This window comes from Apodemus sylvaticus, chromosome 15, assembly GCF_947179515.1.
Source record: "Apodemus sylvaticus chromosome 15, mApoSyl1.1, whole genome shotgun sequence".
In the NCBI taxonomy this organism is placed as follows: Eukaryota; Metazoa; Chordata; class Mammalia; order Rodentia; family Muridae; genus Apodemus; species Apodemus sylvaticus.
The window spans coordinates 78,635,264-78,707,352 of NC_067486.1; the positions used below are offsets into that span (position 1 = coordinate 78,635,264).

At 41.2% G+C, this 72,089-nt stretch overlaps 1 protein-coding gene across 2 annotated transcripts; it reads left to right on the top strand.

Moving 5' to 3' along the window:
* Positions 1-8,144: 8,144 nt before the first annotated feature.
* Positions 8,145-27,083, top strand: Tra2b (transformer 2 beta homolog). 2 transcript variants are annotated; one of them, XM_052158070.1, is made up of 9 exons: positions 8,145-8,353; positions 18,780-18,913; positions 19,372-19,534; positions 21,348-21,536; positions 23,032-23,147; positions 24,525-24,608; positions 24,929-24,988; positions 25,731-25,801; positions 26,089-27,083. In XM_052158070.1, exons 1-9 carry the CDS (start codon positions 8,318-8,320, stop codon positions 26,097-26,099), a joined length of 864 nt encoding a protein of 287 aa, XP_052014030.1. In that variant the 5' UTR covers positions 8,145-8,317; the 3' UTR covers positions 26,100-27,083. The 2 variants fall into 2 exon arrangements, with proteins under 2 accessions (XP_052014030.1, XP_052014029.1); XM_052158069.1 differs by having other exon boundaries at positions 8,146-8,353; positions 25,728-25,801.
* Positions 27,084-72,089: the final 45,006 nt, after the last annotated feature.

Below are 72,089 nucleotides of genomic sequence, written 5' to 3' on the forward strand. Positions count from 1 at the left end.
CCAGAGCTGACCTGAAGAGGGCGCTCTGCAGTTTTCTTCATGGAACTTGCTACGTGGCTGGCTTTGAACTCATAGAAGCCGGCCTTTGCCTCCTGACTGCTGGGATTAAAGGCATGCACCACAGCCTGGAGCAGGTGGAATTAAGAAATCTGGCAAAAAGTAAGCTGTTCCTCACATCTGAGGTGATGGTGACCCTTCTCTTCCGTTCCTATTTAAACATCTGGATTCCCTGCCATAAATAACATCTTTGCCACTACAGCTAGAATGAAGTGTTATCCTGTAATCTGTCAAACATCTGGATTCCCTATCATAACATCTGTGCCACCTAGTAGCTAGAATGAAGTGCTGTCCTGGAGCCTGTTGTACATTGTAATAAAGTTTTGTATAACAAACCAAACCAAACCAATGAGTAAAGTGAACAATACAACGGCTCGTTGTCTCTAGAGTGCAGCAGTTCTTCCCTCAGCTGTGATTTTAAAGTGAACGCAGTCTGGACTCCCACCAGAGCCTATTGTTCCATCTTCATTGTACTCTGAATTCTGTACCACTCTGAATTAAACCAACTCATTTAAAAGCCAAAAAAAAAAAAAAAAAACAAACAAAAAAAAAAAACGGAAGTTCACACACAGTACATCTTTGCTGAAATAATGAATGTATAACGGATGGATAGTACCCAAGAGCTGGGAGGAAGGAAGCACTGTACCAATCCAGGGTGCTGAAGTGGTAGCGAGGCTCCTTTGCCAAATAGAAATAAAGGTAGATCCAGAGGGTTAGCATTCCTTCTAGGCTGCACCCCATAGTTACCTGGCAACAGCCTGGTATGCCTGACAGTATAAAGGGGGCTGCTTGCCCCTCCTCACTGTCTCACACTCTTGCCCTCTTACTTTCTTTCTTCTCTGACCCTTCTCTCCCCATTCCCCTCACCCCCCACACGTTCATGGCCAGCCTCTACTTCCCTTCTCTCTCTCTCTCTCTCTCTCTCTCTCTGTCTCTGCCTTTTTCTGTCTCTACTCCCTCAACTCCCCTTCCCATGCCCTCTATTATATACTAATTATATTCTATGCCCTCCATGCGTCTGGTACCTCAGGGGGATGGGCATGGGCCCACAGAGGCACGCCCTCCCACCTCACCAGACCGCACCTCTACCAAACATACCCCTTGTTTCCTTTTCTTTTTTGTAAAACACAACATTGTGCCGTAACTCATATTTAGAAACTCTCAGATTCAAATCTCCCGATGCCACATGGAATTACAGCCATCGGATCACAGATTGGTAAGATTCCCGTTCTGGTTGAGGGGTGCAGGGCCGTGCACCCCTCACACTGCACCACGTAGACTCCTCTGAATGTTTGTCTCTGCTATGCTGCTATTGTTATATGACTTTCCTCCAGGCGTAGCTGTAGCTTCAGGGACATCTTAGCTAAGCACAGTCACGGGGCTGGCTGCCATTTCAGCCCTTTCTTACCAAAGGACAGTCCTAGGACCATCTTTGTCATGAGTAGTCCCCAGGTCTCTGCCTTTAGGAGTACAGCCTGCCAAAGTCACTTAGCGATTAAGATAAGGTTTTCATTCTATCCTGCCTTGGTAAGTAATGATTTCTAAATAGTGAAATGTTCAAGATCACTGCCTTAAATATATGTTTAGCTTTGTTTTTGCTAGTGTCATCAAGTCACAGTGTACTCTATTTGCCAGACACATGCAGGACAAGTAATTAAACACACACAGGTTGTCTAACTCAGATATGCTTAATAGATACTGCCCTCAATCTAGTAAGAAATCTGCTAAATGTAACGTGAACGTTAAATGCTTAAGCTTACGACAGAGACTCCCAAAGCCTAACAATGACTCCCCCCAACAAGGTCTCCAAGAAGATCATGAGCACAGTGACAAGACTGCTTGGATTGTGGTAATAACCACTGAGAAACTGCTCCATTTCCTCTCCCGATGCCAGGGCCTGGCCTACACTGTGGACAAACAGAGGATACCAAGGGAGTTAAATGTGTCTCTCATCAAGGTGAGTCATTTCTCATTTCACGCGTACCTACTCCACAGGAAAAAGCTTTTCATCTTCTGGGCCTGATTCTACCCTAGTTGTCATGGAGACCACGAAGACCTGAAAACTATTTTAGGTAGTAGACCATAGACCAACAACCTCTGTCATTTTAATTAATACATGACTCCTAGATTATAATTTATTTTTCCTAGATTTCTGACTACAATGACAGCTAAGCTAACTGTAGCTTGACAGCTAGGAAACAGACGTAGCTCTTTACCCCAAGGTAATCCACCACTATATTAGCTCATTTGTCGTCAATCTGTTAACTAGCTAAGACAGATTTCTTATCAAAGGCAGATAGGTTTGCCTTACTCACAGGCTTCACGATAAAGGGAGCACAGTTCAGATGCAAGCTTTCACACAATAACCTTCTGTTACTTCCTTATCTAAACTCAGTTTCCAGTGACTAAACGCTTTCTATTTCCTCTCTTTGCTATTCAGCTGTCCTGACATTAATTGGTATAGCTCTTATAAATTATCCTAACTCTAATAAAACATTCCACTATACCATCCAACTGTATATACACAGTTACCCAGCAGCAGCCAGGTATGCCTGACTCAGTATAAAGTGGGCTACTTGCCCCTCCTATCTCTCTTAGCCTCTTACTCTCTTCCCTCTCTGTCCCTTCTCTTCCCGTTCCCCTCCCACTCCTCTCTCTCTCTCTCTCTCCCTCTCTCCCTCTCTCCCTCTTTCCCCCCTCTTTCTTCCCCCCTCCCCCCCTTTCCCTGTCTCTACTCCCTCAACTTTCACACCATGGAGAATGTACCTCTGAACCTGAGCCACCACACAGCTACCTTCCTTCCATACATTGGCTTTGTAAGGTATTTTGTCCCAGTAAGGATAACATCCATAAAATATTTGTATACATATGCTCATTTATTTTTTGAATATATATATATATATATATATACATTGAAAATATATTTATTCTTGAATATGTGTCTGTGTATGAGTGTCTGTCTGCTTGTTTATATGTTCATATGAGCACATTAGTATCTATGGATTCCAGAAAAGAACATTAATCTCCTAGAACTGGAGTTTTAGGCAGGTGCAAGCTGCCATGAGGGTTCTGGGAACTGAACCTGGATCCTCTGGAAGAACAATGAACCATCTCTCCAGCCCCCTCAAATACAATTTCTATAAACAAACAAACAAACAAACAAACCCACATTAAAAATATGGCATGATGAAGGTTTATAATCAGTGCTGGAGTTGCAGGACAGCCAGTCCAGTTGGATCAGCAAGCCCCGGATCTCAGTGTGACACTGTCTCACAAAACCGTGTGGGCCTGGCACTGGTGGTATGTGCCTTTAATTCCAGCACTTGGGAGATCTTGGTCCAAGGCCAGCCTGATCTACAGAGTTCGTTCCATGGGAGCCAGAGGTACACAGAGAAACCCTATCTTGAAAAAAAAACACCACACAAAAACTTGGTGTTAGCATTCCTTCTAGGCTCCACCCCACAGTTACCTGGCAACAGCCAGGTATGACTGACTCCTTATAAAAGGGGCTGCTTGGCCCTCTTCTCTCTTTCACTCTCTTACCTTCTCTGTCCCTTCGCTCCCCATTCCCCTTCCCTTCCCCCTCTTTCCTTACATGTTCATGGCCGGCCTCCTTCCACGCCCCCTCTCTTTCTCTTTGCCTTTCTCTATTCTCTGTCTCTACCCCCTCCTCAACTCCCCTTAATGAGCTCTAGTCTACACTATGCCATAGCATGGCTGCTGCTCAGTGGGAAGGGATGCTTCAGCATGGCCCCACAGAGGCACGCCCTTCGCCCACACATACCATGCCTCTATCAAACATATTTCTGGTTCTTTCTTTTTTATAAACCACAACACTAACTAGGTAGATGGCTAATGAGGAAGAACACTCCCCATTCATGCACACACACCTGCAAACATACATACATAAAAACAATTAAAAATGTATGCCCCAAATAATGAAAAGGAGATCAAAACTCTTTAAAAAGGTGACAGCGCCTGCACCGCCACAGTACCAAGTATCTGGCGTAGGCCTGGGGGACTAACAGAAAACACAGACATGGGTCATTCTGTAAGGAGAATGCCAAAGCTTTACTGAGGGACCAGCAATGTATACTAGAGGCCAGGGAAGAGAACAGGAAAAAACAATTATAGCCACAGGTCAGGCACCTGGGAAGTCCCTACAGCTTTTCCAGTGGGAAAGCAGGAATCAAGCTGAGCCTTGGAATGTTTTGCTCTCAAGAAACCTGTGCAAACAGCTCAGCTGGAGGGTGTTGAGCTAAGCCAGTTCCCAACACAAGGGGATGGCTCACAACCATCTGTAATGGGATCTGATGCCCTCTTCTGGTGTGTCTGAAGACAGCTACTGTGTACTCATATACATAAAATAAAAAAATAAATATATAAAAAAAAACTCTTAAAAAAGAAAGACAGGCCAGGAAACACGCCTGTAATCCTAGCACTTGGGAGGCAGAGGCAGGCAGATTTCTGAGTTCAAGGCCAGCCTGGTCTACAGAGTGAGTTCCAGGATAGTCAGGGCTATACAAAGAAACCCTGTCTCAAGAAAAAAAAAAAGAAGAAGAAGAAGAAGAAAAAAAGAAAGTTTGTGCCACCGTACCCACTGGATATTTCTCCCCTGGTGAAATTAGCCAATTCAAACCACATTAGATTATATTAAAAGAAGGTATATTGGGAAGCTGCTCCCAATAGTTCTCCCTAAGAATTGAGGCCGGAAGAGTCGCCTTGAGAACAGGGAAAGGAAGAGAGAAACAGTGCATTCTCAGAGAAGAGAAGGAGAGAGAAGAGGGAGACTAAAATGTCTAGATTATATGGAGAAGAGGGGGAAGGACCACCCAGTCCCTGGGCTGGAAAGTTCAGGGTTGGGGGACAGGTTGCAAGGCACGGTCTGAGGGATGCTGGGAGAACCTGGAGGCTAGGTTTACTTCAATAGGTAAAGTATGCGTCTTAGTGCATTGTCCCTGGGTCTGAAACTAAAAACCCACTTTCTGTAATTTTCTGTAAAAAATATCATTTCTGTAAGAGTCTGATATGTCCTCCTGCCTGTTTTCTTCGACTCAAATAGAGTCTTGATATTTCCTGCCTTTCTCAAAGAAAATGTCGCAGGAGTGGGTGAGCCTGAACAGACAGCCAAGCAAGGCTTTCAGGGCTAGCCTGACACATGAAGTACACCCTTGGTGTGTCACGATGAGATTATGGAGGGCTCGCGCTCTCTCTCCTCTCTAGCTTTTTAAAAAACATTTATTATTCGGTGTGTGTGTGTGTGTGCACATATACTTACAAATGAAGAGGTCACAGGGCAACTTGGGTCTTGTTTTCTCCTTCCTCCAAGTGAGTTCTAGCGGTCAAACTCAGGAATCACTCTTGCTGCCAGATTCCTTTATCCAGTGAGCCATCATCTCTTTGTGTCATGGGACTTCTTTGTCTTTAGGTCTCTCTATCTTTCTCTTTTTCTTTGAGACAGGGTCTCAGGTAACCCCAGCCTCAAACTCATCATGCTGCCAAGGCTCACCCTTGACTTCCCATCAGTCAGCTGCCTCAAATTCCTGAATGTGGATTCCCATACCCAGCTTGAAACTCTCTATTCTGCCCACTGAAAGTTGGCACAAAAGCTTTGCCCGTTGTCTTTCTCTCTAGTTTAGGTAGACTAATCAGTAATTAAAACACCTGGCTTTGGGGATTAGCTTTGCTAGTAAAATGGTTGCCTCATGTGTGTGAGTGCCTGGGCATATTATACACTTTTAGTCCCAGCACTTAGGAAGAAGAGAAAGAACTATCAGGAGTTCAAAGTCAGACTGGATTTACCCTCTGTCTACAAAACAAAACAAAACATCAAAAAACAAAAAGAAAACTCTAATCTTGGGCTGGGGATACAGCTTCAATGGTAGGGTGCTTGCTTAACATTCAAGAAGACCCTCAATTCAATTCTAAGTATTGCCAAAAAAATTATTGCAATCCTGCAATTTAAATATTACTTTCATTCTTTTGATAGGCAAATACAGAAGATTAAATGGGCTTTCTCTAAATCCACACAAGGAAATAGTAGCAGAATTCCTTGCGTTCTGGTTTTTCTCTCCCGCCCTGAATACCCTCTGCTTTTTTCCCAGCTTCTCCCCACACCACACCCACACACCAGCTTCCCCCAGTCTCACCTTTTACTTTTTTGCTCCTTTGTTTGAGTCAGGAACTCGCTCTATAGACCATACTGGCTTCCACCTTGTGATGATCCTCCTAAGTGCTAGGGTTTTGTGAATTCATCACCATACCTGGCTACCATTTTCTCTTAACTGCAACATGGAGAGTTAGGGAGATGGCTCAGCTGCCCAAGCATGAGATCACAGTATAGTTGTGGTGTGCTTGCCTGGAATGGTAAGTCTGTGGGTTTGATCCATAGTACAGGAAGAGGAAAACATAGACAATAAATATTAGGGAGCAGATATTGTCTAGTGCTGTTGGCACTAGTGATGTTAGCCAGATGTGGAGCTGCTGCCCAGGGCTGTCTGGTCCTGTTGAGGTTTGGCACTATCAGGTGGAAATGATCTCAGGTTGAAATGATGATGTGGTTGGTGACTGAATACTGGGTACTGGGCTGACCAGATCAACTACAGTTCTTTCATTAATTAGCTTTTGTTTTATTCATTGAAACTAAGAGTGTTGGCTCATCCTATAGCTCAGAATATTCACAGAAGCTATGCATTAAACAAGACTGTCACTGTTGCTCATTCAAAATGGTATTCATCTCGAGAACTCATTTGTCATGGTTTCCTTTTTGTTTTGTTTTGTTTTGTTTTGTTTTTTGTTTTTCGAGACAGGGTTTCTCTGTGTAACCCTGGCTGTCCTGGAACTCACTCTGTAGACCAGGCTGGCCTTGAACTCAGAAATCCACCTCCCAAGTGCTGGGATCACAGGCGTGCGACACCACGCCATGCTCTTTTTATGGTTTTCTATAGATATCTTCAGTGTTCTTTCATGCCATCCTTAAAAGCTAGAGGGCAGGCGGCTTCCCCCAAACAGAAATCCATTACCCCAGGCCCTTTTCTCTTGGTTTACTTGCTGTCTTGTGTCACTTTTTGAAGGGGCCACTAATGTGGCCCACGTTGGCCTTAAACAGCTAACTGGCCTTGGGCTCGCCTCTCATACTGGGATTACAAGGATTACAGGTATATCTCACCCTGCCTGGCTTCCCATTTCTCCATTTCTTTCTTTCCTTTCCACTTTCCTAGGTGGGGGTGGGGCATGAGACTGGGTTTCCTCTGTGTAACTGACTGTCCTGGAACTCGCTTTGTAGATTGGGCTGACCTGGAACTCACAGAGATCTGCCTGCCTCTGCCTTAAAGGTATGTACTACTACGCCAGGCCATAGGATTGATGGTTCATAACTGTAACCCCAGGATTTGGAAGGCTGACCCAGAAGGGTTAATACTTTCCTAACATCTGCCTAGGCTACATACATGGTGGATTCAAGGTCAACCCAGGCAACAGGGCTTTGTCTCAAACCTCAATTTTTGTTTGTTTGCTTTAAGCCAGGGTTTCTCCCGTGTCCTCAAACTCAGAGATCTGCTTGTCTCTGCCTTTTAGTGCTGGGATTAAAGTCTTGTACCACTATGCCTGGTTTAAATTGCAAACGTTTTGATGACGGCTTTATTTAGGAAGGGAAGGTCTAGAATTAAGTCTAAATAAACGGGAGGTGAGAATCCGGTGTGTGGTGGCTGTGTTCTCTCCCAGATAAAGAGAAAGAACAAAAGGAGAGGAAACTAGTAAGGCAGAACAAAGGCATCGAGGAATGTGCAACCATCTCTTCCATTCTTCCACCCAGGACAGTTCCCTAGAAGGTTCCAGAAACGACTGTCGCAAGGCTAACGACATCTCGGTGTCCAAGGGAGCCCACTACAGACGCCCAAAGGCAGGCACACACTTTCCCGCCACGCTGTGGCTGGGTACTAGGGGAGGGTCAGCGCAGGGCGGTAAAGTGGACGTCACGTCCGGCTTTGGAAGCGCCTCTGCGGGAGAAAGCGGTTCGAAGGCTCAGCTAGGTGGGCGGAGCCAGGAAAGCGCGCCTTCGGGGGAGTGGGTGGGACCAGGTTAAAGAGCGTGGCGTCACATCCGGTGGCGTTAGACCGGTGAGGAGGTGGTGCGGAGCGTGTCGGCTTTGAGCTACTCTCAAAGTGTGGCGTCGCGCTAGGCTGCGGCGGAGCCTCTGTAAGGAAGGCGGGAGCTTGACAGCTTCAGTAAAGGCCAGTAGCGGTGACAGCAACCCGGAGTCATGAGCGACAGCGGCGAGCAGAACTACGGCGAGCGGGTAAGCGCGGGGGTGCGCGGGCGCCGCGGTCCCACCCTGCTTCTTCTTCTAGGCCTCTCGGCCAGAGCGGCCGGGTGTCGGCAGCCTGACGTCAGGAGGGAGCCGGGGCGCCGAAGGGCCTGGTGGACAGCGCCTCTGCTCTGAGGGAGGCCGCCGGTGGGATGCTTGCCTCGCACCCGCCACGACCGTTTTTTTTTCTTTTCCCCGTTACCGGGCGGGGGGGGGGGAGATTAAATATGGCCGCGGCGTCCCTCAGCGTTGGGGGATGGGAACGGTATCTTATTTCGCCGTTGCTCTCCTGCGAAGCCGCGCCGCAGCCATCTTGGGCTCGCGGGCCGGGCGCGCTGCCAGAGGCACAAAATGGCGGAGCCGCCGCCGCTCCCTGCAGCCGGGCTTTGCTGCCTCTCTCCGGGGCTCCAGGCTGAAGCGGAGTGGGGCCGGGAGCCCAAGGGGACTGGCGCTTTCGCTTGATGGAGGGTAGCCTGGTCCCGGGAAGGGACAGCGCCAGGGCGCTCTTGGAGCTGAGACAGCTGAGGAAATGGGGGCCCGTTAGCTGAAGGGCTTTGTGCTGCAGCGTTTTCCTCACTGTTGAGCTCTTTACTGGAATAGAACGCAAGGTCATTAGGCGTTGTATGGATTCTCTCCACTTCCGGGGGGGTTGTCAAGCAGAAGCCAGTGGCGACCATTTATGGCGCTATTAAATTCTGAGATCGACGAGTTTTTTTTTTTCTTTCTTAAGCTTCCGCCTCCCCAGAGGGTGAAAATCGGTAGAGGTTGATTAGATTGTATATGATGGGCCTGGATTAGACCCAGTGCCTACGCTTAACAAAGCGCATGTGGCGTGGCTGTAGACTATTAGATTAAAAACCTGTCACGTGAAGACGTGGAAGTAAAGGACAGGGCTCGGTGAACAAGTAATTGCAGTTTGAAAACTGCTTAGTAGCATCATAAGAATGATTGCTTTGCTGCTAGGTACTGACGTTTTTATTTTCACAAACAGTTCACAGGAACTTTTTTTTTTTTTTCCTCTCGATACAGTGCTCTCTGTAGCCCTGGCTGTCCTGGAACCCACTCTGTAGACCAGGCTGGCCTCGAACTCAGAAATCGCCTGCCTCTGCTTTCCAAGTGCTGGGATTAAAGGCGTGCGCCACCACCGCCCGGCTTACAGGAACTCTTAACCACTAAGTTCATAGTTTACTTTTTGGTCAGATTTTTTTTTTTTTTTTTTTTTTTTTTTTTTTGCTAGTAAACTCTAAAAAGCCTTTGACGGTTTGTTAGAGAATATTCTGGGACTCTTCCATGGTGAACTTGGACCCAAAAAGAGTAATTTGAACGGATATGATCTTTACATACCCAGATGAGGCCCTTACCCTAAAATAACTTAAAATTCAGTGTCAACTAGTGCCTGCCTTGTCATTTTAGCCTTTCCTAAGGAAAGAAACCAATGGGGGGAGTGGGACAGAATGTTTTCCTGATAATGGAGATGGAACCTGGACTCAGTGATGGGCAAGCCTCTACCACTAAACTATATCCTAAACTTTTACATTCGTTTTGTTTGAACTCTTGTATTCCACGCGGATCTTAAAATGTTGACTGTGCCTCCAGAAGTTGAAATTAATCTGTTTAGAATTAAAAGTAAATAAGCCCGGCAGTGGTGGCACACGCCTGTAATCCCAGCACTCTGGGAGGCAGAGGTAGGCGGATTTCTGAGTTCGAGACCAGCCTGGTCTACAGAGTGAGTTCCAGGACAGCCAGAGCTATACAGAGAAACCCTGTAACCCTGTCTCAAAAAAACCAAATCCAAAAAATAAAAAAGTAAATAGTTTTTGTTTTGTTTACATCAGGCCCGTGTAAATTTTTCTTAGTATTAGCTGCCAGTCACCTTACTCGAGGAAAAAAGCAATTGAATGAAAGTGGGTACCATTTTGAAAGAGCTGAGAAATTGTTACTCCTGTTAATTTGAGGCTGTTTTTCATTTCTACTAGTAAGATGTACCTTCTGGTGATTTTTCAATATTTGAAGTAGGTTATTCAATGTCCCTAACTGTCTTGGAACTTGGCTCTGTAGACCAGGCTAAAATGCCTGCCTCTGCCTCCCTGATGCTGTGGTTTAAGGTTATCACCACATCCTGCTGACCTACTTAATTGAAAAGAAAAGTATTAAAAATCGACTTTCTGATTTATTTCTAAACTTGAAATTTAAGTGATTTTTTAAGTTTTGGTTTTTTTTTTTTTTTTCTGCCCGTCTGGAACTCAAATTATGTATACCAGGTTGGCTGGCTTCAAACTCATGAGATCCTCCTGCCTCTGACTTCTGGGTTAAAGACATGTATCATCACCTCTGGGGCTAAGATACCATCCCCTTTTTAGACCATGTGTAAAATTTTGAGCTACCTGATGGGGGTGCTGGGGCACAAGACTGGGCTCTCCCTTAAGAGCAGTAGGTGCTCTGGGTGCTCTTAAGCTCTGAGCCAGTTCTCCAACCTTTACTTTTTTTTTTCTTCTTTTCAATTGGAATCTTGGGGTGAGTGGAAAACTGAAACATTTAGCTGAACTTTTTCAAGAAGGCTTGCCAAAAGTCGGGGTTTAAAAATACTTAAGGGTAAGCTGGGCCGAGTGTTGCAGGTTTGTAAATTCTAGCTACTTAACCTGGATAGGATCCAGAGTTCAAGATAATCTGGGTAAATTATTTAGCAAGACTAAACATTTTCCTCCAAAGGAATAAGGGGTAGCAAAGGACTGGTTGTGTAACTCAGAATGCTTGCCTGCCAGGTAGCAAATATAATACAAAGTAGCTCAAGCTCCTATTGTATTTTACCACTCAGCCCTTAATGCAAAGTAACATGACCTGATCTGATTGATTCACCTTCCCTTTTATAAGTGTAAACATCATGTTCAAAGTAATTGTCTTGGATATGCCTGGTATAACCACCCATCTCTGGAACCTGAAAGTGAGTTTCATTGACTTCTAGACCCTTAAAACTGTTGGAGTTAATGTACATGGTATAAATTGTTAAGCTCCCTGGAATCTTAGTAGTGACTGCTTCTCTTCCTGTGGACACTCCCACACTTCTGGATTCCCTCAAACCCTTTAGGCTTTCAAAGTTTCCTGTGCAGATTATAATTGAGCATGTGAAATGGTGTTTAGTTTGGTCACAAAATTTATTGGATGGATGCATTTAGCTCTGCTGCTGTTTGTTTTCATTCTTTGCTATCTGTAGTATTTGAGTTGGTTTTGTTTTGTTTTTTTACTTATTTTAAAGTTGGTATGATTAAAATCTCTTCTAGTACTTTTCAAAACTTATTCATTTTGTAAAGCACCATTTCTTTGAAAAAACACTGCCACTCCTAGAAATGTAAAGTAATGTTGGTGTTAATATTTGAAAACCCAGTACTAGTTCCAGTACAGGTGTGAGACTTTCTTCATTTTGATCGTCCACTTTGTATAAATTTCTAACTTCTTTGAGATAGTGCATTTGAGTCTTTGTCCTGAGAACCCAGAAACTAAGGATTGTACAAGCTAGACAATTTAAAGTTTTTGTTAGGCTATTTTTTGACTATAGTAGCCAAGAGGTTAAAGAAAAGTTTGGAATTAGCAAGTATTCTGGTAGGATAGTAGCTGTTTACTTAGAGAGTGTGTTTGGAACATAAGCCATTTGAATCACGGAGTAGCTTCTGGATACCACCCTATCAAATTGCCTTTCAAATTCTGCAGTTCATTTCTATCCTCTTATGCCTTTGTATATTCCTTGTTTTATTCCTTAACTCTAAATTCTCATTTTTTAAAGCTAAAACATTTATTTCTAAAGTAATTGTGGCCTTTATACATAGTTTTCATTAGCAAAGGGTTCAATTAATGGCAGGTCTAAGAAAATTGTTAGAATACTTTTTTCATTGCTGACTAGATAGGTATATGTCTCTTGAAACTGGAATTGTTTTCTTTGGCTTAAATAAAAATGCTTATTAATATTGTGGCTATTGTCAAAATAGAAAGTGGTATTCAAAGCAAAGTTACAAATGATTTTACAAGGTAAGTACTACTACTGGTTTTGTTGAAAGCTTGAAGAGGAATTTGTTTTGTTTGTACAGTGTTTTTTTTCCCCCCTTTTCAGTAAGACCAGAAACCTAAATGCTAGAAATGAGTACTTTTAACCTTAACTTTGTAATTTGGCCAAGTCATTGATTAGAGGTATGGTGTATGTGTCCAGCATTTTATTGTTAATTAGTATTTATACATAGCTATTGTTTTCTAAGAAGGTGTGGTTATAGGTTATTGTTGTAGGATGTGGGCCATATAGAACTAAGTGTTATCATTGTTTTTTAAGTTTAAGGTCAAAATTGACTAGCAAATATAGTCCCCAAATCATTGCTTTGGAGGTTATTTTCAGGTTACTTACTGGCATAGATTTTCATGTGGCAGTTTGGTTGGGGCCCTCTTCCGCATTCAAAATTTTGTGCTTAGAGAGTGGAAAAACTTTCTAACCAAAAAAAAGTGGTTGTGAGGGATAGAGTTGTTGCCAACATAAGTTTAAAGTTTGGCTTTTTTTTTTTTTTCTTGTGCAAGTTTATAAAGACATAGACTTGAAAGCTAGTGTCAGATCCTCGTCTCCAACTTTTTTTTTTTTTTTTTTTTTTTAAGAAACTGCTTAAGCATTTGAGGATTTTTCTCCTCCATCCTTGTATACTTGCAGAAAAGTAAAAGTAGAAGATAGGTGCTGGTAATACCGCATTTGTGAGGTAGAAGCAGAGAGGATTACATCGTCTAAAGCTATATAGTGACTTTGAGGCCATTCTGGGCTACATGAGACTGGCTCCATAAAAAGCCCTTTATTCATTTCTGTGTTGATCTTTTCTTTCTGTAGCAAGGTGGAGCTTTTCTTTGTTCATCTCATTTTGTTATTAAACTACTCCCCCAGTAAAGTGTTTATCTAAGAGGGATCCTTTTTCGACAAAATGTATGTTAACCCAATAGTTGATCTTGTAGTTTTATGAAGTGGCTGCTTCAGTTTAGCTGAGTTCTAATAATCCTAAATGCAAATATTGTTTAGCAGTTATTTTGTTCTTTGAGTATAAGTGAAGACTTGAAAAGTAGTAATGAAGCAATACCAAAGTGGCCTGAATGTTGAAAAGTCATGGCACCTAGATCTTTACTGTTTTCTGAAACTAAGCCCTGTATATGTATATAAATAACCTTTAGGGAGGCCAGGCACTAAAGAAACGTGCTTGGGCATTCTGATTCCATGATTACATTTGTGCTTCCAGTAAATACTTCCCATTGCATTTTAGTGATGGATATTACAAGGAAATGAATTATTGTGACTCCCTTAAATAAAAGCCATTAAAATGTTTCCAGATTAAATGATAATTGACTATAAAATTAGGCAGGAAATTAGGGTTTTTTTTTTTTTTCTTAGTTAGAAAAGATGCTACTCTAGCCATGGTTGCCTGTACCAAAAATAAAGGCTTTTTTTTTTTAAAGAGAAAGATTTGTTTTTCATTTTTACCAGAAGAAAATATAGGAGGAAATAGCATGCAGAAATGTTTAGCAGGGTAACAAGGGAAATTAGACTGTTTTACATGGACAGTATTTTGCTTAGTGTTCCAACAGTGTTCAGTTTGTATTAAAATTCACTAATATGCTAAAGTGGGCCTTTTTAATAATCTGAGAAGATTAATTTTCTCATAACCAACCTTTCAACTAGGATCTCTCCTTTGAACATCCAGAAGACTTAATATTTTGTTAATAGAGGGGAAGACTTACAGAATCTTTGGATATAACCACTGTTGGAATCAATTTGTTCTGATTTTCTTTATAGCTGTTGGCATGTAATAGTTGATTAACTTTATTCAGTATCAGGATTTTAGTTCTAAATTTAGTAATTAAACTACTCATAGAATAGTTTCGCTAATGCAGATTTTCCAAGGGTGGGTTGAACAAGATCTAAATAATTAGGTTTGCTGACATTGTCTAACAATGCTGTTTTTAAATACACAGTAATGTGGCATTAAATATTTTCTTATCTAGACAAGTCACAATATTGTAAACCTCTTCAACCCCAGCCTTTGTCATTATTGTGCAAATGAGTTGTCCTTGCTTTTCTTTCTTGCACTTTTGTACTGGAATGTGTCATTTTTTGACTAGAGATGTGCTTTTGACACTTAGCATTTTCTCTTTAATACAATAAGAAGTGTGAGATGTGATTACAGTTTGTAAAAATGTTAAATGAACAGTAAATGTTCAGTGGCCGCACTTCACATTCATGTTAAGCATGATAAATTTATTTGGAATAGAAAAATGATTACCATATACCAACAGGAAACTATTGTAGTTTCAGTTTTTTGAGCTGCATTTCTAGTATTTTTTTAAATCCAAAACTACAAAAAGGGATATTTTTTTTTCTAGTTTCAGTTTTGGCACTGGATTTTATCCTGGAGTTTTAAAATATTCTTCATCCTGTTCTTTTTCTATTAAGGTTAATGTTGAAGAAGGAAAATGCGGAAGTCGTCATTTGACAAGTTTTATAAATGAGTATTTCAAGCTCAGGAATAAGTGAAGCTGAAATTTGAAAAAATAAAAGAAAGAATGCATGCTAATTATCAGACCAGAAGTCCCACTTGTAGAATATTGAGCAATTTGTGTGAAGTGGGGAAGATGAAAGAAGTCAGAATTTGAAACGGAAGAATGAAGAAAAGAAATAAAAATGAAGTTAAGATAAGAAGTAATCTGGAATCAGAAAGCACTACGCTAAGTAATTACTAGTCTGTTTATGTGTCCCTGTATATTTTGCTAAACATGCATGCATTATTTGTTTAATAGAAGAAAGTATATACAGGGTAAAGAAGTGACTTCCAAGGGAATCGCTTAAATTAGGTAATAATTCTAATTTTAACTGCTTAGTCAAATGATGGAAATGCAATTCTTTAAAAATAACTATTTGTAGTCAAATAGCAGGCTGCAGCAGTGTGCTATTCCTCCTGGGTAAATGGCCTCCCATTTTGCCTTAGGGCTTTCATCTATTACACTCTGCTGGTTCTGGGGCATGAGTAAGTATGAGTTGGAACTGTGGTCTCTTACTTTAATGCCCTTTGGACTCTCAAAATGCACTGATATTCTCTGCTTTGATACTGAACAGTGTATAGTAGAATTTTCTACTGGAAAAATTGAAGATTGTACCAGGCTGATAATGGGACTAAACCCCCAAAATCTAAGCAAAGCTTCCAACACCATTGTTTGTATTGTGATGAAAGCATTAGGTTTTCACATATTTATGGAAAGCTACATCCACTTAAGTCCAAATGTTGATCTGCATGTACCAAATAAGGATGATTCTTTTATATTGTTTCAGTTTAACACCTGTTCCAACTGAATTAGGGTTTTTGCTGAAGTATGTAGTAGCTTTCCTTAAAAGAAATGGGTCTCATTTCACTTAAAAGTGAAATGAGAGCTAATTCAAAGTGCGATAGTAGCTGGTACTTTGTGCCTTTTCTCTTATCCTTAGTTTATTATAATGATCATAAACATTGTTTTCTAGTGTGCTACTCCAACTGAGAAAAATAAACACAAAATTCCTGTTTTGACTGATCTATATATGAAGGATGCATGTTGTGTTGGTTCACTTTATAGACTGTTGTCAGTGCTTTTTATATTATTTCTGATTTCTGTATCTTGCAAAGAGAACATAATAATATTCTCTTATAGGAGACAGTTAGTTGCTTTGTAAAACTAATAACCATTAATTTTTTTGTTATTCCTCAAGCTTATGTGAAGTTGGAATTTTATTCTATAGCCCAAGTTGGATGCACTTAAAGTGAAAATAATGTTGCTGTTAGTATACATTTCCCATCTTTTTTTTTTTTCTTTTTTAAATTTTTTTATTTCCTCTTTGGATCTTGTGTCTCCTTCAGACCATTGAGGGTGATGCTTTTGGGTCCTGTTCACAGGGAAAACCGAGTCAAAATGAGGGCTGCAGTGGTGTTTGGAATGGGGAAGATTACTTTTAAGAAAAAAATCATAGAAAAATATTTAACTTCTAATTAGTTTGTGAGGCCTTAATTAGCACAGTACTAGGGTGCCTAACAACCTAAAAGCTGTATATAGGGCTTTGTATTCTGAGCTGCTATTCATTATAGGAGCTACAGACAGCTTGAGGTTTTGTTTCTAAACGACCTGTTCCTTATAGGTATGTATTAGTTAAAATGATGACTAAGATTTGAGAACAGTTTTGTATTTTTTTTCTGGGAATTTCTGGCATTGTTTTATTTATGCTTTTAACTTCATGATCTCTTTTCCTTTCAACATTGACTCTCCAGAGAGGAATTCTTTATGGTTTTTTTTTTTTTGTTTTTTGTTTTTTAATAGCTTTCTCATACAGTTGAATTTGAATTGAAGTGTTATGTATAAAGGGTTTTCCTAGCTGGTTTTTATAGAGTTGCCTTGTGCATTAAGGTTTAAGATTAGCATAAAGCTTTGGATTTACCTAATCTAAGTCTCATTTCTTCACACAAAAGTCTTTATATTTTTCTTTACCAGTTAAAGGTAATCAAAATAATTGGAAGGATTTAACATCTTTAAACTCTGGCAACATTTATAGAAGCTTTTTGTTGTTGTCTCCACCCCCACCCCACCGCTGTTAGTCCAACAGGGTGGCAGTATACAGACGAGTGGAATCTTTTGTATTCTGGTGCTTCATTTCTGATATAAGAAATAGTTGCTCAAAAAGTATCTGTGACAGCCTATTAGATAGGGAGGCTGAGTGGAGCCTTGGGAGCTTTCTAAACCACCTGTTTAGACCCCTCTAGCGTAAGAGAACTTTAAGGAGAAACCTTACCATGGCTAATTTTTCATACTAGAACTTGTTTTTCTTTGAGCTAACCGACAGCAGCAAATCTTAAGGAGTGAATTTTCATGTTATACCTTTTTATCCCTAGACAACTTTCTGTTAGCTAGATTTACCTTTTGTTATATGCTACATGGCAGTATGTTATGTTCTTCCTGGGAAAATGCTTCACTTGCTTTCCCTTAAAGTGTCTAATTGTTCTGAGAAGCATTCTTATAGGATTAAAAAATAAAGGCATCTTTACTAGCTTTCTCCCTGTAGTAAAGATGGAGAATGCTACTCTGAGTCTTTTTAATCTAAGTGAGGTAAATTGCTGAATGTTTGAGCATTTGATACAGAAATCCTGGGGCTGGGCAATTGGAGTAGTCTCCCGCCAGCAGCAATAAAGGTTAAACAATATCTTTGTGTTAAAGGCAGCTGTTCTCACACAGCTTCTCCTCCTTGGGGATTAAGGAAGGTCTGAGAGAGGTGATGCTATCTATGACATGTCATATCACACCATGTTTTAGTGTCATTCAGGTATTTTGTAGGTGATTTGGGGCCTTGAAAACTGAACTCATTCCTCTAGCTATCTATATCTGTTTTACATGAGGTCCTTCTCTTGTATGTTATATACAAAATACATTTGTCCTGAACACAAAGGGGAGGGATGTCCCTTATTCTGTATGTAAATTAATTCTGTATCTATTCTTTTTGAGAATGGCTGCCCTATTCTACTAATTGACATAAGCCTTTGCGTTATGAAATGGTTATCCGGTTTAGCCATTTCTATGCTCTTTTTTGGAGATTTTATTTATGTTGGTTAATTGGCAGTTAATTGGAGTTTTGACAGAAAAACAAGTACATGACATTTACCTAGGCATCTTCAGAATTTTTCTTCTGGGCTCCTAAACAATGAGCTTCTGATTTTATCCTTGTTTGAATGTACCTTTGACATATCATTTCTACTTTTTCTCAGTTACCTGTTGTATTCTGTCTTGGCTCTTGTCAGTTTAGTCAATAAAACTAGATCTTTGCTACCTTCTCTGCTCTTATACTGTTTGCTGCCTTTCTCTGTTCTTAGTTCCTTTTGGTTGCTCTTGAGTTTTGGTAGGTCCCCACAAACAAACAAGAACCTAGCTAGATTTATAATACCTTCAGAGCTTGAAACTCAGGATTATCCTTACTGCTTTCTCCCTCATTCAACAGACTTTAATTTGAAGTTTTATAATTTGTGTAGGGAGTTTGATTTCATTGCTGCTGGAGCAGAATAAATTTCATAGTTAACTAAAGTTTCCTTGTTCTCAGTCTATGTAGTATGGTTTTCAATATAATCCTTGGGCAGTTCTTTTAACAGTCTGACATGGACATCTTTTAAGGGAGTAGAGTTAGATCCTTATCTCTGCTCCAGAAAGGTGGACGTACCAATTGATTCATGTCAGTTGAAGCAATGAAACCATTATACCAGGTATACTCAATTCCTGCACTCACATGTTTTCTTGTCTTTGGAAGAGAATTGCTCTCCTTGGCCATGTATCTCACAGAAGCTTATTTGTTTTTTAAAGTTTCCAAAACAGCATACAAATTAAAACTTTTGACATCTGCGTGTAGGAATCCCGTTCTGCTTCCCGGAGTGGAAGTGCTCATGGATCGGGGAAATCTGCACGGCATACACCTGCAAGGTCTCGCTCCAAGGAAGATTCAAGGCGTTCTAGATCAAAGTCAAGGTCCAGATCTGAATCTAGGTAAGAAAGGCCATTTTGAAATCATCTCTTCATTAATTCTGCTCATATGGTGTAGTTGTTAACTAGTGAAAGTCTGTTATATGTTGGCTATGGGGGCTAGAAGACAGACAATCTGGGCTTCAGGAGTCAGTTTGGATCTTTCTCCTATTTTTGCTGACAACCTTTTAAACTTGTGCTTGCAGCACCAGCACTCTTCTAAATGTGTTGTGGTTTAGAACAGAGGTAGACACGCTAGTCAAAAGCCGTGAATATTATTAAAAATAAACCACTTGTGATGGTCTAAATTTTTAGTGGGCATAATAGTAAATACAGAATAAAAGATAGCATTATGAGAGATAAAGGTATGCATGGACTGAGCTAGGAGTGTGCCATGTGATCCAATTTTCAAAAGAATTTTAATTAAGTATTTTTAACATATCTGTTATTTAGTCATAACTCCAAAGACTTTGGTCTTGCAGGTCTAGATCCAGAAGAAGTTCTAGAAGGCATTACACAAGGTCACGGTCACGATCTCGCTCGCATAGACGATCCCGGAGCAGGTCTTACAGCCGAGATTATCGCAGGCGCCACAGCCACAGCCATTCTCCCATGTCTACTCGAAGGCGTCATGTTGGGAACCGGGTAAGCACTGGACTGTATGCAGACTAGGCAAATCAGTATTCTACCACTGAGGTGCAGCCCCCAGTCTGAAGACTATTTTGGAAATTTGTACTAGCTGATCTTTCTTTGTTTTGACAGTAGTGTTTTAACACCTGAGTTTATTTTTTATCTGACTTTCCCTAGTCAGATTGTCCTCTCTTGTGCCATTTCCCATGTAAAATGACTGGAACCTTTTGGCATACCTTTTGCTGGAATGCTTGTAATGTGGGGGGTTAATTTTACTGAAACAAGCTGTTTAATTTGTTACATTTTCTAATGAGTTTCATCTATGATCACAATATACGATATAATTTTCCTCTGCTAGACATTCAGAGGGAATAGCATATGAATAATTTATGAATCCCAATGTTTGCTTCATCCTTCTTGCTCCACACTACTTAAAGTAGTCAAATAAAAATTGTTTTTGAGCCGGGCGGTAGTGGCACACGCCTGTAATCCCAGCACTCTGGGAGGCAGAGGCAGGCGGATCTCTGAGTTCGAGGCCAGCCAAAAACCAAATCCAAAAAACCAAACAAAAAAAAATTGTTTTTGTTATTGTTTTTGTTTTTTGTTTTTCCCAGACAGGGTTTCTCTGTGTGGCCCTGGCTGTCCTGGAACTTACTCTGTAGACCAGGCTGGCCTCGAACTCAGAAATCCGCCTACCTGCCTGTGCCTCCCAAGTGCTGGGATTAAAGGCCTTCACCACAAAAAGTCTTTATTTAAGCAGTTGTTACATATACTGTATAGCTCCTGTTCTATGTAGATCAGCATGCCTATGTCTCCTGTGTGCTGGGATATAAGTGTGTGCCACCACCCAGCTGGTTCCCATTTTAACACAATGTTTCACTGTGGTGTGTCACTCTTGTTGTCCTGAAACTCACGGGGTTCTCCAGGTTGGCCTCTAACTAAAAAGATCCACTTGCTGCTTCTTGCTCATTGATGGAATAAAAGTATGTATGACTATACACAGCGCGCGTGCTCTCTCTCTCTCTCTCTCTCTCTCTCTCTCTCTCTCTCTCTCTCTCTCTCTCTCTCTCTCTCTCTCTCTCTCTCTCTCTCTCTCGTTTTGTTTTTTGGATTTGGCTTTTTCAAGACAGGGTGTCTCTGTATAGCCCTGGCTGTCCTAGAACTCACTCTGTAGACCAGGCTGGCCTCAAACTCTGAAATCCGCTTGCCTCCCAGAGTGCTGGGATTACAGGTGTGCGCCACCACTGCCCGGCTTTTTTTTTTTTTTTTTTTTAAATCAGCTTTTTGATTTGGGTATATGCTACATGCATAGAAGTCAGAGCCTACTTGAATGGTTTGGTTTGTCAGGCTAGAAGGGTAAAAAAGCAAAGGCTTTTACTCATTGAGCTATGATTTTGTTGGTGGGAATTGAGTTGTATGGTGGCTTACTATAAAGGTTGCTGTGAGTTTTTGATCAGTCTGAGTTGTGTGGTCCCTGACTAAATAAACGGTCCACACTTTTATTTTCTTGATAAGGATTATGCTGCTCTGATTTATGTCGGCTTATTGTGATTTTTTTTTCCCTTAGAATAAATTCCTAGATAAATGTCACCTAAGCTGAGCTTCAAACCCCAAAATTCGATTGTTATATTTCTTTTTACTAATCTCTTAATAATCCTCTCCCTGTTTTAATGTTGAATTTAGTTCTCTTGTGGGATTTTTCTACCTTTGTGGTTATTGTACTATGTGCCACAATGTTTTGGAAGATACAATGATGCTTGATCTAATAATTTATTTTTCTATACTAGTTAGATTTTCAAGGAATTAAAATCTCTTTTCTGTTTTCTAGGCAAATCCTGACCCCAACTGTTGTCTTGGAGTGTTTGGGTTGAGCTTATACACCACAGAAAGAGATCTAAGAGAAGTGTTCTCTAAATATGGCCCCATTGCTGACGTGTCTATTGTATATGACCAGCAGTCTAGACGTTCAAGAGGATTTGCATTTGTATATTTTGAAAATGTAGATGATGCCAAGGAAGTAAGTAAATTCTTAACACTTTAGTTAAAAAATGACAAGGTAATTTCTGTTTTAAGATATCTATAGATTTGAGTCAAAAGAAACAATTTCTATTTAGAACGTGTTAAATTCAATGATATTCTGAAGTTATTCTTAACCTTGTGTAAAATTACATGCCCATGAAGTAAAGTGACTTCGGGCAATTAATTAGTCTTTAGAGCTAAGCTTCATTAAGGTGCTGGCTTTAACCTGGTGTATACTACTTCTTACATTATTTTGAAGTAAATTCCAAACATATGACTTGCTGTTTCTGTAATGCTGTATTGTTATAAACCATGAAGTTTGGTAAAATTTTTTGACAAGTTTGGTGAATACACTGGGCTTTTTTTTTTTTTTTTAATACATTGTGGCAAATAAGTGACTTTATTATTTTGGATTTCTGGTTTGACTTGGTAGAAAGTGAGAATGTGATTATCTGTTTAGGAATGTGCAACTTTACTTTTTTTTTTTTTTTAAAGACCCTAAATTGTATGTATGGGTGTTTTGCCTACAAGAGTGTCTTTTGTGTTGTGTGGGCAGTGCCTGTGGAGGCCTTCAGGGTATCAGGCTCCTGGAACTGGAGCTACAGAAAGACTGCTGTGTACCTCCTTGTGGGGATTGAATCCAGGTCTTCTGGAAAAGCAGCTATCACCAAACTGCAGAGCCATCTCTGTCTAGTCCATGCTCATGCTAGTGTAAAAAGAGAGAAAACCTGCTACTGCAGGTCCATTGATTATTGTTGAGACCAGGAATTAAGCTTTTGATAGAATTTTAATGCAATAGTTCTTCATGAAATTGGGTGTTCTCAAAAATATATATATTTTTAAAAAATAGATGTGAATAATAAAATGGCATTGAAGTTTTAAATAAAGTTTAAAAAAAAGCCTTCTAATATGCCAAAAGATGTAAGATACAGGTAATAGAATTGACAGTCTTTGACAGTATCAGCATTTTGTATTGTAGACCTGTATTTGTTTTTGTATAGCGCTACAACTTATAAACAGCCTTTTATAAACTCAAAAAAGATAAATCAAGCCTTTTCATAAAGGCTTTTGGCTTCCACAACAGGCATTTTGAATCATAAAATGTCAGGTACAAGTTTTCTTCTAAGTCCAAACAACTGTGTGTAAAGGGGAACATTTGGGCTCTGGTAAGCAAGTGCTAATTTATGAACATTGGAATTTGGGTTTCATAATACTAGTGTGCTGTATGTGTGTGTGTAATCCTTGATCTCATTTAGGATGAGACTAAGGGGTTAGCTAAAGTCCATCTAAATTTGTAGGTAGGTAAAGTATTTTGTAGGTCATGTAGGCTGATACGGTGGTCTGCATACTTTTTTATTTTTGTGGTAAATTTGTAGTACAGAGAACAACCCGTTTATAAGTTGTGGGGAGGTTTTTTTTTTTCCTGGCCCAAAATAGCTATAATTAGATATACTGTTCAGGATATATTTAACAATCATTTTTGTCTTTTGAAGGCTAAAGAACGTGCCAATGGAATGGAGCTTGATGGGCGACGAATTAGGGTTGATTTCTCTATAACGAAAAGGCCCCATACCCCAACACCAGGAATTTATATGGGAAGACCTACTTAGTAAGTTTAATTTCTCTGTGGGGCTGGGTGGGTTACTTGAAGCCCAAGTTGGGTATTTTCCTCTATCATGCTCCACCCACCCAACCCCCAGTCTCATGACATCATATAGAAGAAATTCTTAAATATTTATATGTACAACCACGTGTATGAAAGTTTCAGTGGGCAACTTTGTGGAGACTATTCCTTTATGTGGACCCTGGAGATGACCTCATTTTTCAGCCTTGCTGTTCATGTCATTCTTCCCCTAGATAGATGTACAGCCCTCCCTCTCCAGGGATGTTCCTGCCTCCCATTCTCATGTTCTCTTTTTTTCTTTCTCTTTTTAAAAGGGAAAGTATAACTAATACATACATCCATATACTTCATGAATGTGTGGCCACCTACTGGATCATGCTCGACTACCATGTTTTACACCTTCCTAAAAACTGGCTCTTCTACATCAGCAGCTGTATAGAGCTGGTTCCTTAGTAGTGGTAGGGCCTTGGTAGGACCATCCCCTCATCCCCACATCTGATAATTGATACAGGTAACTAACTAAACTGGAGTTACTGTTAACTCCAAACTGCAGTTCTTTTGCCTGTAGCTTTAGAATCTTTCTCCTGTTTCCCTGCTGTTTGAACCTGGAGTGGGGAATTGATCAATATTTATGGTGGAACACTTGTACACTTAGTCTGCTGTCCAGTGCCAGAAGCTTCTCAGTATTGGGCTGTTCATGAGTCCCAACTTAAGTTTTGAAACTGTTTCTACCACTATATATTATATGGTGCCAAATGACCTACTTCAGACCTAATACTTAAGCAGCAGTTTACTGATTGATCCATCTTCAGAACCTCTAAATATATTTTTAAAAATTGTGGAGTGGGGGGGCAGGCGGTGGTGGCCCACGCCTTTAATCCCAGCACTTGGGAGGCAGAGGCAGGCAGATTTCTGAGTTCGAGGACAGCCAGGGTTACACAGAAACCCTGTCTCAAATAACCAAAAAAAAAAAAAGTGTGATGGGGGGACGTTCAATTGCAGATGTTAGAGCATCTTAAGTCTCAGCTTCAAATCAAATTTTTTAAGGTAGGATATTAATGGAGTCCTGGTGATGCACACCATTAGTCCCAGCACTTGGGAGACAATGGCAGGGAGATCTCTGAATTCAAGAGCTGCCAGGGCCACAAAGTGAAAACTGTCTCAAAACAAAGTTGTAACAAAGGAAAAGAAAACATGGTATTATCAATACTGATAGAAATATTTTTCAGTTAAAATACTTAAAGAGGTCTATTAGTGTAGACATATCCACGGTAATTAATAGGTTGAATTGAGTTCTCTTCTTCTATGAGGGCCAATTTTTAGCAAGAGTGAGGGCTAAAAGATACATGTTGCCTTCTACAGTGGCAGTTCACGCCGCCGAGACTACTATGACAGAGGATATGATCGGGGATATGATGACCGGGACTATTACAGCAGATCGTACAGGTAAGCTGTATGGGTCAGTCCACACTGAAAGCATTACAAAAAAAACATAAATTTTTAGATTGTAAGAAATAGCCAGGATTTAGAGCAAAATTTAGCAATTATTTGGTATGTAAAATCCAGCCTTCTACCAAAATGGCATCTCCCCACCCCATAATCATTCCTGTGTTTAGTGGTGCTTGGGACTGAGAAAGTTAAAGGTCTTTAGAGAACAACTGTCCTATTTCTGAAAGGGCTCTTTAACATGTTAACTATAAGAAATTGGGTTTATACATTGTTGTGGCAATTGTTTCAAATAGACAATTCTTTTTCTATCTTTACAGAGGAGGTGGTGGAGGAGGAGGTGGATGGAGAGCAGCTCAAGACAGGGATCAGATTTACAGGTGAGCCAAAGGGGTTTTAAAAATCTGGATACAGTAGAATACTTGTAAAAATGTTTGCCTGATACTTAGGCAGCTATCCAATTAGTGGCACAGCGGGTTTTTTTAAAGATTGATTTATTTCTGTATTTTGCCTGTATTTCTACATTCATGCTTTGATGTGTATCTTTGGAGGACAAAAGGTTTGTGAGCCGCCTTATAGGTGCTGGGAATCAAACTGCTAGGGCAGCCATTGCTCTTCACTGTTCTTCACCTATCTCTCTGGCCATGGGATTTGATTTTTTTAAAGTTCAGTAGATGGTGAAAAAGGATTTGTAGAAATTAGAAATTAATTGAGCTTACAAGAGATAATTAGTTGATAGCACCATATTTTAGATAGTACATTTTGTAAGCTATGGTTCACTTTCTGCTTGCTAGATCCATGTACTCTTTAAGTTTTCTTGTTTTTTAATTTATACAACAAGAAAATGAAATTAGGAAACTAAAGCTTATCCATTAGTGGGTTTTATTTTGGGTGTTCATGAAAATGGTGTGAATGAATTCTGTTTTGTTGTGAAACATTTTTAAAAGTAAACATACTTTATTTTAATGATAATGTTTATTTGGTATTTGTACCTAATATATTACATTTTAAGGTTGATGATCAGAATCTTCTAGCTTGGGAACTGGCAAAAGTTTGGCTTTATGTTATTATTATGCCCACTATCATATAGATGTAGATGCAATCTTAATTTATTTACAGAAGACGGTCACCTTCTCCTTACTACAGTCGTGGAGGATACAGATCACGTTCTCGATCTCGGTCCTACTCACCTCGTAAGTTACCGTGATGAGTTTTACTTGTATGATTTGCTGAAGTATTAACTGTTTTGTAAATAATTTGCAAGTCATACCATGCAGGTTTATCTCAGCTGATTATATCTGTACACAGTTTTATCTGTGATCATGAATAGTTTAAATATAAGCTTACTAAATTGAATTGTTTCTTAAGCATTATAAATTAATCTAGTATTAATGCTTGAGTGAAAAACTCGTGGGAGAGATTTTTCAGGTTATAGACAAAAACCTCCCATCTTAATAACATGGTTTGTTTTCCGTTCTAGGTCGCTATTAAAGCATGAAGTTGAAGATTCTGAAACCTGCCATAGAGCTGGGATATTGTTTGTGGACAATATTTTCTATTGTCTCCTGTTTAAAAAGTGAACAGTGCCTAGTGAAGTTAGGTGACTTTTACACCTTTTATGATGACTACTTTTGGTGGAGTTGAAATGCTGTTTTCATTCTGCATTTGTGTAGTTCGGTGCTTTGTTCAAAGTTAAGTGTTTTCAGAAAAGTATGTTTTGCATGTATTTTTTTACAGTCCAAATTTTGACTGCTGAGAAGTTTCTATTGTACAAAACTTCATTTAAAAGGTTTTTCTACTGAATCCAGGGTATTCTGAAGATCGAAGCCTGTGTGTAAAATGCTACCAGATGGCAAAAAGCAACAATAAACAAGTTTGATTTTTACTTTTCTTTCTAAATATCAGTGCTTAACCAGAACCATTCTTAAGTTAGCAGTAAAAAAATAAAAAGTTAAATAAAAATAATTTTCTTTCAGGAGTCCATGAAACTTGCCATATTCAATATACCTGCAATTAAGTGTTAAAAAATATGCTGTAACTCTGTACTGCTAGTATTAGAACAAAAATCTTTCCATACAGCAAATGCTTAATGCTTACATTAATGTGGATTTGTCGGCCTTTATGTAATCTGTATTATATATAGCAGGGAATAAGAGCTACAGATACATGCCTTTAAAGGCTGTTTCTTAAGGCTGTGTTACAAGGAGATAATGGTATTTCAACTAATTATCAGCAAGTGACAATACATTCCACCACAAATGTACTCTTGTTCTTCTAGCTTTTAGACTATATGAAAATACTGGGTGCTTCAAAGTATGGAATGAGAGAAAGGATCACCACACCTGTGTCATGGAGAAGACTGCCTGTTCATTTTTTAAATATGATTTTCAGGTCCTTTGCTTACCAAAGGAGGCCTAATTCACTCAAATGTTTTGAGAACTGTTTAAATAAACGCAAGAAAAATTGCTGATGCAACTTGTTTTTACAAAGAAGTGTTGGTTTTCTTTTTAACTGTTGTAATTAAAGTCCTGTAGTTTATTTAGTGCCTGGTGCAATATTCTTGCTTCAAAATAACATTAAATCTATTTCTCAAATATATTGATTGGCCAAGTAGAAATTGGGATGAACATTTCCTTTTGGGGCTGAAGTTTTATTAAATAATCTCCCCCCATGTCCAGATATTGTGCAAAGCATGTTTTTAGTACCAATTTCCTTCTATGTGTAGTGCTTACTTAGGGGCTTTTAGTGCTTAGATGTTATTTAGTATATACAGGTGTTTCATAAGTGCTACATATTATTGTTGTATTCATGTGCAGATGAAGTTTGGCTTAGATTAACTTGATACATATTCAAACCTATGTGAGGACTTTATTGTTATCTTATAGTTGCCTTAATACCCTGTTAATTGTGGAGTCAAAGCTTCAGGCATGCAAGCACTCAGCGCCAGCACTGAGCTTGGATTTATGGTCCTCTAGTGCAGGGAACACAGTGCTACCTACCTACAGAAGTCTTGTTAAAGAAGCGTTGTGCTACGGGAATGTCTGGAAGTCTCCCCCCACCCCTTCTAGTTTGGGGGGTGGGAAGGCTAGAGAAATAGTTGGGCTGAAAGTGAGGTTTCTAGACTGCTTGGAGCTCAGGATCACAAGTATTTTTCTGGACAGCCAAAATTACAGTAAGTGTATCTCAGAAAAGCACGGGTTGATATTTTGATAACTGGTTCCATTTAGACCATTTGTATTGAGGTAGCTTCACTGTATTGTTTCTTGTTACCTCCAGGATACATTATGAGGAGACACCAGTTAATAGTTTAATGAATGCATTTGAGCATCAGGTTAGTTTTAAATGTAACAATAACAAATTGAACTAAATTTCTGATTGGCCATTGAGATGAAGTACTGTTATCCAAGTTCTAGATTAATTTTTATCTAGGTTTTCTTAACTACACAATAAAGTGTCATGAACTTGTGCATGTATACAGCTCGGAAGCCCTGCATCTCCTTAAAGTGGAGCTTTGTAGATTTTTGTCAACCAACATGTTTGAAAGTCAAACCCTGGTCTTTGAAGAGCAACAAGTTCTCATCAAAGTATGGAATGAGAGATGAGATCACCACACATGTGTCATGGATAAAGACTCTAAATATGATTTTCAGGTCCTTTGCTTACCAAGGAGACTCAATTAACTCAAATATTTGGAGAACTCTCCCCCAGCACCCTTCACCCCCATCCCACCCCGCAGACAGGGTTTCTCAGTGTAGACCAGGCTGACCTGGAACTCAGAAATCTGCTTGCCTCTGCCTCCCAAGTGCTGGGATAAAAGGCATGTGCCACCACTGCCCGGCTTAAGCCTGCTAGAATGCTTTGGGGGAGTGGGTTCTGAGGTGATGATGTATACTGAATTGGTTCAATGTCCACAAACATGATACAGAATATTTCACTTCACCATGTGTAAAAATGAAGAATGCTGTATATTAGTGGCCGGAGAAACAGCAGATAACTTGCTGCTCTTAGGACCTGACACTGTTCTGGACTCTTGAGGGCCCTGGAGGCTGGTTGGAACAGGGTTACTGTGTAGCCCTGACTGTCTTGGAACTCACTCTCTAGACCAGGCTGGCCTCAAACTCAGAAACCCACCTGCCTCTGCCTCCTAAGTGCTAAGAAGATTAAAGGCGTGCACCACCACTGCCCGGCTGTTCTGGACTCTTAAGAGGGCACACATAGCACACAGATACACATGCATACAACATACTTTTTTAAGAATAGCTTTACTGCCTTGGAAAATCAAAAAAAAAAAATCTGAGGTCAGGCAAGAATGATGGCTATAAAATAGTAGAAGCTGTTGTGGGCAAGAGAAGTTAATTCGTGTGTAAAAGTGGAACAAACAGTTTGATGCTTGATGTTAGGTACAGGGTTTCTAGGAAAAGAAACTAGGGTCTTGGCAGCGTAACCAGATGGGAATTTTGTGAACATGAGCATGAACTTTTAATACTGATGCTAGTGTTTGACTAGGTGATTTTTTTTTTTTAATGCAGGTTTCTGTGTAACAGTCTTAGGTTTCCTGGAATTCACTTTGTAGACCTGTCTAGTTCCCAGCACAGAGATCCTGCCTCTGCCTCCCAAGTGCTGGGATTAAAGGCATGTGCTACCACCATCCAGTAAATATTTCTTAATAAAATGTAAACAGTTTCCCTCTCCTTTACAGTCCCTAACCCTGGGGGCTTGCAGACCTAGGTGTGTACAGTGCACATCTGCATGCAGAGGCCAGAGGAAGTAGATGCCTTTATTACTTTAATTGAATTAGAAGTTTGCAGTTTCTGTTAATTGGGCTAGTCAGGATCTCCCAGCCCTGGGGATAGGCATATAGCACCATACCATGAAAGGAAATGATCTTCCTAAAAGTTAAATGTATTCTGTTTTGTTTGAAGTAAGAGGAAAAGGACGGAAGTGCTAAGGTTCATAGGCAAAAGCTATCGTGCCTATCACTATATAGTATAGAGTTTTTTCTGTAATCTTTAAAGGAGTTGGGTTGTAGCTCAGGTAGAATGAATGCCCACTATCTTGGTGGGGCCCTAAAAAGGAGATGGAATGGAGCTAGCTAGTGCTTCTGAGTGGTCTGCCTCTATCCTGCAGGGTGTTGAAGATTGATTCCGGCAGTGATCAAAGCTAACTGGTGGGGAAGTGGAGGAGTGATGAAAGGAGGAGGAGGTTGTTGGAAAACAAAATGAAGAGAGCTAGGAAAGGGTATGAGAAGGAAAGTCCTTGTGAGAATCCCAACTTGAGATAACTCATGAGCCTGCAGGTGGGTACCATGGCTTCCAGGACTTACATGAACTCCAGACTGTAAACCACGAAGTGTGAGAACAGAAAATTGGAGAAATAAAATTTCTTATTTTGTGCAACTTTAGACACTACTTTGTATACAAGACTGGCCTTGAAATTAACAGCTCTGCCTACCTCTCTGAGTTAGAGGGTAAAGTGTTATTTGATGCAACAAAAACTAGTATCTTTTACTTGTATATTCAATATGCAGTTAGGATGACAGGACATAGCGATTGACAGCTCTAAATGGAAAAGGGGCCCACAATTGCAAAGAGGCACAAATTGCAAAACTAGTCATTTTGAATTTTGGGATCAGCGTCAGGAAGGATACCATGATTCTCCACCTCTTGAAACAGCACTTAGGTCAAACCAAAAGGAGCCTCAGAGGAATGGAATTGGACATGTTTCTGGCTCCTCCCACAGAGTTAATAAGGTGTAGAGTTAATGGTGTGAGGACAGAAGCTGGAATTGAATCACTTCCTGGCAGGGTCACCTCCATTCAGCAGAAGGTAAAAGGCTAGCCAGAAAGCTGACACCAGGCGCCAGCAGGCCTGCTGACTCAGGCCAGTGTGAGTATCCAAACCCTGTCACTCGGTGCATGCAAGCAGCTGTTGGAGCAGGACCATGCTTACAGATTGCCTTTCATGTCACTTGCCAAGTAGAGATCCTGTCTCCATTCCTTCTCTTGTGCCTCAACCCAATGCCAAGCAGAAGAATAAATGGCAGTGATTTCTTTAGCATTTTCTCCTGGGGTGAGTATAGTTAAAAGAGGTAGACACCAGTAAATTTTCATTCCTATGCAGCCCCAAGGTTAGAAGTTACATAAATGTAATTCTGTCTGTGGGTTCACTTATTACCATGTCTATTAACAGCTAGATGGTTGGGACATCTGTGTAGAGCTTAGAAATGGGAAAGCCACCACTGGGTATGTTAAAAATACACAAATCAAGATAATGGATATAAGCCTGAGTGAAGGTAAGCAAGACATAAGGAGCTTCTGGTTGTGTTTGTATTGTAGTCTGGGTGGTAATCAGGAGTTTCTTATATGTGCCATATGCTTTTATGTGCCTGAAATATTTAATAATGATGCTATGCCACAAAATACCTTTCTTTACCGTTTGTAAGCTTAATGAGGTACAGTGTAAACACTAAAATGAAGTTAGGCCTGGAGATGTAGCAAGCAATGACCCAGTGTGAGTAAGGCCCTGGTTTCAGTCCCCAGTACTGAAAATGACTAGTCACATGACCATCTCTACATGTTATAATTTAGAATATTTTTATCACATCGCCCCCAAACCATACATCATCATCTAAAAGTTATTTATATATCTGATATAAACTCTCTTAACTATCCAATTGGAAATTAGATCATTGTATTGGTAATGCAGAAGCCAAGGCCCTCAAGGAAGGAAGCAGGCAAGGTGGCCCATAAGCCTTGGGCTATTCCAGTTTCTGGACTGTGGTCCTGGAGCCATGCTCTGAGCACAGCTGACTCCCAGGCTTAAGACCTCTTTGGCCTCTCTAGAACCTGTGGAGCAGGTAACCAAGGAGAAGAGAGTTATCAAGGAAATCAGTTTGGGAACTCTCGGGCCTTTAACTGTGTATATACAGATTGAGACTCCAACGGGTGGATCCAAAGAAGTGAGCTGAAGAACTACCCAAGCTCATTTAGGACTGATAGATGCTCACACTACTCTTCCATTCTGGAAGTACTTTGTGGCTCAGTGGAAGAGTGCTTGCTGCTTTTACAGAGGTCTCAGATTTGGTTCCCAGCACCCATATTAGACACCTCAGAAGTGCCTGTTGCTTTAGTTATTTTGCCCTACCTCAGTACCTGCACTCAACTGAATGCACATATACTATGTACACATCATATGCACATACATATAATAAAGCAAGATGCAGGAAAATTGTCTCAGTGGCACTTAAGAGTACTTGTTACGCCTGTAGAGGACTCTGGTTTGATTCCCAGTACCCACATCGTGTCACAGCCATCTATAACACTAGTTCTGTAAGATGCCCAGTTCTGACCTCAGATAGCAGCATGCATGGCAAAGCACTCATACACATAAATTTTAAAAATATATTAAAAATAAGCAACAGCAGCCAGGTGATGGCTGCTCAAACCTTTAGTCTCAGTACTTGGGAGGCAAAGGCAGGCAGATCTCTTGAGTTTGAATCCAGCCTGGTCTACAAGTTAGTTCTAGGTAGAGCAGAGAAGTTCAAGGTCATTCCTCTTCACACAGTAAGATCAAAGGCCAGCCATTGAGACCCTGTCTCAACACCATAAAAACCTACCATTCTAGTCACATTTAGCTGTGGTAAGGAAAAGACAAATATTGTGAGAGGAAAAGTGGGAGAGAATTGAAAGATCAAAAATATAAAAAAATTATAAAAAATTCTAAGCTGGGTGGTGGTGGCGCACGCCTGTAATCCCAGCACTCTGGGCGGCAGAGGCAGGCGGATTTCTGAGTTTGAGGCCAGCCTGGTCTACAGTGAGTTTCAGCACAGCCAGGGCTATGCAGAGAAACCCTGTCTTGAAGAAAAAAATATATCCAAAAAAAAAAAAAAAAAGAAAAAGAAAAAAAAAGAAATTCTAGCATCCAAAAGCAAAATTTATGGAAGACTTCGCCAGACACCAGATAGGTTTGATAAAATAGTAACCACAAGAAAATCATCAAACTGAACATAACGGCTTTAGATCCAAAATGACAAAAAGCCTAAATTGCTAACATAGTAACTATTCTGTTGCTATGAGGAGACACCATGACCAAGACATTTTTTTTTTCCTTTTTAGACAGGGTTTCTCTCTGTAGCTCTAGGTGTTCTGGAACTTGTTTCCTGCCTCTGTCTCCCAGGGCCAAAATTAAAAGCTTGCACTGCCATGCCCAGACACAGTAACTTTTAAAATACAGCATTTAATTGCGGGGCTTGTCTTCAGTTTCAGAGGGTTAGTTCATTATCATGGTGGGAGGCAGACAGGCATGGTGCTGGGGCAGTTGCTGAGTGCTTTGCATCTTGATCCAAAGGCAGGAGGCAGAAGGGGCCTGGGGGAGGAGACAGACACTAGGCCTTGGCATGGACTTTTGAAACCTCAAAGCATAACCCCAGTTACACACTTCTCCCAACAAGGCTACACTCCTAATCCTTCCTAAACAGTTCACCCACTAGGGGTCAAACATTCACATACAGGAGTCTATGGGGCCTTCCTATCAAGATGCTGCACATGGCCTCTGACAGGATCTGGTCAGCTACTGTACCTGAATCAGATTTGAGGATAATAGGCGAGAAGCTCTTGGTAGGAAAGCACTTGAATGATGGTCAAAACATAAATAATTGTCACCACCACCCCATACCCCAAATTTCCAAAACAAACCCACAGATTTCTGAGCAGCTCCAGGAGCCCTCAAAAAAAGAAAAAAAAAAAAAAATCAAACATGCCAGGCACATGGGAGTGAGCTATTGAAGCCACAAGGAAACAGTTGAAAAGCAGCCAGAGAAAGAAATATGCATTCCATTGGGGAGTGGTGGGAAAAAAATATCTCCTAACATTTCATCCTATGAGAAACAAATGAGTCAGAACGCCCAGGAACGTGCATGGAGCAAGCCAGGAGAAAAAAAAACCCTGGAGGTGGCAGTGCTTCATTGGTTAGTGCTTCCCCTTTTGCTTTCAGAGGACCTACGGTTGGTAGTTCAAATCCACCTGTAACTCCAGAGCCAGGGCATCTGCTGTCCTATTCTGGCTTCTCTTAGTACCCAAATGCAAATGCACACACATACATAGAGGAACACATACACATAAATAAAAAGCAAATTGAAAAAAAGGAAAACTGATCAAACTATATAAGAATCTACATTAAGAACCTTCAAGCCGGGCAGTGGTGGCACACAGCTTTGATCCCAGCACTTGGGAGGCAGAGACAGGTGAATTTCTGAGTTCGAGGCCAGCCTGGTCTACAGAGTGAGTTCCAAGATAGCCAGGGCTATACAGAGAAACCCTGTCTCAAAAAAAAAAAAAAAAAAAAAAAAAAAACAAATCCAAAAAACAAACAAACCAAAAAACAAAATTCTCAGCCAGGTGATGGTGGCACACGCCTGTAATTCCAGCACTCTGGGAGGCAGAGGCAGGCGGATTTCTGAGTTCGAGGCCAGCCTGGTCTACCGAGTGAGTTCCAGGACAGCCAGGGATATACAGAGAAACCCTGTCTTGAAAAAAAACAAATCCAAAAAAGCAAAACAAAACAAAATACTCATATACCTAAAATAAATACATCTAAAATACATTTTTACAAAATTAAAAAAAATAATTAAACATGAGTTCCTATTATTTAAAAACAGAGTAGCCTAAATTAAAGAACTTTGACTGAACAGAGGTGACAAATGACTTTAATCCCAGTAATCAGGAGGCAGAGGCATGCGGATCTCTATGTTCAAAGCCAGCCTGGCCTACAGAGTGAGTTCCAGGACACAGAGAAACACTGTCTAGCCCTTCCGCCCACACACAGACACCCAACACGATGATGAACTTTGTAAATCCTAGAAAATACATTGATCTTATAAAACAAAGACTCTATATAGATGATAAGGATCTTGAATATTTTTGCGATGAATTTATTATATATAAGTACACTGTAGCTGTGTTCAGACACAACAGAAGAGGGCATCAGATCCTATTACAGATGGTTTGAGCCACCATGTGGTTGCTGGGATTTGAACTCAGGACCTCTGGAAGAGCAGTCAGTGCTCTTAACCACTGAGCCATCTCTCCATCCCTGGAACTGAATATTTAATATGGCCAAATAATTAAAAGATGGGAGAGAGAAAAGATAAGAACAAAACATGAAAGAAATAAAAGCCAAATAGTGGAGTCTACATAGATAGCTTGGCAGTTAAAAGTACTTTATACATTTAGTTTGTTTGTTTGTTTTGGATTTGGTTTTCTCGAGACAGGATTTCTCTGTATAGCCCTGGCTGCCCTGGAACTCACACAGTAGACCAGGTTGGCCTCGAACTCGGAAATCTGCCTGCCTCTGCCTCCCAGAGTGCTGGGTTTACAGGCGTGCACCACCACCGCCCAGCTACATTTAGAAGACCTGCATTCAGGTTTCAGTGCCTATGTCAGGGGCCTCATGTATCTCACTCCAGCTTTAAGAGATTTAGTAACTTCATCTGGCCTCCAGGGGCTACTACATTCATATACACGCATACACACATGTGCACACACAAACACAAATCCAACAGACAGCAAGGTAGGAGGCCTAAATGTACCCACATAAATTTTGTTTGTTTGTTTGTTTGTTTTCAAGACAGAATTTCTCTGTGAAGCTCTGGCTGTCCTGGAACTGAAGACCAGGTTGGCCTCAAACTCAGAGATCCACCTGCCTATTCCTAAGAGCTGGAATTAAAGGCCTGTGTACCATCATCTGGCATGAAATTATCTTAAATGTAAGTTAATGACTATGACAGTAATGTAGCTTAGTAGCCGACCAGTTGCTTTGGATGTGCAAATCCCTGGTACTTTCCCCAGTGCAGGAAGGATAGGGAAACCTTAAATTTATTCCATATGCTAATCAAAGGACAAGAATTAATCAAACTTGATTAAAAAACAGTTGTATGTTGTTTAAGATATGCCTATAAAGTACAATGATCTATGTATATGAAAGTAGAACAATAAAATATTATTTTGTATGCTCACTGAAAAATTCAAGATATACTTATTAAATAAACGACTATTCGTAGGCATATGGGTGGAAAACTCTACCACAGAAACAATCTTACAAAAACTTCTATAAGCAACAATTCTATTCAAGGCTAGAATATTTCATTATCTAAACATCAAATAGCATAATAATCTTAACATCAAACAACATTTTTTTGTTGTTGTTTTTTGGATTTGGTTTTTTTGAGACAGGGTTTCTCTGTGTAGCCCTGGCTGTCCTGGAACTTACTCTGTAGACCAAGCTGGACTCGAACTCAGAAATCTGCCTGCCTCTGCCTCCCAGAGTTCTGGGATTACAGGCGTGTGCCATCACTGCTCGGCATCAAACAATATATTAAAAACAATAAATCTGATATGAACAACAGACTTCAAGACGGAGATTATTGTAGACACAGGCATTTATTGGGATAAATGGTCAGCTTGTAAAGAGAATGCAATTACTGTACATATGAAGAATAGTGACAGAGATTTACATACACAAAACAAAACCGACAAATGAAAGAAGCAACGAAACTTTACAATTATAGTGGTTGAGACAAGAAAACCCGAGCTGCTGGGATGGCTCCGTGGGAACAAGTGCTTGCTGTGGAAACCTGATGGCTGGTTTGATCTCTGGCTCCCGCATTTAAAAAAGCAAAAAGCTGGGTATGACTGCATGCATCCGTGGTCCCACCCTTCTCCCAGGGAGATGGGAGGCAGAGATGGAATTGCCCAGAAGCATGCAGGCAACATCCACACAGTTCAAGCCAAGCAACGAGACATCCTGCCTCACAACAAGGTGGTGGGTGAGAACCGACTCCAGACCTGTCCTCTGACCTCTACATACTCTGGCATGTGCACACAAGCTCCCACATACCATCACACATGCAAACAATAATTTTTTTAACAAATCATTAATGCTACAAAAGGCTTGAGTGAAGCTACCAGCTAATTCAATCTTCTCACCTATATAGACCATCAGCGTGGGAAAAACGAAGATACACCTTCTCGTGTTTAGGTAGCACATTAATCATGGTCTTGAAGTACATTTTAACTAAAACTGAATTCAGTAACTGAAAGAAGTTGAAGAAATCTCTAAGTATTTGGAAATTAAACATTATGCTTAATCAGCCCATAGATAAGAGAAATTGATTGCATGGTATGAGTGTATGCCCTGGAGTAACTGCAGAAAACAGGAAAGTAACAAGAGACCCTTGCCAAGGTTGAAAGGATGGGAGAGGAAATAGCAGGGCACATCGATCTGATAGGGAAATGAAATTAGGAGGAGAGAGGGACAGAAATAGAATAAAGTAACAGTAAAGACATCTGAAAAAGTCACAAGGCATTGTACCGAAAATTCCTGTAATATACTTAATTCAGTATATAAATACATGTTTAGTTTAAATGAAAGTTTCCCATCTGTGTGGACAATGCTTCCCTCAAGAGCCAAAAACTACCCCCTCCCTAAAACCAAAGAGACTCCCAAAATATTATAGTTTTTGCTACTGTCCTTGGTTGCCTCTGAGAGGTAGACGACAAGTCCCTATTGCTGAAGACACCTTGTACTTAAGACACAGGACCCAGAGCACCCTGAGCTGGAACTGACAGGAATGCTTCCTCTCTGAGTGTGGGAAAACTCTGCTAATTAATGTTGAAGTCTACCATTGATCAATCACCTTCTGTGCCTCAGTGTGTAATGGGGAACTCCCTTCGTTAGTGGGGCTTCTCTTTCTCTGACCTTGTCTGGGGAATTCAAAACTCCCACTCATTGTCTCTACCTGAGGAATGTCCTGTAGCCTCAATTAGATTACGGGGTCAGTTTCCTTTCTCCTGATAAAACCTGTTTAGCTACCACCTGAGATTCCTGAAATGCTTCCCCATGCTAATGAGCCATTTTGGTGCCCCAAGGCCTCAACCAATGACCTTTGCCCATCCTGGATATTTGGACCCTCAGTCCTCTAAAACTTTATAGGCCTTGAATCACTCTAAGTAAAGTTGATCTGCCTCTTGATAGCTGGTCCTGGTATAGTTATTCACCATATGAACTCACAGGGCTTCCAAACACCCTGCTTGCTGTTTCTGTTCCCTTTGCCCACATATTGGGTGACAATCTATGAGAGCAGGGAGTCCCACATCTGAGGACTACCTTTCAGAACTATAATTCACCATTCAAGCTCCTAATGGAGGGAAACAACCAACGGTCCTACCGTATATGACCTGTAAACCACAACAGGTCACCAAAACATAACAAAAAGGGTGGAGTAGTGGCACACATACCCTGGCAGTAACCAACAGCTCTTCAGTTGTACTTAAGATCTGCTGAACAAGAAGGAAATCTTGCCTCTATTACTGGAAACCTAGCCAATTGCATAAGGCTAATGTAGTCATGGATCTTGGAGGAGCTATACAGCCACCACTTAACTAAACCAGCATAATCCCTAACCACATTCTAGATATTTATACCCACAGGTAAGTGTAGTCTTCATCCATTATTAAGGAAACTTCTCTTTTCAATAGATGGAGACCATTACAGAAAACTACAACCAATTAAAATGCAGAGTTGTGGAGCCCAATTCTTAAGGAACATCTAGAAAACAACACAGCATCTGAAGCTCAGGAATTACTGTGAAAGAGGGCTGGAAGCCGGGTGGTGGTGATGCACACCTGTAATCCCAGCACTCTGGGAGGCAGAGATAGGCGAATTTCTGAGTTCGAGACCAACCTGGTCTACAGAGTGAGTTCCAGAACAGCCAGGGCTATACAGAGAAACCCTGTCTCGAAAAAACCAAAATCCAAAAAACCAAAAAGAAAGAAAGAAAGAAAGAAAGAAAGAAAGAAAGAAAGAAAGAAAGAAAGAAAGAAAGAAAGAAAGAAAGAAAGAAAGAAAAAGAAACAGACAGAAAGAGGGCTGGAGAGATTCTAATAGCCAGAGCAACATGGAATTTGTTGTGAGTCTGAGTCTTTTAGAAATGTGAGAAGCTGTACCCATAAAATCTTACTAAATGAGTGCCTAAACAGATGAACAGGAATAACAATACACTTGCTGAAGTGGATGATGAAAAACCCACAAGCACTCAACCCTACACACAACTACAGGCAATTAAGGAATGCAGAGAGTGGGAAGGATAATCTTCCAGAGGGAAGGGCAGACCTATTGGTTGTCCAATACCAAATGGTCAGCCCTGAAACCATACATACAAGTAATATATGTGTGTGTGTGTGTCTGTATGTGTATACATATATATATATGTATATACATATATCTAATACCATACATCATTTATATATGTAGCAATGATTAATTTTCAAAAGGTCATAAATTCGAAAGAAAGCAAAGAGGTGATTTGAGAAAGTATGATTCCCATAGACTCAGATGTTTGAATATTTAATTGTCAATTGGTGAATTATTTGGGAAGGATTAAGAGATATTGATCCTCAGAGGATTAAGATGGGAGCTCTCAGCTGACCCTGCTGCCAGAGTTAGATCCACCATCACAGACTCTAACTCGGATGCCTCTTTACAACATTTGAAAAGTAACTAAGACAAGAGGTATATGGGTGACTTGGCATGAGGAAAGGGAAGATGGAAACGATGTAATTATATTATAATGTCAAAAAATAAATTAAATAACTTAAGAACATGTATGTAGATGGGTGTTGTACTTGCATATGTGTCTGTATCATGTGCTTACCTGAGAAGTCTGTCTGGAAGAGCAAAAAGTGCTCTTAACCGTGAGCCATTTTACCACAATAAAAACAAATCTTAGAGCTAGAGAGATGGCTCAGCAGTTAAGAGTACTGACTGCTAGCCAGGCAGTGGTGGCGCACACCTTTGATCCCAGCACTTGGGAGGTAGAGGCAGGCAGATTTCTGAGTTCGAGGCCAGCCTGGTCTACAGAGTGAGTTCTAGGACAGCAAGGGCTATACAGAGAAACCCTGTCTCAAAAAACAAACAACGACAACAACAAAAAACAACAACAGGAAAAAAAAAAAAAGAGTACTGACTGCTCCTCCAGAGGTCCTGAGTTCAGATTTCAGCAACCACATGGTGGCTCACAATCATCTGTAATGGGATCTGATGCCCTCTTCTGGTGTATCTGAAGACAGTGACAGTATGCTGATATATATAAAATAAATTAATACATCTTTAATAAAGCCCAAATATTAAATAAAAAGAGAAGTTCTGGGGAAATGACTCAGCAGTTCAGTGCACATGTTGCTCTTGCAGAGGACCCGAGTTTGGTTCCTACCACAGTTTCCTGTAACTCAAGCTCCAAGGGGGTCTGGCACCTTTGGCCTCTCAGGGCGCCTGCAAACATGTGCATATACTCACGGATACCATGCATGTATATGATTAAAAATAAATCTTTAAATAAAAGAAAAATGAAAGGGAATATTTGGTACTGATATGTATGAAAATGTGATGTAGAACAGAAAATATCTAAAATAATTTTGATGAAGAACAAAGAGAATTAATATCTCTTTGCATGTGTGCATATGTATGAGACAGAGAGAGGGAAAGGGGGCAGAGAGAGAGAGAGAGAGAGAGAGAGAGAATGTACACAAGATAGACATGCACGAGGAAGTCAGGGGACAGTCAGGTACTGGTCTCACCTTCTACCTTGTTTAGGGCACTCTCTAGTGCACCTCTGTGGGTTCCGGGCTAGCTGACCCTTGAGCTGCAGAAAACCGTCCTGTCTTCTCTGTCTGTTTACCGAAGCTCATCCTGGGATTCCTTGTTCCTGACACCACATTGGTCTTTAACTTGGGTTCTGGATATCTGAAGTTCTCCCTCTTGCACAGCAAACACGGCCAAGCCCTGAAAGAGAGAGTTAGAGGGACATAGGTAGACTAGAAAAGAGGAAGCAGGCTTCCTGAGATGGTAGCTTCCTGTTACCAGAAATCACTGTGGGGAGAAATAGGGGAAGGTATAGGGTGGTTATCTATACAGGAACCAAGAGGGGAAAGGAGAGGACCTACAAACTGCAAGACCTAAGCTAGAGTCCATTGACAGCAGAGTTTCAGCCCCAGGCTGCTTTCATACTGAGCTTGGTCTTCTATCTATCCAAGGGATTCCAGGTTTTTTGTCTTTTGTTTTTCTTTTGTGCCAAGGAACGAGGTAGATGATGCCCTAGACTACTGGCACCACCCTTGTTACAATTGCATATTTGTTTGGTTTTTATGTAAGTGTTGGGCATCTGAACTCCAACCCCCACTTGCACGGTATAGCAAGCATGACCATACCAAAGCTCAGGAGGAGAGGGAGAAGGATCCCCGGGACTCGTGAGTTAGCCAGTCCATCTGAAATGAAAAGATCTGGGTTCATCGAGAGAGCATTTTCACAAGATAAGATCACACCCAGTAGAAGAGGACATAAGACATAATCTTCTTACCTCCATGCACTAGGAACCAGTGCATATTTGCTTCTTGATGGGGTAAACAATATGTCCTCTGGTTTGAGAAGATTTTAGGGATGTTAAGAATGGGCTATATATCCAAGGTTATATAGCTCATTCTGTCTTCACCTGTCTCCACTTCATAGCCCGGAGCACTCTGACACATAAACACACTAATCTTGGCATTGCTCCTGGCTCCTCCTCCCTGTGGTGGAGGAGACTCAGTCACTGCGTCAGATGATAGAGAAGCAGCAGTGGGCTGTCTGCTGCGTGCAGGTGAAGAGGGAGTGAAAGGCAATTAAGGATAGTGGGAACACATGGAGAAGGCTCTCAGTACAAACTGTGTTTAAGGGCAGCTAAAGTGAATACTTCAGTAAACTGAGTCACAACGATAAGGATATATGAAGAACTAAGGGCCAAGACGGGCCTGACTGCTGTAAATGTGACTTTTATTCTCCTTAGTAGTTGTCTGCAAGGCTCACTGCCTCCCTCTGCTAACCTAGGCCTGGAAGCTTCTAGCCTCCCTACAATCTAATCTAGGCCTGTTATGTTTTCAGTCTCTGAGACTTAGTGCTGAATAAGCTCACCCTTTCTTGTTCTTTCTGAACTCAGTTGTTCTGGCTCAAACTCCTCTCCAAACTGACTGATTCAATCTGGCTTCTCTCTCAGTCTCTCCTGAACTGCTCTGCTTGGCCTCATACTAACTTCAACAATCTGTTTTAACCTTCTGGCTCCTTCTGTCTTCACCGGTGTCCAGCTTGTTCTCTCTTCAACCTGTCTCTGTAAAACTCCTGGTAAAGCTGCCTCCTTCTTTTTTGCACTGCCCCTCAAGTAGCTTCCTTTTCCTTTCTCTTCCTTCTTGAGAGAGTTGGGCATATCCTAGTCTGTCAAGTCTTCCTCTGATTCATCGCTTTGTCTACCCGATCTATTAGACATCAATTTCAACTATGGCTGCTTCCTTCTACAAACTAACTTACCTTCTTTGCTTGGGGTTAAAGGTGTATACTAAGGGTGTATCTGTGTTCCAGCTAGAGGGATTAAAAGTGTGTGCTAGGGCTGGCGAGATGGCTCAGTGGTTAAGAGCACTAACTGCTCTTCAGAAGGCCCTGAGTTCAAATCCCAGCAACCACATGGTGGCTCACAACCATCTGTAATGAGACCTGATGCCCTCTTCTGGAGTGTCTGAAGACAGCTACACTGCACTTACATATAATAAATATATAAATCTTAAAAAGGTGTGTGTGCTAATGGTAAGCCACAACACAACTAGTAACAGTTTTTATTTTTTTAGTAAATAACACAAACTCAGGATTCACAGTGTGATTTAATATCCTGCAACAACTTCTCTTTGATTATTTTATTTTAAAATTAAAAAAAAAAATCAGTTACTTAGCATTGTGGTGCATTCCTTTAATCCCAGCCCTCAAGAGGCAGAGGTAGGTAGAACTCTATGAGTTTGAGGCCAGCCTGGTGTACTGAATGAGTCCAGGATATTCAGGGCTCTGTTCCATAGAGAAACCCTGTCTTGAGAAAAAACAAAAAGAGTTATTTAATTAATTAGTTAATTAAAATTTGAGATAGGATCTCACCATGTAGCCCAGGCTGACCTAGGACTAGGCATGTAGTCCAGGCTGGGCTTTAAGTCAGAGAGATAGATCTATCTTCCTCTCCCAAGTGCTTAGACTAAAAGTGTGCACCATTATGTCTGGCTATATTTGTTATTTTTAGCTGTGTTTAGGTTGGTATGTGTGCATGTGGGTAGGTTCACATGAACTCAGGAACCCATGGAGGCCAAAGGCACCAGATCCCAAGCAGCTGTGAGTCATGAGATGTGGAGGCTGGGAACAAAACTCAGGCTCTTCTTTCAAGTGTGCGTAACCGAGGAGTCATCTTTCCAGCCCTATATAGCTTGTTTTTAAAATAGGATTCTTGAGGCCATCTTAATTCTTTGTGGTCTGTGTTTTCAGTAAGATGGGCAAAGAAGTAGAGTACACAGCATTAGTCCACAGTGATACCTGCTCCTCATCTTTGTGTCTTTTGACAATGACCAACAATAAGAAATGCTTTCAGATTCAAGAGTAATAGGTGGCTCATGCCTGCAATCCCAGTGCTTATGAGGCTGAGGCAGGAGGATTAGTATGATTTTAGGATATATAGTGAGTTTGAGGTCAGTCTCAGTACAGGAGTTTCTTAGGGTTTCGTTGCTGTGAAGAAACATCATGACCAAGGGAACTCATATAAAGGAAAGCATTTGATTGGGACTGGCTTAGTTTCAGAGGTTTAATCAATTATTGCCATGGCAGGAAACATGGCAGCATCCAGGCAGACATGGTGCTGGAGAAGGAGCTGAGATCGATTCAAAGGCAGCAGAAGGAGACTTTTCCATGGACAACCAAAAGGAGACCCTTGATTCCATACTGGGCAGAGTTTAGGCACAGGAGACCTCAGAGCCCAACCCCACAGTAACATACTTCCTCCAACAAAGCCACACCTCCTAATAATGCTATTCCCTGTGGTCCAAGCATTTGAACACACTAGTCTATGGGGGTCATACCTATTCAAATCACCAGAAGAAGTTACTTTATTTCCCCCCCCCCCAGCAAACAAAGAAAAGAAGTATTCACATTGTCACCTAGTATACACAAATTTCTTTTTTTAAATATTTATTTATTTACCTATTTATTTATTATATGTAAGTACACTGTAGTTATCTTCAGACACTGCAGAAGAAGGCATCAGATCCTATTACTGATGGCTGTGAGCCAACATGTGGTTTCTGGGATTTGAACTCATGACTTTTGGAAGAGCAGTAAGTGCTCTTAACCACTGAGCCATCTCTCCAGCCCCCACATATTTCTTTAAAAAAAAAACATGCTCTTTATAAATATGACAAAGAAAAGGCATAACAAGGTTTGAATAAAATATTAATACTTAAAAGAATACAGGGAAATTCAAAGGAATTAATCTAAACAAAAGTAAGGAACAAATTTGGACTTAGAAGAATGTGGATCATACTTTCAGGTTCATATAGATCGATTTGGCCTTTCCCAGGAGGCACCTGAAATCTAGATTTTTGACATCTAAATACAATTTAGTTTCCTTTTTGTTTTGTTTGTTTGTTTTTGTTTTTTGTTTGTTTGTTTCTTTGGATTTGGTTTTTTTCCAGACCGGGTTTCTCTGTATAGCCCCGTCTATCCTGGAACTCACTCTGTAGACCAGGCTGGCCTTGAACTCAGAAATCCACCTGCCACTGCCTCCCAGAGTGCTGGAATTACAGGCATGCGCCACCACCGCCCGGCTTTATTTTCCTTTTGAAACAGGTAATTGTATAGCCCAGGCTGCCCTCTAATTCACCATGTCCCCCAAATGATCTTAACCTTCTGACTCTCTTGCTACAGTCTTCTGCCAGATTGTGCCTGTTTGTCATCATGACTACTTTATACGGTGTTGGGGATTGAGCAGAGGGGCTTTGAGTATATTAGGCATGCACTGTGCAAATGAATTTCATCCATAGTACCTCAATGAAGTATCTTGTTTTGTTTTAGCTTTTTAAAAATCTATTTACTTTTCTTTCTTTTATTTATTTTTCTCTCATGTATTACATCTCAACTGCAGTTTCCCCTCCATTCTCTCTCCCTAGTCCCTCCTCCCCCTTTCCTCATGCATCCACAGAAGTTCTTTTGCAAAAGGGACCATTAGTGTGGAGTCATCTTTCTTCATCTCCAAGTAGAGTTTCAATACCCTATTATAAAGCTGTTGCTGTGTTAATACAGAATTGTAGGAGAGAATCATGAAAGTATTTTTGGAAAAGATCCTGATGAAATATTTATTCCTTATTACTAACAGCAATTAAATTGGTTATTGCAGAATGCTGATATTTGGTCTATTGCATGTGCAAGCTTTTCAGGTAAATTTGATAATCATTATCCAAAAGACAGGTTGTTACAATTTGCCTCAATGCATGCTTTTATATTTCCTAAAAATCTGCACATGTAGCCCATAGAGAATGTGTTTACTGTATTTACAGACAGCTCATCTAATGGGAAAGCAGCATATGTAATTGGACACATATCACATATTCATTCTCTTGGGACCTCTCCTCCCCATGCCCCCCAGCACAAATAACTGAATTACAGCTATAACCACTGTTTTTTGAAATGTTGAAAAATCAAGCTTTTTAACTTGTATACTGATAGCCAGTATGTAGCTCATGATTTAAAATTGCTTGAAATTGTTCCCTTTTTTAGATAATGCTAATTCTCAAATTTTGCAAATATTTATGCAAATATTACTTAATTTAAGAGCACTAACTGTTCCTTACATTGTAGAACATTTAAGAGCTCATTCTGAGCTGGGTGGTGGTGGTGCACGCCTGTAGTCCCAGCACTCTGGGAGGCAGAGGCAGGAGGACTTCTGAGTTCGAGGCCAGCCTGATCTACAGAGTGAGTTCCAGGACAACCAGGGCTACACAGAGAAACCCTGTCTCGAAAAAACCAAATCCAAAAAAAAAAAAACCCCAAAAAAATAAAAAATAAAAAATAAAAGAGCTCATTCTGGATTGCTCAGACCCCTTAGTGAGGGCAATGCCACAGCAGATTTGTATACCAGGCACATTACAGGCCTTACATAGGAACAATTGGTCAAACAATCTTATTCTTTGCATCACCAAAATAGTAAAAGTTTGAGACAACAATTTGGTATTTCTAGAGAATGTGCACATCAAATTGTAAAGACTGGTCCTAAATGTCCTCAATTTCTTCTTGTATCACATAATGGTGTTAAACCTTGAGGACTCGCACCTAATCAATGATGGCAAATGGATGTTACTCATATTTCTGATTTTTGGAAAATTAAAATATGCACATGTGACTATTGATGCCTTCCCAGGCTTTCTTGTTGCAACTGCTTTAACAGGAGAAGCAAGTAAAAACGTAATTAGTCATTGCTTACATTGTTTTTCTGTGTTGGGTGTTCCAAATCAGATTAAAACAGATAATGGAATTGGCTATTGCAGGCAAGCATTAGAGATGTTTAGTTGACAGTTTAATGTTACCTATATTAACTGAGATTTCTTATATTCCTCATGGACAAGGTATTGTAGAACAATATCTTCATAAAATAAAATGGGCGAATTATGTCCGCAAACACTACAAATTTATTTAAATCATCTTCCTTTTATTTTAAAATTTTAAAAATTTAAAAATTTAGATGCCAAGGAATTCTCTGCTGGGTGTCTATGGCACACTACAACTAGGCATACATATGCCTAGCTGAAATGGAAGGATCCACTTACCGGCATATGGCATGTTCGAGATCAGGTGTTAGTATGGGGAAGAGGGCGTGTCTGTGTTTTTTTCTGCAGGATGCTGAAGGAGCATGGTAGCTGCCAGAGTGATTGGGGAGACATACTGATGCTGGGACAAAGAATGGTGCTGATCATGCTGAGCTTGCTGAGTGCCCTGACAATGGGGACAGGAAAGCTGTATTGGGCATATGTTCCTGACCCACCTTTGCTTGCCTATATCCCAGATGGGACAAGTTGTCTTGCCTCAAGCTTTTAGACCTTGTGGGACAGAGAATCAAAAATAGAAGTTATAATGACTCTTCTCTTTCCTTTAATATAACCAGTTTTTCTGACTCAATCATGGTCTGGTCTAGAAATGAATCCAATATTAGAAAAAGGGTAAAAACTAAGTCTTCATTTGGAAGGCTGCCTCTGGACATTTTCAGAGACATATTTGAAATGTGAAAACTACCTTGTGTAAAGTTACATTTTCAGTGGATAAAATTGGGATAGGATCTGGATTTCAAACAAGTGTTAGTGCATGTGTTAAGGTTCCTAATATTTTACTAATTGGCTATGTTCCCCCCCCCCCCCCCAGACAGGGTTTCTCTGTGTAGCCCTGGCTGTTCTGGAACTCACTCTGTAGACCAGGCTGGCCTCGAACTCAGAAATCCGCCTGCCTCTGCCTCCCAGAGTGCTGGGATTACAGGCGTGTGCCACCACCGCCCAGCTACTAATTGGCTATGTTAAAATTACTTTTGTTTCTTCTATGGTATTTGAAGTAAGTCGTATTGATTGCAAACTTCCTAATTGTGTTAGTGTATTGAAAACTGGCATGTCTGTTATGGTGATTTATCAACCAGCTTTTGTTTAACCAGCCTGTGAGTATTACAGGACCTTGGTATTCTGAAAAAAAAAGTTTATGAATACAAGAAGAATTGAGTCAGGCTTTAAGCAGAAGCAAGAAGGTAGCAGGCTTGATTATTGCTGGTATAGCAGCTTTAATTACATTAATAGCTAGCACCACTGCTTCTGCAATTGCTTTAACATAAGAAGCTAAGATAGCTACTTTTGTTAATCATTTAGAAAAAAAAATGTTACTAATGCTTTGAGTATTCAAGGGGATTTAGATACGGTTTGGAACAATGGATTGATGCTCTTTATGATACTATTAAAATTATTGGACCGGAGGTTCAGAGTTTAAGAGTAAGGAGACATCTGGAGTGTCATGCTGAATACCAATGGATTTGTGTTAGTTCTAAAATTTACAATGACAGCCACTATAATTGGGAGAAAGTTCAAAAATACTTGCAGGGTATTTGGCATAATTCTAATATCTCTCTGGATTCTTTAACTTTGCACAACGAGATTATGAATTTAAAGAATGCTGCTCCCCTGAGCTTTTATGCTGCAGACATTGAAACAAAATTATTCACAACTGAAGGAGGTCAGTATTTCCATCTTGGTCAAGCTTTTTTTTTTTTTTTTTTTTTTTTTTGGAGACAGGGTTTCTCTGTGTAGCCCTGGCCTTGAACTCAGAAATTTGCCTGGCTCTGCCTCCCAAGTGCTGGGATCAAAGGTGTGTGCCACCACCGCCCAGCCGCATCTTGGTCAAGCTTAAAGATGGCATATATAGCTCGATTATGCTAGCCCTTCTTGTCCTGGAAATATTTTTATTCCTGCCCATTGTGATAAAACTTGCCTTTAACAACATCGACATGTTGAGAGTCAAAATACATGGCTTGAAACTAAAAATGGATCCCCAGACAGAGTTATTAATTTAACACACTGGCATTCAATAATAGGTAAGATTATATATAGTGCCTTACCAACCTAAGACAGAAGTGCATTCCTTTGACAAAGCATATTGAATGACGGGTAAAGAAGGCATTCTTGTCAGAACAACCTAAGACAGACACAGTCTTGTTTATGAAATAAAAAAAGGGGGGGGGGAGATGTGGAGAGGTTCGGGGTCTGCCTTCTAGGAATTTGGCAGGAATTTGACTTTGGGCTAGGATACGGATGTAGGCTCAGGCAGGAATACAGCTGGGGAGTGTGTTCTTTGTATCTTGATGGGTCTTGTTAAGACCCTGAATACCGTAATCATGGGACATTTTTTATACGTTGTTTGTTCCTTAACTACTCTGTTTATGAGTTAGGACTGACCATATTCTTTGCATCTACTTAGAATAGTATAAAAGAAGACTGGGAAAAATAAATCCACTTCAGCCTCAGCACTGGCTGGAGTCCTGTTATGATGTTGTCTAGTTGTCTTTTTCTTTTCAATCCTCACTCCCTCCTTTGAGACCCAGTTGGCTGACTAAGCTGACTTGGTCAGCCCAGGAGTCTTTGGGTAGAGTTCCAATTTTCTATAGAACCACCAGATTGATTTCCAGAGTGGTTGTACCAGTTTGCAATCCCAACAGCAATGGAGGAGTGTTCCTCTTTCTCCACACGTGCTGTCACCTGAGGTTTTGATCTTAGTCATTTTGACTGGCGTGAGGTGGAATCTCAGGGTTGTTTTGATTTGCATTTTTCTGATGACAAAGGATGTTGAACATTTCTTTTTTTTTCTTTTCTTTTTTCTTTTTTCTTTCTTTCTTTCTTTTTTTTTTTTTTTTTTTGGTTTTGTTTTTGAGACAGGGTTTCTCTGTGTAGTCCTGGTTGTCCTAGAACTCACTCTGTAGATCAGGCTGGCCTCGAACTCAGAAATCTGCCTGCCTCGCTGGGCAGTGGTGGGGCATGTCTGTAATCCCAGCACTCTGGGAGGCAGAGGCAAGTGGATTTCTGAGTTTAAGGCCAGCCTGGTCTACAGAGTGAGTCCCAGGACAGTCAGGGCTATACAAAGAAACCATGTCTCGAGTGTGTTTGAGGCTTTCCCCCACTTTCTCTTCTATTAGATCCAGTCTATCTGGTTTAATGTTGAGGTCCTTGACCCACTTGGACTTGAGTTTTGTGCAAGGTTATAAGAATGGATCAGTTTACATCCTACTATACACTACATGCAGATTGACAGTTAGACCAACACTATTAATTGAAGATGCTTTTGTAAGACCCCAAAAACCGAGGGTGCCCCAGCACCCCACACCCCGGAAGGCGACACCCAAATCACTTGCGAGAAACGGTCTCGATGCAATGGCATGAGGATTTCTTTATTTCCAGAATTCTGGGTTCCATAGCCATGCGCCACGCAGGGGCAGATGACTATAGACCACGAGTGCCGAATTGAGACAGCTTTTATAAGTTTACGACAGAGCCCTCGAATCACAAACCAATCATTTCTTAGCATGGAGAGCCCTCGAAATGCGAGCCAATTGATTTGTACCACTCCATAGTTTGTAGGCCAATCAGTTTAAATTATCGGAGCCTGCGCTCAGTGAACCAATTAGTTTCCTATAATGTCTACAGCTGCGTGAACTCCTGCTTAGGGGTAATGGTGTAAGTTTACAGAAGCAAGATAAGCTTAGCCCATTTTCAGTTACCCTATGGGGCCAGGATCACCTATTCAAGGCCTTTCTGCTAGGTCTAAACAAAGGGCAGGCTCTGGAATGTGACCTTTTACCTAGTTTCTAACAAAGCGAGATAGCATTTTAAACTACTGATTTCTTGGGGTCGTTAGAATTAGACTGTATTATTTTCTGTCCTTTCACTTTCTCTATGTTTTTGGATTTTTTTTTTGTCAAATATCAAGTGTCCACAGGTGTGTGGGTTTACTTCTGGGTCTTCGATTCTATTCTCTTCATCAACCTGTCTATCTCTGTACCAATATCATGTGGTCTTTATCACTCTTGCTTTGTGTAGTACAGCTTGAGGTCAGGGATGGTGATTCCCCCAGAAGTTCTTTTACTGTTGAGAATTGTTTTGGCTATTCTGGTTTTTTTTGTTGTTGTTGTTTTTGTTTTTCCATGTCTGTGAAAAATTATGTTGGAATTTTTATAGGAATTGGATTGAATCTGTAGATTGCTTTTGTCAAGATGACCATTTTCTTTATGTTAATCCTACCAATCCAACAGAATGGGAGAACTTTCCATCTTCTGATGTCCTCTTTGATTTCATACTTCAGGGATTTAAAGTTCTTTTCATACAGATCTTTTGCTTGGTAAGATTTACACCAAAATATTTTATATTATTTGTGGCTATTTTGAAGAGTCTTTTTAACCTAATTTCTCTCTCAGCCTGTTGATCATTTGTATAAGAAGGGTTACTTATTTGCTTGACTTAATTTTATATCCTGCCATATTGCTGAAGTTGTTTATCAGTTGTAGGAGTTCTTTGGTGGAAATTTGGGGGTTGTTTATGTATACTATCATTCACAAATAGTGCTACTTTGACTTCTTCCTTTCCAATTTGTATTCCCTTTTTCTTATTTTGTAGTCTAATTGCTCTCGCTAGAACTTCAAGTACTATAATGAATAGATAAAGAGAGAGTGCAACCTTGTCTTGTCCCTGATTTTAGTGGGATTGCTTCTAGTTTCTCTCCATTGAATTTGGTGCTGGCTGTTGGTTTTTTATATATTGCTTTTATTATGTTTAGGTAATTGCCATGTGTACTGACTGGTTTTGAGTCAACTTGACACAAATTGGAGTTATGACAGAGAAAGGAGCTTCAGGTGAGGAAATGCCTCCACAAGATCCAGCTGTAAGGCATTTTCTCAATTAGTGATCAAGGTGGGAGGGTGCCAAGGATGGTCCCAGCCAGGAACTAAATCTGAGGGGGAATTCTGGATATTAGTTGAGGAAACAGGTCCGGTGGGACCACACACAGAAGTGGCTTGAATCTGAATGTAGTTTTCTGGGTATCTCCTAGTCCAGTCAAATTAACATCTCAAAATTCATCTGTTAAAGCTTCAGTTTTCTCGGGCAGTACAGGGTGTTTACCCATAGTCCAGGGCGCACGCGGTTAAACTGCTTTTTCATCGTGGCCCTGCTGTCACACTAGCCCGGGAGCTAGTTCCTGTGCCTGCTGTTCCAGGCGAAGATGGCAGCATTGCAGAGCTTGGTGAGCCGCCTGGCCCATGCTGTCCTCCAAGAGCACCTCTGCCTAGTCCACGTGCTGCATTCTTCTCTGTGCCATGCCCGGGGCCACTGTAGGCCCCCGGAGATCAACTCCGGTAGCAGCCTCTAGCCCCCAGCCCGGTGAACTAACCAGCTGCAGCCCTTAGGCCCAGCCCGGTGAACTAACTAACTACCCAGAGTGTCTCTCTGAGTAAAAAGTATCTACTGTCCCTTGAATCACACCTGGATAAGCTAAGAAGGTTGTTTTGCCTAAGGACTCTCTGGGTGGGGTCTGCAAAACAAAAATAGTTCCTCACAAGCTTCCATTGCTATCCAGGTGAGCCTGGGTAGAGATAACCTGTCTGCATAACAAGCAAGGTCAAGAGTTAAAGGCAGAACAGGATTAACTTGTCTGCTGTGGATGTCCTTGAGGTACCCAATTCAGTTGCAAGCTAGCAACTCAAAAGACAGAAAGCCTGGCCTCTGGGATGGGGGAGGTGGCTTTGAGCTATGCACCAACTCAAATGTAAATTCTTTCTACCTTGCCCAACACCCACTTGTATGGCAAGGACATTGTATAAGGGTCTTCATATATAAATATCCTTAGTCTGGGCCTATTGTTTCGAATCCTTCTGCCCTGCAAGGATGACTAAAAACAAAAAGGAACCTGTGAGTTTAGAGTTCCTGGAAAATTCTACAGCCTGCTAAAAATGCTTTGTCTACCATATCTGGAGCCATACTACAATAGATCCTGTTGGGAGGTAAATGTAATTACATAAAGGATTGGAGCAAAGCATTGCAGAATTTTTTGGCTACAAGATGGATTCTTTTACATTTTAATATGCTTGGTATTTCTTAGTCCCGGCCACTAGGAAGGAGAGTTTCAGAAATATAGTAAATTGCCAAGTGAGATTTTCAGCTTCTGTACTTGTGAACAGGGTGTTCCACATTCCCAGGAGAAATTTCTCGCCTCTGTCTGTAAAATTTTGTTTTACAGATATCACTGGGCCACCATGGCAGGAGGGCCCCTTGTGGGTAGTGCCATTCCTGGGCTGGTAGTCTTGGGTTCTATAAGAAAGCATGAAGAGCAAGCCAGGGGAAGCAAGTCAGTAAAAAACCATCCCTTCATGGTCTCTGCATCAGCTCCTGCTTCCTGACCTGGTTGAGTTCCGGTCCTGACTTCCTTTGGTAATGGATGGCAATATGGGAAATGTAAGCTGAATAAACCCTTTCCTCCCCAGTTTGCTTCTTGGTCATGATGTTTTGTGCAGGAATAGAAACCCTGACTAAGACACCATAAATTCCTAATCTCTCCAAAACTTTTAACATGAAGGGGTATCATATTTTGTCAAATGCTTTTTCAGCATCTAATGAGATGATCACGTAACTTTTTCCTTGAGTTTAACCAGTGTGTTATATTGATGTATTTTCATATATTGAACCATCCTTGCATCCCTGGGATGAAGCCTACTTGATCATGGTGAATGATGGTTTTGATGTGGTCTTAGATTTAGTTTGTGAGAATTTTTTTTGTTGTTTTTTTGTTTTTGTTTTTTTGTTTTTTGTTTCTTGTTTTTTTGTTTTTGAGACAGGGTTTCTTTGTGTAGCCCTGGCTGTCCTGGAAGTCACTCTGTAGACCAGGTTGGCCTCAAACTCAGAAATCCACCTGCCTCTGCCTCCCAAGTGCTAGGATTTAAAGGCATGCACCACTGTACAGAGCCATATTGGGGTGTCAAGACACATGGTAGGAACTTGACATAGGACAATATGGGACAATAGGGAAGTAGGTTACAGCCAAGGACAATAGGGAAGTAGGTTACAACAGGAATTTTTATCCTAGGATGGAGTGCTCAGTGTGTACTTCACATTGCTCAAGGTGAACTTCTCCCAGCCTTTGTTGAGCATGGATTCCTGTGCTAGTCAGGATCCTGCTCCACCTAGGATGGAGAAGCTCAGAGTGAAGGTTAAGTTCATTGTTCCTCCAGGTCTACGAATTCCTGAATTAAACAGGTGACCCACCCAGCTGCCTGAGCAGTAGAGCCAAGGACCACCAGAAGACTTCCCTGGAACTCAGCCCAGAGTCTGGGGGGAGGGGCTTGCCCAAACTGTTAAATTGTCTGAACGCCATTAAAGTTGGGGCCTCTATCAGTAAACTATCATTCTGGCCTAGTTCTTTTCACCCCTTCCCATCCATCCCTCAGCTTCTGTTCCAGGAAACCAGTTCATAATAGCTCCAGGCAGCTACGGAATACAACACACCACCACCTAAGGGTTTATAAATCTTGTTGATTTTCTCAAAGAACCAGCTTTTGGCTTTGTTGATTCTTTGCAATGTTCTCTTTGTTTTTAATTGGTTGCTTTCTATTTCCTCCTGTCTACTCCTCTTGGGTGTGTTTGCTACTTTCTGTTCTGGAGTTTTAGGTATGCTGTTAAGTTGCTAGTATGGCATTACTCCAATTTCTTTATGAAGGCATTCAGTGCTATGAATTTTCCTATTAACACTGTATTCATTGTGTCTCGTAAATATGGGTATGCTATATATTCATTTTCATTGAATTCTATAAAGTCTTTAGTTTCTTTCTTTCTTTCTTTCTTCCCTGACCAAGTTATTATTGAGTAGAGTGTTTTTCAGTTTCCATGAATTCGTGGGCTTTCTGCTGTTTTTGTTGTTATTGAAATCCAGCCTTAGTCCATGGTGATCTGATAGAGTGCATGTGGTTATTTCAATCTTCTTGTATCTGTTGAGGCTTGTTTTGTGTCTGATTATATGGTCAGTTTTGGAGAAGGTTCTGTGAGGTTCTGAGAGAAAGGCATATTCTTTTGTTTTAGGATGAAATGTTCTATAGATATCTGTTAAATCCAATTGGTTCATTACTTCTATTAGTTTCACTGTGTCTCTTGAATTTCTGTTTCAATGGCTTGTCCATTGTTGAGAGTAGGGTGTTGAAGACTCCAACTATTCATGTGTAAGGTTCAATGTGTGTTTTGAGCTTTAGTAAAGTTTCTTTTATGAATGTGGGTGCCCTTGTATTGGGGGCATAAATGTTCATAATTGAGACTTCTTCTTGGTGGACTTTTTCCTTTCATGTGTATGCAGTGTTCTTCCCCATCTCTTTTGATAACTTTTGGTTGAAAGTCTATTTCATTTGTTTTGGATTGTTTTAATTTGAACTAGAATAGGGAATATTAGTGACTGACTTCAGAGTAGAGAGTACAGTGATAATCATTACCTGCTTTGAACAGGCATTTAATGATCTATGTCTGTGGCTCCAGGTAGAGAGTTCAACAGACAGATATTATACAAGTATTAATAAAATATGTCTGTGGCTCTGGGAAGAGAGCCAAATGGAAAGATGGTATAGATTGTTTTACCAGCCACAGTTCATAGTTCCTATTCTACAAATGTGGGCTCCACAGGAATCTTGAGTGTCTTTTCCTGCTTTGCAATATAGGAAAGGCCTTCTATAAGCATATACAATTATCTTAGTTTACTTCATTTCTTTTAGATTGTTTTGATTTTCAAAATGGGTCTGATTTGAGTTTTGTGGTTATGTTATTCGTCTGGGAGAGAAGTCTAAATAAAGGGTTTTCTCTTCTTCTTCTTCTTCTTCTTCTTCTTCTTCTTCTTCTTCTTCTTTTTGTTTTTGTTTTTTTTCAAGACATGGTTTTTCTGTGTAGCCCTGGTTGTCCTAGAACTCACTCTGTAGACCAGGATGGCCTCGAACTCAGAAATCCACCTGCCTCTGCCTCTCAAGTGCTGGGATTAAAGGCACGTGCCACCACTGCCCAGCTAATAAAGGGTTTTCTGATTACTGGCTCAAGGATATGCTGATTTGGGAAAAAGGTTTTGTCTTTGTGTTTTTGGAAACAGTGATTAAGGTATTTACAACTTCTAGAGTTATATGGATCAGATATGACGAAGGAAGACTTTCAGAAGACTAGATTCTAGAGAATTAAACAAAAAAAATGTATCTTGATGATACAAAATTTTGTTTTAAGATTTATATATTACAGAATATACAGCCTTGGTGAATTTCCTCATCAGACATGCTGAATCGACCTGCTTGAACTCCTGATGTCCTGGATTTCAGCTAGATCCAATCACAGTCACATCAGTGACTAATCAATCCTATTTTCCCTGCCCCCCCTCTTCATAATATCTCAATGCCCATATTCAGCTTGAAGAAGTTATGAAGAGTCATCAACCAACCTCCTTGGGCTTTGGGGCTGGAGAGGGTTATTAATAGGTTGTCTTTTCAGGGAATGTAGAAATATTCATATTTGGAACAAGGAGGAAATAGCTAGAATTGATTGTATAGCCATAATCTCATTTGGTAGAAATCTTTATAATCGTTACTAAGTTGAAGTCGTAAGTTCTTACTTTGGTACAGAATTTATTTTGGGGCAAAGTCAAGGTTTTCATTGGTATAAATTTCTTCTATTGATACTAAAACTTTGTAAGTACAGGGATTAGACCAAGTTCTTCTATTGCTGTTATTATAAACAGATTTGAGATGTGTAAGCCTGTGAGTTTAGGGCCAAATAATAAATGCATGGCTCTTGAGTTTATTTATTTATTTTTTGAGACGGGGTTTCTCTTTGTAGCCCTAGCTCTTGAGTTTATTGTTAGGGTGTTTTCAAGATTTTTAATTAGAAATAGCTGAAAGTGTTTAAATGACAACAGTCCAGATTACTTTACATAGATAGTTGGTTTTCAAAAGTCAGATATCTGTCAGAAACACTGTGACATTTAGTGTTATTGATTTACTTGTTGATGAGAGTAGTCTGCTCCTGACAGCTTTCCATCTTGGATTCAAAAAAGAAATTGAATTCCTATTGAGTTACTCCAGTTATGTTGAGATAGCCACTAGGCGAAAATTGCCTCATTTCATCTACAGATATAATACTGTCCAAAGAAAGGGCACAATTACAGGTTTAGGACAGCCTGATTCTGCCAAGACAGAGTAGGATAATCCTTAATATTCTGTTTCTCTAGGTCTGTTAGATGATCCTGGTGAGTAGGCTGAAGACTGATGCTCCAGCATTTTGAAGTAAGGGACTGTCCAGTTGATAAGCCGTCTTTATTAATTGGCTAAGTTCTGGAAGCTGTGTTAAGCTTCCTATATGTTATCAGTTAATATCAGTCATTCTTGGATTTCTGACGGGGTTGAAGACTTATAGTCTGATAGCCAACCCAAGCTATTTTCTTTGAGAGGAATAGATTTGAGAGGATGGCTTTCAGATGACATACAATCTAAAGCCAGGACATAAGTCAGGTGCAGAACTATAGTCTTTTAAGTTAGGATAGAGACGTGTGTTCAATTTTATTGGCAAAATGTTGGACTAGGTGTTAGGTCTATCTTATATAATTTACAAAATGGTAATAGTTGTGCTCAATTTATATTTTGAAAGAAAGTGCTTTTTTAAAAAACATTAAACAGAAAGGGTGATTTGCAGGACTTTCCCTGTCCAATCACATAGGGCAGTGGGAGGCCTTTGATTGGACAGGGAAAAGGGAGGCAGAACTAAGAGTCAAGGAGAGAGGAGCGTCTTCAGGTAAGAGGAAGAAGGAAGATGGCTGCTGTTGTGTACTTGTGTGGTGTTTTTCCAGCCACAAGTAGCTATGATTTCACAAGGTTAGAAATATTGGGATAAAGCTTTTATCATTATCAATTGGCTCTGAATTTATTGTATTGGCATCTTGTAAGTTGTGATATTATTGATACATAAATCTGATTGGTTAGTTAATCTTTAAGAGTCATGATTCTGGGCTGGAGAGATGGCTCAGCAGTGAAGAGCACTGACTACACTTTTAGAGGTCCTGAATTAAAATTCCAGCAATCACATGGTGGCTCATGATCATCTGTAATGAGACATGCCCTCTCCTGGTGTGTCTGTATACTGTGTGTATACAGTATACTTATATATAATAAATAAATCTTTAAAAAAAAGTCATGATTCTACTGGGTTATTGTGTTATACAACCTCAAGGTTGGTGGTTCTCTTTGGCTACTGGAGTGTGGGACCACCGGTAACAGGGGATTGTGACAGAGTGGGAACTGGTGGTTCATGGGACAAGTGAGCTGGATGTTGTGGGGGCATGCTCCAGAGAGCTGGCAGCAGTGGCAGGAGTGTGAGAGTGTGATTCGACCTGGTGGAGAGTTGGCAGGTTCAATTTTTAATATTTCCCACAACAGATTTTTTCCTTGGATGAGTATGTAGTGTTCTTCCCCATCTCTTTTGATAACTTTTAGTTGAAAATCTATTTCATTGGATATTAGAAGGGCAACTCCAGCTTTTTCTTGGGACCATTTGCTTGGAAAACTTTTTTTCCAGCCCTTCACTCTGAGGTAGTGTCTGTCTTTGTCAGCAAAGTGTGTTTCTTATATGGAGAAAAATGCTGGGTCCTGTTAGCCTGTGCATTTTTTATTGGGAAATTGGATACATTGATGTTGAGAGATGTTAAAGTTCGATGATAGCTAGTTGATGTTATTTTTGTTGTTAAAGGTGGTAGTGTGTGTGTGTGTGTGTTCTCTTCTTTTGGGTTTGCTGTGAGATATTTAATTTCTTGTGTTTTTGGGGTGTAGTTATCCTCCTTGTGCTGGACTTTTCCTTCCAGTATGCTCTGTAGGGCTGGATTAGTAAAAAGATATTGTTTAAATTTGGTTTTGTCATGGAATATCTTGGTTTTTCCATGTATGGTGAATTGAGAGTTTTGCTGGGTATAATAGCCTAGGCTGGCATTTGTGTTCTCTTAGGGTCTGGATGACTTCTTTCTAGGATCTTCTGACTTTTAGAGTCTCTGTTGAGAATCCCAGAGTGATTCTGATGATGGGTCTCCTTTATGTTTCTTGACCCTTTTCTCTTACAGCTTTTAATATTCTTTCTTTATTCTGTAAATTTAGTGTTTTGATTATTATGTAACAGAAAACATTTCTTTTCTGGTTCAATCTATTTGGTGCTCTGTAGGCTTCTTGTACATTTATAGCATTCTCTTTCTTAAGATTAGGGAAATTTTCTTCTATGATTTTGTTGAAGATGTTTTCTGGCCCTTTGAGCTGGGAATCTTTTCACTCTTCCTACTATTCTTGTATAGCCCTGGCTGTCCTGGAACTCACTTTGTAGACCAGGCTGGCCTCAAACTCAGAAATCCGCCTGCCTCTGCCTCCCAGAGTGCTGGGATTACAGGTGTGCGCCACCACTGCCCGGCTTCTTCCTACTATTCTTAGATTTGATTTTTTCATTGTATCCTGAATTTCTTGGATGCTTTGGATTAGAAACTTTTTAAATTTTGTATTTTCTTTGATGTGTCAATATCATGTATAGCATCTTCTATGCCTAAGATTCTCTCTTCTATCTCTTGTATTCTGTTTTTGATGCCTGCAACTGTCTCCTGATTTCTTTGTTAAGTTGTCCATCTCCAGGGTTGCCTCCATTTGTGATTTCCTTATTGTTCCTATTTCTATTTTTAGGTCTTGGACCATTTTGTTCAATTCCTTCACCTGCTTGATTGTGGTTTCCTGTATTTCCTTAAGGGATGTATTTGTTGCTTCTTTAAGGGCTTATACCTGTTTTCCTTTATTTCTTTAAGGGAGTCATATATACCTTCCTTAAAGACCTCTATCATACTGGCAGTGGTGGCACGTGCCTTTAATCCCAGCACTTGGAAGGCAGAAGCAAGCAGATTTCTGAGTTCGAGGCCAACCTGGTCTACCTAGTAAGTTCCAGGACAGCCAGGGTTATACAGAGAACTCCTGACTCAAACCCCCCGCCCAAAAAAAAAGACCTCTATTATCTTCAAGAAATAGGATTGTAGGTCAGAATCTTGCTTTGCAGTTGTGTTTGCAGTTGCAGGTATACAGGGCTTGTTGTGGTGGGAGAACTGGGGTTCTGATGGTATCTAATTGCATTGGGTTCTGTTGCTTATGTTCTTGTGCTTGTCTCTCACCATCTGGTTATCTCTGTCGTTAACTGGCCTTGCTGTCTCTGACAGGCTCCCTGGAAGCAGGTAGAACTCTAGAACTCTGTGGCCTGGGTTATAACCAGTCTCCTGGGAGGCAGACAATACTTTCTCTGTTTGGGGGTTGGGGGGGTTCCTGTGTTCCTGATTAGAGCAGGCCTTCTGTGTCCCTGGGTACAGCTATTCTCCTGTGTCCCTACTTAGGGCAGATATCCTGGGAGACAGGCAGGCTTTGGGTTCCAACAGCAGGATCTGCCCCAGTCGCAGATGGAGGTGCAAACCAGAAGAACTGTATCCCTAGTTATGGCAGACCTCTGTGTCCCTTGATACTGTAGACCTCCTGGGAGACAGGCAGGCTGTGGGGTGAGGGAGGGGAGCAGGCCCACAGATCCTGTCCTGGTGGAGGACCAGACCAGACAGAAAATGGAGCTCTGGCAGAGGGGTAGGTCTCACATCAGCTGGGCTCTATGGGTGTCCCTGCTGGTGTAGGTTTTGGACCTTGAGTCTCGCCTGTGTCCCTGGTTACTCCAGAGCTCCTGAGAGACAGGTAGGTTGTGGCATGAGGGAGGAGAGCAAGCCCACTGCTCTGGCCAGGTGGAGGAACAGCAATTACATGCCTTTCAGTAATGGTGCTATCCCTTCTGTTGCTCTGTTCAGGAAGAATTCTTCAGTATTTCATTTGTCCCAGGATCTTGACAGCTTTGAAGAATCATGGCCAGTTACTTTATAAAATCTCCTTCAGTTTTGGTTTTGCCAAGGTTCCCTCTTATTTAAAGCCCAATCATGATGTTTTCTAAAAAAGAGAAAAGCTAATAGACAAAGAGAGATGTTGCCACTTTGCACTAACAATGGAATAGTGCTGATCATGTCACTGCAGGAAGCACCAGACATTGTATCTCTCATGAGAGAAATGTGCAAGCCAGGTAGCAGTAACATACTCCTTTAATTCCAGCACTTGGGAGACAGAAGCAGGCAGATTGCTGAGTTCAAGACTAGCCTGTTCTACAGAGTAAGTTCCAGGACAGCAAGGGCTATACAAGAAACCCTGCCTTGAAAATCTAAAAAGGGAAAAAAAAATGTATCCCAGCTGGATGTGTTGATGTGTGCCAACAGTCATAGTTGCCCTTGAGGCTGAGGCAGGAGGATTACTTGAGTATGAGAGTTTGGAACACTTTTTTTAAAAAAAAAAAAAGATTGATTTAATTATCTTATTTATGAGTTGTCCCTTTCCCTCTTCAGCATTTAAGCTGGGCTTTCAGCCTCTGCTCTGATCATCAGTTCTCAGCCTGTCAGCCTGTGAATTCCTGGCCTTTGTTCTTTTTTGTCTGTTTGTTTGTTTTTGTTTGTTTGTTTGTTTGGTTTGGTTTTATGGATTTGGTTTTTTTGAGACAGGGTTTCTCTGTGTAGCCCTGGCTGTCCTGGAACTCACTCTGTAGACCAGGCTGGCCTCAAACTCAGAAATCCACCTGCCTCTGCCTCCCAAGTGCTAGGTGTGTGGCTCTTTGTTCTTTATAGAACACAGCCCTCTGCTCTCCCCTGGAAGCCAAGTAGCCTCACCTAGAAGCATTCTGGATTTGCTAGACTTGCAGTTCTCAGGTGACCTGCTGAGAATGGAGCCAGCAAGATCCCATACCTCACCTGGAAGTCTGGGAGGAGGGGTTTCCCAAGCTATATATTGACTAACATTTATTAAAGCTCAGTCTTGATCGGCAAAATGTCACCTTGACTCCATTCTCTTTTTGCCGCCTTCACATGCATCCCGGGGTTCTTTTCCAGGTGTCTGGTTCATTTGTAGCTGTTGGCAGCAACAATGAGTGCTCTGTTTTCATGCACACCAGAAGAGGGAATCAGATTCTATTACAGATGTTTGTGAGCCACCTTGTAGTCGCTGGGATTTGAACTAGGACCTCTGGAAGTGCCCCTAACTGCTGATCCATCTCTCCAGTGTAGAGTGTGGGAGTTTGAACATGAACAACATAGTAAGATTCTGCTTACTTGCGGCTAGGCACACAGCTCAGTGGTTATGAATGCTGGCTGCTCTGTCGAAGGACCCAGGTTCAGTTTTCAGCACAATATGGCAGCTCGCAACTGTTTCGTAATTTTGCTCCTGGTAAGTCAAGTTCCTCTTCTGGCTATGGTATATAGACACATGTGCAGGCAAAGAACCCATACACATAAAATAAAAATAAATCTAAAAGAGTGCAAAAAAAAATGGAACACAAACTCATTCTTGCTCAAAGCAACAATCTTTTTTTTTTTTTTTTTTGATTTGGTTTTTTTGAGACAGGGTTTCTCTGTGTAGTCCTGGCTGTCCTGGATCTCACTCTGTAGACCAGGCTGGCCTCGAACTCAGAAATCCGCCTGCCTCTGCCTCCCAGAGTGCTGGGATTACAGGCGTGCGCCACCACTGCCCAGCTCAAAGCAACAATCTTAATCTGCTGAAACTTACACTTAGCTCAGAAGTCACAGGAATAGAGAGTCACATTAAATAATATCACAAGGCCATAACCAGCAAAAACCCAGATTGTGGGAAAGTGTAGGATGAGTGAATTGCTGGGGAAAAAGAGAGACAAGAAAGGAACAAAGGAAGTCACACTGGGTTCAGTTCAAGCTGTGGGAGTCTGAGGTTTGACCCAACAGAACCCAGACATTGGCCAGACAATTTATATCGGTCCTGTACCCCTGAACTCCCTGGCCTGGACCCTCTGATGCTCATGCATCTGGGAGGCAGGAACAAGTGGGACCCCTGTCTGCCTCCTGGAACATGTCTGTCTGCTGGTCTCTCACTCACTTCAACGATGGATGATCTGCACTCAGTTGCTGTTGTAAGACATGGTCCTTGGCAGAGCCCTATACCAATCTATTCCAGGATGTGGTGATGCTGAAGGAGGGCTGCCTCACACTGGCAAGGTCACCTGTGAACCAAAGGAAGCACACGAAATGCGACAGCAGAAAACACACACTGGTCCAGAAACATTGTAACATCCATCTTGCTTCCCTTAGAAGTTCTAGACTTGTTCCCCACAGTCTAGAACTACACAGAGAGACTTCTGGGTATGCAAAGCAGGGCCCTGGAAGAGCTAAAATGAAGGGGATTGAGAGTTAAAAGCTTACTTGATCACTATCATCTCTGGATACAGTGAATTTGAGGCCAACCTGGGCTACATATGACTCTGCCTAATGGGGGAGGAAGAGGCATACTACACAAGAAAAAGGGGTTTCTACAGCATGTACCCAGTACAGTGGAGCTAACTCAGCCCTCAACCATACCTTTTAAAGTCCTACGTAATTGACTTCTGAATAAAGAACAAAATAAACTCTCAACTCTGCCACATGATGCTAATTTCATTAATTCAAGCTAAACCACAGTAGCCTTACCCCCAAAGAGTGAGCAGCATCTCTTTCTTTACATGTGGATGCATTAATTCCTTTTCTAGTCGAGTTACACATTTCTTGATATATTTTTAAAATATTAAAATGTGAAATTATCTACTATTAACAAATCTTTTTTTTTTTTCAAGACAGGGTTTCTCTGTATAGCCCTGGCTGTCCTAGAACTCACTCTGTAGACCAGGCTGACCTCGAACTCAGAAATCCACCTGCCTCTGCCTCCCAAGTGCTGGGATCAAAGGTGTACACCACCACTACCCCAGTACTATTAACAAATCTTATGTTACACATGGAAGAAAACATTGGCTAACTTAAGCAAAAATAAATTTTTATCAAGAAAGTGGAAGAAATATTCCTAAATATTACAGTTCTCACTTCTATAACTGGGCCTAGGGTGAGAGCCAGGATTCATACCAACTTTAACCATAATATCTTGTTAAGTTTACTTACCTATTTAAATCTTGTGTGTGTGTGTGTGTGTGTGTACACTCATGTACACCCATGCCACAATGTACATGTGGAAGTTAAAAGACAATTGTCGTCCTGATGCTAAGGTCTGACCTTACCAGAAGGCCCTGACCTTGGTGCAAAATGGTGGACTCCCTTTGAAAAGGCTTCTTTTCTCACCTTGAGGGATCCTAGTTGCCACACCCTAAGACTGTGGAATGTCAGATAACCTTTGTTCCTTTTTCCTGATAAGAACCCCTTCTGCTAGCTCCTGGGAATCTTCGAATGCCTCACCAGGCTAATGAGGCATCTCAGTACTTGAGCTTTCAGCCAACAACCTTTTGCCCACCCTGGATATTCCTAGCCTCCACCCACGTCCCCAAAACTATTTATTTCATGTATATGAGTACACTGTTGCTGTCTTTGAGAGACACCCAACTCAATGTTTTTAGACCTCTAAGCAACTAGCCCAGCACAGAGTAACTTGTTTTTCTGCTTTCAGCTTGAGAAAGACAGCCCACCATGTTCTAGATCCAATGTTTAATTATACAATGCCCCAAGGACATTTGCTCCAGATAATCTCTAACCTTCCTTACTTCCTCATTCTGTACTTCCCCATTCCATGCATGTTTTGTCCTCCAACCCTTGCCTTGTGAATTGTGTTCTCCAACCCTTGTCTTGTGATTTTTTCCCCTTTAAATACCCCTGACTTCAGTTGCACAGAGTCCTCAGTCCTCTACCCCTGTGCGGTGTATGGCTGTGGAACCCAGAATTCTGGAATAAAGAAATCCTCATGCTATTGTATTGAGACCTTTTCTTGCGAGTGATTTGGGTGTTGCCTTCCAAGGCGTGGGGTACTGGGGCACCCTCAGTTTTTGGGGGTCTTACATTTTCTTGGTGCATTGGCTGGGAAGTATGACTTTCCTTCACACTTGAGAACCAACTCAGAGGTAAAGAGGATCCGCTCTGCAATGTGTGTGTGCCAGCTGGTGTCTGTGTCCTGAATGTCTGTACTGCTCTGTTTTCTGTATCTGAGGAGATGTGCGTTTTTCGTGGGCAGCTGTCCTCTCCGGTTCGTGAGAACCAGAGGACCGTGGTGAGCAGACGTGCTCTGTACCACAGGCTGCGACCCGGGGAGACATTCCCCGGTATTTTGGGGGAACTCCAGAGATCCTGGAAGATTCCCGTCTGAATGTCGGAGAGGACACGGTAGTTCTACTGAATTGGAGAACTTATATGCCCTCCCGGCCATCTAATTTTCTGATCTGGTTCTGACTGTCTCAGTGGAGGCGAATACTTGTCAGTTTTGTGTGTCTTTGTCTATAGTTTGACCACTAGACAGGTGCCACGGTTTGTTTTCTGTCTGTTTCACTGTGTGTCAAAGTCTGAGTCTATACGCCTTTCTGAAAATTTCGGTTTTGCTTGCAAGCTTCTGGGGCTCAGAGAGCCTGTCTGGTGTGGTACGTTTGACTGGCAGCTGTTAGAGTCAAGACCGCAGGGGTCTGTCTGGAGGAAGCTTTAGACCTTAAACCCTGGAGAGAGCTGAATAAGGACCTCCTCCATCTGCAAACAGCAAGTCAGTAATGGCGGAAGCCATGTTTTGCTAGAATCTGGTATCTGTTCCCTGCACTGTGTGCAGGGACACCTGGTGTCCTCTAGGGGCAAATTGCGTGATTTTCCTTGCTCTGTGTTCTTGAATCGAGAGGCCTAACGGTGGCAGGGTCAGGCTGTCTATGTGGTGTTGTTTTATATTGTGTTTTGTGTTCTTAGACTTAGACGGACAATATTATTTTTTTGACTTTAGACTGAAAAGCAACTGTCTGTGGCGCCAAAATCAGGTCATGTGACTCAAGTGCACCAAAATCAGGTCACATGACTCAAGCACGCCAACTTAGAATAAAAGGAGAGACAAAATACTTGGACTCTGACACCCCCTGGTAGGGAAAATAAGTCTTGACATGAAGCTCAATGTGGCAGGTGCGAGAATTTTGGCTTTAAGTTGGTACAGACGGTTTATTTCTCTTATTTTAAATTGTTTAAGTTATTATGATCGATGTGATGTTAAACTTTGCGGTTATATTGTTCCTCTGGGAGAGTGGTCAAAATAAGGGAGACCTCCAGAAGACTAGATTCTAAAATATCAAATGAAAAATCTGTCTTTGTGATACTAAAATCTTGTTTTGAGATTTACATTACAGAAAATTCCACTCCCCTTCATATCTCAACATCCATGTTCAGATTGAAGAAACGGTCTTTCTAGAGAATATAGAAATGGTCAGATTTAAAATGGGGAGAAAATAAAATTAATTTCATTTGATAAAAATCTTTATAATTGTTATTAAGTTCAAGGCATAAGTTCTTATTTGATACAGGTTTTATTTTGATACAAAATCAAGGTTTTCATTTCAAATTTGAAAGTACAGGGTTTACACCCAGTTCTTTGTTATTATTACCGATCTGAGGTGTTTAACTCTATGAGTTTAGGGATAAATAGAAATATAAGGCTCTGAGTTTATTGTTAGGGTATTTTCTAGGTTTTAATCAGAAATAGCTGAAGATAGTTTAACAGACAACAATCCACATTATTTTACATAGATAGATGGTTTTAAAAAATGTCAAAAATCCATATATGATATTTATGTCTTAAAAGCTATGTAAAGCTTTCTATATGTTTTCAGTTAATATTGGTCACTCTTAGATTTCTGATGGGGTTGAAGACTGTTAGTCTCACAGACAGCCCAAGCTGTTTAATCTTGAGAAAGCTGATATAAATTTAAATGATTTTCAGGTGACATAAAATTTAAAGCCAGGACATGAGTCAATTCTTACAATGTTAATTCTTAAGTGTTAATTCTGACAGTCTTTTAAGATAATACAGATGAAAGGGTTCTGTTAAATTGACAGGGATGATAAACTGTGTTATGTCTATCTTATAGTTTATAATTTATAAAATGGTAATAATTATGCTCAATTGATATTTAGAGAGGACCACAGAGTGGAGCAGGAGAGGACCTGAGACTACCTATCCTGATACCAGGGTAGCTCTCTCACTAAGGGTATATTTCCCAAGAGACTAATTAATCTCTTTGAGACTGTTTTATTTGTAATACAGGAAGCCAAAAAGATTACCCCCTCAGACAAAAGGTAAGAGGCATCTGACAGACCAACACCAGACTCCATTGGCAGGTCTTAAGGACATGGCAGCCCACAAATTTGACCAAGGTATGTAAGGTTAAGCAGGGACCAGATGAGTCACCTGCAGCTTTTCTAGAGCAGCTCATAGAGGCATTCTGCCAATATATATGCTATGAATCCAGGGGCTCGGAATATAAAGCTACTATGACAATGGTTCTTTTAGACAGGGCTAGTAGAGATATCAGGAAAAAGCTTCAGAGGCTAGAGGGATTTTGGTGCAGGTTGCTGAGAATGTCTGTAGAAGGATTTAGTAGTGTGGGCTATTGAGAAAGTCTGTAGAGAGATTTAGTAGTTTGCTGAGACAGGGAGACGGAGGAGGAGAAGAAACGGAGAAAAAGAAAGAAAATGACAGAGAAGGAAGGAAGCTACAGAGAATCCTGGATATAATAGTTAGAAAAAGCAGAAAAGGGAGACAGAAAAGGACCAGTGTGCATACTATAAGGAAAGAGGCCACTGAGCCAGAGTGTGCCCCAAGAAATAGAAGCCGGGAGCAGGAATTCCCAGGTCTTGGGAAAAGTGCCCCCAAATGGCAAACCCAGGTGTTAGCCCTGGATGAAGACAGTGACTAGGGGAGATGGGGTTTCCCTGACCACTTCCCCCAACCCAGGATAACTGTGGGAGTGAAAGAGAAACCCACTCAGTTCTTGGTGGACACAGGGGCTCTACACTAGGTCTTCCAAGCTAATGGCGCTTTTTCCAAGAAAAGATCTTGGGTCCAAGAAGCCACTGGCACCAGAATGTATTCATGGACTACCCAAAGAACAGTGGACCTAGGGATGGGATGGGTAGCCCATTCATTTAGGGTTACACCAGACTGTTCCTACTCTCTGTTGGAGAAAGACATACTCTCCAAAATGGGGAGGGGACAGATATGCTTCCTGCCCAACGGGCTGCAGCTAACTGGCCCAAAAAGAGAGACCGACCCCTGCTGAAAGTTGCTACAGACCAGAGCAGTTTTTTCCATGATGGAAGCAGGTGCTGCTATGGTGGACGGCACAGATGTCATCTGGGTAGAAGAATCTTTACCCCCTGGCATGTCAACGCAGAAAGTGGAGCTCGTTGCCCTCACCAAGACCTTGGAACTTGGAACCAGCAAGAAAACCAACAGCCACATGGATAACAGGTACGCCTTTGCCAGAGCCCACACCCACAGGGATATATCCCAAGAGGACTGCTCACATCAGAGGAAATCAACAGGAAATCTTGGACTTCTTAGATGTCCTAATGAAGCCAGCCACTGTGAGTATTCACTGCCCAGGACGTCCGAAGGAAAAAGACTAAATGGGCAATAACCAGGCAAAGCAAGTGGCTCCAGGAATGGATATGCAGGAGCCTAAACTGATTATGGGTCTGTAAGAGACACCCATTGGGAAATGGGACAAAGTTAAGGAACAGCCTCACTTAAAAAAGGACTGAGATTGCTGGCCACCCTACCAACTATTACCAAGAGAAGGTGCACACAATAAGGGAAAACTATACTCCCCAGAAAGTAAGCCAAAGACTCACTAGACCAAATGCACAGAAGGACTCATTTAGGGGATTAAATACCTTGTCCTGGCAGTTAAGAGACCAAACATGTATATTTATGACTCAGGTTTTAGGCTAGAGAGATAAGAGTACAGTGTAAGATATGCCAGCAAATAAATGATTATGCAGTAAAGAGTAAACCGTGCAAAAGGCCTAGAAGAGAACAACCTAGAATACATTAAGAGATTTTATAAAAGCTAAGGCAGGAGAATATGATTAAAAATATCTTCCAGAATTTATAAATACTTTTCTCTAGATGGGTTGAAGCAGGAAACAGCTGCCAAGGTTAGAAGAAATTTTCCTGAGTTTCAGAGTGCCCAAGGTAACTGGATCAGATAATCGTTCTGTTTTTGTTTCTAAGGTAAGTCAGAAATTGACAGAGATATTGGGGACTAATTGGAAACATTATTGGACATACAGACCCCAGGGCTCAAGGCAGGTAGAGAGAATAAACAAAACCCTATGAGAGATCTTAACTAAATTGACCTTGGAGACTGGCTCAGGCTGGGTGGTACCTCTCCCCTTGTTTCTGAAGAGCCCCTACCATTTTAACCTGACCCCCCCACCCCCAGAGATCCTCTTTGATACCCCGACTCCTTTGGTGTCCACTGGGACCTCCCAGGAGGTGTCCCACAATATGAGATTTGCCTTAAATGCTCCAGGCATCTCAGAAACTCCTCACTGCTTCCAGATAGGCACTGGATCTGTATAAGAAGGCTTCAGGAACTGTTGCTGAAACCCTGATGAAAGAAACCCTCACCAAATTGACCACAGAGACTGGTGTTAATGATTAGATAGCTCTCCTACCCTTTGTGCTCTTCAGGCCTTTTTTTCTCTAGGCTCAAGACCCTTGAGTGGGTGAGGCAGCGAGCGTGGAAGGCCTACTCAGGAGAAAGAGACTTGCAAGTCGTTTCCAAGTTGGAGGTTTGGTCTACGTTAGACGCCACTGCGCAGAATACCTTGAGACTTGATGGAAAGGCCCTTATTATCTTGTACTCTTGACCACCCTGCTTTCTGCTTTGATGAGACCCTTTGTAATTTTACTCCTTTTGCTTACAATTGGAATCTGTGTGACTAACCGGTTAATAGCTTTTATTAGGGAAACGTATAAGTGCTGTGCAGATTCTTATGCTACACCAACAATATCAGAGATTAGAGCAGGACAACCCAGAATATATAGTCAGAGATTTAGTTCTATAGTTCTAAGATTAGAACTATTAACAAGAGAAGGAGTGAGGAATGAGAGACCCCAACTAAATGTTTTTAGACCTCTAAACAACTAGCCCAGCACAGAGTAACTTGTTTTTTTGCTTTCAGCTTGAGAAAGATAGCCCACTCTGTTCTAGTTCCAATGTTTAACTATACAATGCCCCAAGGACGTTTGCTCCAGATAATCTCTAACCTTCTTTACTTCCTCATTCTGTACTTCCCCCATTCCGTGCATATTTTGTCCTCCACCCCTTGCCTTGTGAATTGGGTTCTCCACCCCTTGCCTTGTGAATTGGGTTCTCCAACCCTTGTGATTTTTCCCCTTTAAATACCCCTGACTTCAGTTGCACAGATTCCTCAGTCCTCTACCCCTGCGTGGTGTACAGCTGTGGAACCCAGAATTCTGGAAAAAAGAAATCCTCATGCTATTGCATTGAGACCGTTTCTCGCGAGTGATTTGGGTGTCATCTTCCAAGGCGTGGGATGCTGGGGCACCCTCGGTTTTTTGGGGTCTTACATCTTCAGACACACCAGAAGAGGGCATTATATCCCATTACAGATGGTTGTGAGCCACCATGTGGTTGCTTGGAATTGAACTCAGGACTTCTAGAAGAGCAGTCAGTGCTCTTAACCACTGAGCCATCTCTCCACCACCACCACCCCAAATTACATAACCTTTGATTCACCACAAGTAAGGTTAATCTGTCACCCGAGGCTGGTCTCGGTATGTCATTATTATCATTCATACTCATGGGCCATCCGAAACCCTGTTGTGGACTCTGCTCCCTTTGTCCTCCTGGGCACGTGGCCAACGATCCTGGGGAGAACAGAGACCCACACTCAATATGCAGCTAAAGTGTGCTGGTAATGGTACTATTCTAGTCTAGTTTAGTTTAGTCTAGTTTTCTTTTCTTTTCTTGTTTAGAAGGCTAGCCTGTGACTGACTGTAGACCAGGCTACCCTTGAACTCATAGATATGGGCTGGAGAGATGGCTTAGTAGTTAAGAGCACTGACTGCTCTTCCAGAGGTCCTGAGTTCAATTCCCAGCAACCACATGGTAGCTCATAACCATCTGTAATGGGATCCAATGCCCTCTTCTGGTGTGTCTGAAGACAGCTACAGTGTACTTACACATAATAAATAATTAAGTCTTAAAAAAAAAAAAAAAAAAGACAAGCTTGTGCCAAGCAGTGGTGGCACAAGCCTTTAATCCCAGCACTTGGAAGGCAGAGGCAGATTTCTGAGTTCGAGGTCAGCCTGATCTTTAGAGTGAGTTCCAGGACAGTCAGGGCTATACAGAGAAACCTTGTCTCGAAAAACAAACAACAACAACAACAAAAAAAAAAAAAAAAGAAAAGAAAAAGAAAGAAAGAAAGAGAAAAGAAAAGAGAGTAGTCAGTACTTAAAAAAAAAAAAAAGAAAGAAAAAGAAGAAGAACTCATAGAGAACTGCCTGCCTCTACTTTAAAGTCCTGGGAGTAACAGCATGTACTGTAAGACCCTGACCCTTGGTCAGTGGTACTTGCTTTGAGATAACCACAAGTGAGATGCAGAGATGCAAATCCATGCAAAAGCAAGAAGTTTATTTTCCACACTTTGGGATCGACCTCAAGACGAGTTACTAAGAAGGTGACTCCCAATGGCTATTACAAGCAGTTTTTATACTTTTTAGGGGCACGGGTTACATCAGCAGGGTTATAGTTCAAACTTATTGGCTAAGCATATTGACCTTTAAATCTATTGGCTAGCAAGCATGACATGCATTTGAACTCTACCTGGGACTTTCCAGAGGGTCAGGTGACTATCAGTCAGTACATTCTGAGAATTTTTTTACTCAAGAATTTTTCCGGTAGATGGAGGATAGAACTTGGTCTAGTCTTGACTCCAGGCAGGAGGGGGAAGCTGTAAGGAGAGTGTGGAACTGGAGATCCCCTTAGGGTCCCTCATTCTCCCCTTTTTCTTGTACGAGCTCCAATCCTGGAGCTACACTCAGTGGTGTTGGGTAACTAACCCATTATTCAGGTCCTGTCCTCAGGGTCTCATATTGTTGGCCCAGGACCATCAGCTGCTCTGCTCCTGTTCTCTCTTTGATGAAGGCTATAAGCTTGCTCAATATGCAGGGTCCAAAGGTCAACAAAAGCAGGAGAACAATTAGGGGTCCTAACAAGGTGGATATGGGGGTGGATAACCAAGGGGAGGAGTTAAACCAAGACTCGAACCAGCCCTGACTGTTCCCTTCCTCTCTTCTGCTTGGCTAACCCTTCTCTCACCTTGGCCACTGAATCTTTAACAACCCTAGAATGGTCTAGATAAAAGCAACGCTCCTCAGCTAAGGCAACACATAGCCAGCCCTCCTTGCTGGAGGAGAAGTTAAGTCTAACCCCCTCCTCTTCTGCAGTACTACTTCTGATATTGAAGTCAATGATTCTTGAAGGAGAGTGATGGAAGTTTCTATTCTCTCTACATCTAAATCAATGGCTGCCCTCAGACTGTCAATTTTTCCCTTTTAAGACCAAAGTGGAAGAAGTCCCAGTGACTGTTCCGGCCACCCCCAACCCCAATAGAAAGGAGACAGTGAGTGCTGTAGCAGGTTTGGTGGATGGGCACATGGCATGGTGGAAGGAACCAGAATCCAAAGGTACCACCAGGTGGTCATGATCAAGGTTGAGTGAGCTTGAGCTTGAGCAGATTGTCTGTCTTCCATGCCATCCAGCAGGGGTCCCCGGGGAGCAGGGACATCTGCAGGTTTCATTGGGGAAGTGTGCACCCAGGCCTCAATACCGTCCACCTTGTGGGAGCGGTTAGCAGCAGCACCAGGAAGGGTCCCTTCCACCAGGGTTCCAGCAACTGTAAATTTTTCCTTGGAAATGAGGCCATTGGCTTGGAGAACTGAGTGGTGAGCCCTTCTATCTGGCAAGAATTGAGTGGGTTTCCCCTCCACTCTCAGAGTTACCCTGGGTTCCAGGAGAGTGTCCAAACCCTGTCCTCCCTAGTCTCTGTCCTCCCCTGGGGCTAACACCTTCGCCATTTGGGGGCCCTTTTCCCAAGGCCTGGGTTTTCCTGC

Excerpts from the sequence above, each read along its gene's own strand:
- Tra2b (XM_052158069.1), top strand. The coding sequence starts at position 8,318 with ATGAGCGACAGCGGCGAGCAGAACTACGGCGAGCGG. Across the intron at positions 18,914-19,371 it reads AGGTCCAGATCTGAATCTAG|GTCTAGATCCAGAAGAAGTT; the intron begins GTAAGAAAGGCC and ends TTGGTCTTGCAG. Across the intron at positions 21,537-23,031 it reads ATGTAGATGATGCCAAGGAA|GCTAAAGAACGTGCCAATGG; the intron begins GTAAGTAAATTC and ends TGTCTTTTGAAG.